This window comes from Acartia tonsa, chromosome 13, assembly GCF_053477335.1.
Source record: "Acartia tonsa isolate MP-2025a chromosome 13, ASM5347733v1, whole genome shotgun sequence".
Taxonomy (NCBI): Eukaryota; Metazoa; Arthropoda; class Copepoda; order Calanoida; family Acartiidae; genus Acartia; species Acartia tonsa.
Window position 1 is genome coordinate 43,233,326 of NC_137272.1, and position 59,348 is coordinate 43,292,673.

Sequence of the window (59,348 nt, forward strand, 5' to 3'; positions counted from 1 at the left end):
TTAATGTTCGTTTGTCCTACCATTTCAGAGCTTCGCTTTTATGAATGTTGTCATCCTTGTTTTCCAATGAAGATGCATGTTTAAAAATATACATACAGAGAAAATTAGTTTCAGTTATACTTTTCTGGATTCAGAAAATTTAATTTTTATTTCGACATATATTTTTGAAAGCGAAGCTTTTCTATAAATAGGGTTGGTCCGTCCGTCCGTACTTTTTTAACAACAAATTTTTATGTGATCTAATCATCCGATTGATCTGATTTTTGGTATATTGATTCCTGGGACAACAAAGTATAATGTTATAAGCGAAGCAACTCTATAATCCAGTCCTAAATATGTAAGTATGTCCATAAACATTATCCTGTATAAAGCAGTTTTTCAACAAATTTACTTACAGTTTTGCATCGACTCTTTTACATTTATATTCTGATTATTCAGTTCTGACACTATAAAAGTGTTCATGTCCATTTGTCCTACCGTTTAAGTGCTTCGCTTTTATGGATGTTGTGATCCTTGTTTACTAATGATCAATGGTAAAATGTATATTGACCTATTATTTTCATTTGTATTGTATGATGCCATTCTTATTAGAAACTATAAGCTGTTCCAACACTGCGTCATAACTAAATTCGTTAAAAAAGGTTCATACTGTTGTTATGTCAGGTGCGCGACATGAATTGTTAGAGTAGGGGGGGAATGCCTTGGCTAAAAAACAGGTGCATTCATTAACATGCACAGTTAAGACTTCTCAGACAAAGGTCGTGCATTCAAAGGGTTGGTTGTCTAATGGGCAATCATAAGACGCGGGTTATGTTTCAATGTTAGTGGAGAAGTCTAGAACCCGAAGCGACACCAAGTCTCCTTGAGTCATCAAGAGTACAATATTAACTAGTAAAAGAAAGGTTGCTATGCATTGCATATATGTACATTAGGGTGGGTCGATTTTAGACATTTTTATCTGAGTCCAAAGCGGGAACCTGCACTTTATTTTTATTATATTTAAAAGTAAACAAAAATTTATTGAATCAGAACTACAATGCGAACCCAAAAAAAAGGCAAATCTGAATTTTCAATATAGCAGCTTTATTATTCATTTAGGCTGATTTAACTGTAAATATGAAATGTATAATTCATCTTTTGGCTTCAACTGTTAATTTTATATCCAGCACCAATGAAGCACAAGATCTCAAAAACAGCATTTGGGGGAAATACTGGTGAACCAAAAAGATATGCAAATCCAAAGAAAATCAATTGGAAAGGTTTTTTTTTGCACTTTTTTCCTCATTATTTGTGGTTTATTGAGAATTGTACAATTTTTTTACTCCCATTCACAAATAGCTATACAATGGTTTTTAGACTTGAAATAAATTCTAAATCATCCAGAGGTGTATTATACTTATGTAAATAAAGCGCAGATTCCCGCTTTGGTCTCAGATAAAAATGTCCAAAATCGACCCACCTTAGTATACATTTATATTTTGCATCCTCTAAAGTAGTGCAATTTTAGATTAAATGGTTATATTGAGAATGCAAAATGAAGAACTTACTCCCCCCCCCCCCCCACCCCTCTAACCCTAAAAGATTTAAAGTTTGCATAAAAAAGTATAGTGTCATACTATCAAATCCGCTTTGTAAAGACTATGCAAAAAGTGTTTTTGTAAGTTATTGTTCATAACCACCCCCAGCCCCCCCTCCCCACCCCCCGACAACATACTGTGTACGTGCCTTTTACTATACATTATATATTTGCATTTTATGCAATAAGTTCATTTTATGTGTATTGCATATTTGCTACATTCTCTTACAATTTTAAAAGTGATGTGTTCCTGCAGTTAGGTTTGGTCCGTCTGTCTGTCCTTAATGGATAGCTATAATCATTCTATTAACTGCAAAATTGGCATAATGATTACGCCATGCACTATTGGAGCTTATGTTTCAATCATTGAGAGAAAAAGGAAAAATTGGAAGAAAAAGTCACGCAATCTTTCTTGAATTAAAATAAAAATATCATTATTTTTTCGATTCAAGTGTAGCATCTCTATAATTATCCTCTTTCCTTGCTGACTGTTAATTTACCTGTCATCTTATACTATCATTATCATATAATGTAAATTAATAAACTGATGGCTTAGAAGTACAAATAATGCACCTTTTTAGTGTAAATTCTTATAAATTTTACAATTATCTATAAAAAATTTGGCTTACTTGTATTTTCTATCTAAAAAGTTGTTAAATTGTTAGATAAAAAAAATCGTTCGAGTATACTCCCTTTCGTGACATCGCCTCTTAAGGGGCATTTCGCCGTATTTTCAAAGTAGTTTTTCTAATATTTCTAGCCCCTGCGGGGGGCGTTAACCCTACGGGACCAATTGCCTAAACCTGCGGGGCAATCACCTTACATAACCTAAATAATCAAAAGCTACGTCGAAACACACCCTACGAGGCGATGTCACGAAAGGGACTACACCCACAAAATCGTTCTAGTCAATTTGTACAACACAAAACATAATGAGTTATTAATTATTATTTTTCTTTATATAACTAGGTAATTAACTAGTAATTATAACCATTAATTAGTATAACAATTCTATATAAATGCATTCCTGTGCATCTCAAGGGATAAGACAATGGGCAATAAATTGATTAACATACCCAAGGGTGATAAACAAACTTACCCTTTATGTAGATAATATCATTGGTTTAAATATTTAAACACTGATAGTTTGGATTCAACCAATCAAAATAAAAGTTTTTGAGCCAATAAACTAGATTATGTGGTTTCTAGTATTCATTCGAATCCGGTGGATAGGAACCGGTTTTCATCCATACGAAAAAACTATGTCTAGCATCGTATTATATCCAGCTTTCTACGAATATAAAAATGTACAATCAAAAGATCAAAACCAGTTTTTTAACCGGTGCCTTCGGCACCTCGGGGCTAAAAAACTAGTTTTAATCTTATAATTGTACATTCTATGTCCGCGGAAAGCCGTTAATAATACGATGCGAGAAATAACTATTAAAAACTTTGAGTAACAGTTTAGTTTACAGTCCAATTCAACATTCCAGGAACAGGAAAAAAAATGGGTGAAATCCCCTGAATTTATAAAAATATACTTCATTTAATCCTTTTTAAAAGTCTTTCACCTACTGGGACATTTAAACTGATTCATACAATCTTCGCTTGACTTTTGAGAAGCTTCACTGTAAAAGAGAACCACATTGGTTTAGCAGTTAGCGAGAACTTTCATTGGACACAGACAGAAAGACTAAAACATAGTTCACAAAAGATAAAGGTCGACCTTTGGAAATTTTAGATCGACCTAAAGAAGCTTTAGGTTGACCGATTTTATGAAAGCATTTCATAGTTTTACTTGTTTAGGTTGACCTACAGAATAAATCGGTCGACCTCTAAAAGTTGTTTGTGAACTTGGCAAAACATTCTGTTACTTTTAAAAATTATTGATATATGGCCCTTTTTAGTAAATAGGTATATTAGCTATTGGATTGAATAAAACTCCTAAAGTATTTAATTGTAACATTATACCCAACTATAGTGTTATGATGATACAATAACAGCAATATCATATAACAGGGTATAGCCTTGAAACTTGCTTACATAAGGCTGGGATTACACACTATGCCCCTGGGCAAAGTAAGTTGAATCTTCTTATTTTTGTTGATTTAATGTTAAAGTGTACTTTTTCTGTACGTCCCTCTGATTTTTCGGCTGATACTTTGCTAAAATTGTTAGTTTTTTAAAGATACTTCTTTCCCAAGAGGATAAAATATACAACTTGCGAATTCCCCCTCCTTCCCCCCCCCCCAAAAAAAAATACTTTTTCCCTGGGGTAAAATTCACATCAGGGGGGTGGGGGTGGGGTGAGTGGTAAAACTGGTTATTTTACATTGAAATTTTGATTTTGAAAATTTAACATTAAACCATTAAAATTTCTGGTCTTATTTTGTGAAGAATCTAATATCAACTATAATTGTTCTGGAGCAAAGTGTGAGAGATGGCATTAATTTTGCACACTATACTATGTGTATATACTGCGCAAGAGAGGATATATCTATCTAAAATTAGCGATGCATATAAAACTACCCAAAGCATGTTAGAAACGTCTTATCAATCTTAAACGTTGTATATGGAATCATGTAGCAATGTGGTGTTATAGTTTTGAAAGCCTAACCAAAATTTATTATTTTGAACAGATTATGATTCTACAGTTACACCCAAAGTTCTATAGTACAGATCTTCTTTGTGACGCATCTACCATCAACTATAATGGTTCTAGAGCAAAGTGTGAGGGATTTCATTAATTTTGCACACTATGTGTTTTAAATCATCCCGCCCTGGAAAAATTATGCAAAATATTTTTCATGTAATGATTTATTATGCCTGATATTTGCCGGATAATTGCCGGATATCCGGGGGAAAAGTATCCTGTCCAACCCTACCATATATATGTAACATTGAAAGTTTTGACTTTGGAAGATTACTGTCCCCATTTTTTTTTAAATTCAGGTTTATATCGACATACTAAAATTGAAATTTTGTAAAAAAAACTTTAAAATTGAGATCACACAAATACTTTAAAAGCAGGACTTTTTGCAGATTTTAAAAACTTTGCAGTGCTTGTGTGGTCGGAATTTTTGCAGTACAGAAAAAATATTTTGCAAGGGTCATTTTTTTGGCATAAATCAACCATAACTTGACTGGGGGGCCAAAATTTTAATAAAATTTTTCCAGGGCGGGACGAATTAATGTGTATATACTGTGCAAGAGAGGATATATCTATCTAAAACAATATTTCCACATAAAACCACTAAAACTACAATATAGCATATTAGAATTGATCTAGAACATTCCTGTAACAATGTGGTGGTATAATTTTAGAAAATTCCTTGAACGAATTTTCAATTTTTCTAGAGAATAGATGCGCATACAAAACTGATAAAGACATTTGCATAAACCTTTATTGAAAAAAATATATTTTTTTGCAAAATTACTTTATTTTAAAGCAGGGCTATTCTATAAACAGCATCTTTAATTACATCCGTCTGTCAGATAGAGTTTCTTTTATACTTGTAAATAAATGAGATCCATAGAAAATGGACGTTAAATGCATGTACATACTCAATTATGATAAATATAATTACCTTTTTTTGCATATTAAAAATATTGGTTGAAAAATTAGGACACTACTAGTTTGGAATTAACCAATGAAAAATCACAAAAAGTACCCGAAATTTTGGAGCCATCGAATAAAATAAAAATTTTGGGTACTAGTGTAAATTACTTTCCAGTGCCCCTTACCTCTCAGTATTAGATTAGTATCTTATAAGTTACGAGCGGCTTCGCCCCTGACCTATAGGGGCTTTGCTCCAAGAGGTATAATTACATTTTCTATTACCTACTCAGCCGAAAAAAATGCGAATGGGTCGCAAATTTTCGCGAATAAATGGCGAATTTGCAAAATTCGTAAAAAAAATCTTTTAAAAAGAAATATAAAAATATTGGGAACGGATTTTTGTTTTTGGGGGGGTTGGGTGTGTCTCACCCCCCAAGAAAATAGCCTAAAACCACCAAATGACCAGTAGGTATATTCCCTGAAGAGTAGAATCCGATCGATTCAGGGTTTACCGAGATCTTAAGGGACAGACGGACGAACAGACATCATTGTACTTTGTATTATAGATTACTCTTTGTCCATTTAAACTATATGTATTTTAGTATTCAATTTTAGTTTCCCAATGCTGCGCTAATTTAAGTTTTTTACATTGACCTTGGCCTAAAATATGTTACATTGTAAAAATAGCCTAGAACCTACATTTGGTTGGGAGTTGTTGCTATGGCAAATTTATCCGGGAGAAAATTAAGTGTTGACACATTACACACAAAAACCAGTTTGAACTGATAGCAAATATTTATTTTTACGTATAGATCTCGCTAACCACTGACGAAGCCCAATCTGTCCTACTTTTGATTCAAAATTCAAAATCATTTGAAAGGTGAGAAGTAATCTTTATATCATATAGGCAAGGGCGTCCAAGCTTTTTAATTTGTAAGAGGAGGGGGTTAAAATTCAAACTTCAAAATTCTTTTGGGGGGATATTCAGCTCTTTATCCCCCCCCCCCCCCATTGGACGTCCTTCGCTCTCGGGATGGTTTTAGACTATTTTATTTTTAAATAAAATTCTTTGGATGGTTTTAAGCTACTTTATTATTCTTCTTCTATAACTAGACTTTTAATTTTATATCCTAATCCCCTGCCAAGGCATTCCCCAACTCTAACTTAAAATGTAAAGGGTCCAATTTTGCATCAGAAAATAACATTTTTAATAAGCCAATAATATAAGACAATCCAATAATTTTGTTATTTTATAAGATTCTCTTGAACGTATGAATGCTTTGCAAATAGTTCTCGGACAAGAGCTTACAATTCTTCTCTTCACTTCAGTAAAGACTTTCATCTTGTGCGAGCAACACACAGAGTTGTTCCAAAAGTCAGAAAGATATACTTTGATTGTTAATTTATGCATGATAAAATTACCCTATCAATTCAAAACCTTGCATGAGGATTCATATTACAATGAGGTATCATTTTAAACAAAAGTCGTCTTTAATATAATTGACATAAAATCTGTATGTGAATTTTAATTATGTAATTTATACCTAATTTAATGACTAATTTTAAAAACTTATAGTTGGTTAAGAAAGAGTTAGGAAAGTCTCAATTGATAATGTACTGTTTGTATAGGACCTCAAAGGGCTAGAGTGTCCCACAAGGGATAAGAAAACGTTTTTATAAGGTTTATCATATTGTAAGTGTTCTTAATGTGAAGCCAACTTTAGTAAACTATTGATCAATTTTCAATGATCATTGTTTTCTCGTATTCATTCGAAACCGATTATTATCCAGTGGATTAGAACCGAATTTCATCCATACAAAAAATCATGTCTGGCATCGTATTATATCCAGTTTTCTAAAATATATAAATATGTACAATAGGGTGGGTCGATTTTGGACATTTTTTTTCTGAGGCCAAAGCGGGGATCTGCACTCAATTTATATAGATATAATACACCTCTGGATGATTTAAAATTTATCCTAAGTCTTAATACTGCTGACGACCAGACATTCAATTGTATAGCTATTCGTAAATGGGAGTCAAAAATTTATTGAATCAGAACTATGGCTTCATGGTGCTCCCTGGAAATGCCTTGAGGAGCTGAGTCAGTAACTTTTGTCCGTTTCAAAAAATCTCGTTCCTAGCCTGAGAAAATCTAAAAAACCTCTACAAATTAGACAATTCTCAATAAACCTTAAAAAATTTTGTTTTTTTAGTGATTTCTAAGGCTAGGAACGAGATATTTTGAAACGGACAAAAGTTCCTAATTCAGCTCCTCAAGGCCTTTCCAGGGAGCACCATGAAGCCATAGTTCTGATTCAAAAAAAAATTTAAATGTCGTCTTCGCATACTAATAAGTAATGAATTATATTTTTAAGTGGTCGTGTTCTAAACCTTAATTTTTTAAAATTCTTTTTCGGTCAGAAATGTTTTTAAGGTTAATTTTATCTGTTGCATATCCCCGCTTTGTCTAATTCCGATATGAACCCACCCTAATGTACAATCCTAAGATTAAAACCAATTCTTTGGCACGTGCCTTCGGCATCTCGGGGCTAACAAACTGTCTTTAATCTTATAATTGTACATTTTATATCCGCGGAAAGCTGTTTATAAGACGAAATAGATATTATTTATTTTAAAGAAATTCTTCTACATTTGTTCACATGATTTAACAACAGTTTGATTTTGTCAAAGCCTTCGATGGATTCTAAAATGTAAATATTCTTTTTGAGACTTTCCCTCAAGATTCCCAGTCGAGCTCAAAAATATCCACATAGGGTTAGGAAACAGCTTAATACTTAAAACTTTATCATTTTAAGAGAATAATAATGTTCCAGGACAAACGCAGAAGTTCCAAACGTCGGAGTGGACAAACGGAGTAGGATTGAAATATTATTTTAATTAAGTATTTTTATACACTTTAGGTTAGGTTATGAATATAAAAGAAGCCTCCCGCAGGGGTTAGGCATTTAAAAACCTATAATATACTTTAACATGTTAGGTTAGGTTAATTTTCGACGTATTGGACTTTTGCGTTTGTCCTTGGACCAATGATAATACTTTCCACAAAATTAAAATCTGAATTTGAAATTAAACATAATGTTGGCATAGAACTTATTTGGCTTCCTAACAACATATTTTCTGTTAGATTTAAATATAATCTTCCAGCAGTAAAGCTTCTTTGTATCAAAGGAGTGTTCATCATTATATTTATGTATAGCGTGCCACTATATACCTAACTAGCGGCTTCGCCCCTAGAGGCCTCTAGGGACACATAAAATTTTCAATCGATTTTAAAATCAGCTATTTACCAAAAATGTTTTAGCTAATTGCAAAAATGTCCACAGGGCAGCGTTTATTTTATTTTTTCTCTCAATTTTTGTCGATTTCTCTGGGGAGGGTGGTAGTACCCTCCCCCAATAAACCTTCCAGGGACCTATGAGAAGCTACCCTGTTAACCAAAACCCAAAAAGGGGGGCAGGGAGGTGCTTTACTAGGCACTTTTAGGCAAAACAACCAAAAGTAACAGGGATTGGTCAGTTGAAGAAAACAATATATTTTAAATTCCTGTGTTTCTTATATCCAAGTATCTTTTTAGTTTGTTTTCAGATGACATAAAAGCACAGAATAAAAACAAAAATATTAAAAATGGCGACTGCTGTGGTAGATGGTAAAAAATCTGAATTTAGTAAGGTGAGATTACACGAATAAGGCTTCCCTGTAAAGACAAACATAAATTAATTTTTAGGTCTTATTTTGTTAAATATTTTGCTAATGAAGACGCGTCCAAATGTCTTAAACACTTGTAACCTTTGATTTTACAACCTTTGTCTGTAAAATAAAGGTACTAAGAAAGAGAGGTAATGTCTGATTGAGCCAATAGGAGAATCGCATCGGTACATACATTTAATCTTATTGGATGAAATTGTGTACACATTTTGTTACGAACGCATGTTTTTTTTTTCATTTCATACATAGATAAAAGTGAGCTGTAAACAGTATATTTTCTTAGTAGAAAGCTTTGCGGAATCAGAATTAATTGCCCAAAAATTTCGTCTTCAATTTGAAAGCTTCAAACGAGGTGGATTCTTTAAAAAAGTTAGGCTGGCTACTCGCTGGTGAGGCAAAATTATTTTTGTGAAAAATCCTCCAAAATCAAATAAAAAAAAATTACAAAAATTAAATAAAATCTTAAAAGGGTTATTAACATATGATTTGTTTAATTTTTGTAGATTTTTAATGTGCTTTTGAATGATTTTTCACAAAAATAACTTTGTCTCACTATCGAGTAGCGAGTCTATAATTTTTTAAGAATCCACATCAGCAAAAGTAAACAATACTTTTGTCTGCTAGAAATGTTCCTTCTTAGATTTGACGAAAAAAAGAGTTCAGAATATGCTTCTATTCTTATATTTCTTTTGTCTGTAAGTCCTAACTGAGCATTGTGATTGGTATCTTTACGGCCAAAGGCATTCCGCTCACTATCACTATTAGTTAGCTGGACCAAATGTCTCAAAAATCAGCCCTGTGACGTCATAAAAATGAGGGATCTCCCATCTCTTTTTTGGGGGGGTTTCTTTCCCACTTCTCCTCTCATCTCCCTCAATTTTATGACGTCACATGGCTAATTTTTGAGACACTTTATTCCAGCTACAGCAGAAGGTACAATTTTGAACGTCTCAAGTATGACGTGGTGTGACACTAGAGCTGGATCTTTAAATCATTTCAATGGTGCGCCAAATCGGGGTGCGCCGAATTTCAGCCAATCACAGCGCGGCATTTCGTAAAATGCTGTGCTCTCATTGGTGGAAAGTTGGTTCACCCCGATTTGGCGCACCATTGAAATGATTTAAAGATCCAGCTTAGGTTGCACGTTTCTGTTTATGGTCTAGTATTTCCTTGTTTTAGATCATTTTATGATCGATTATGATTGATACAGGTTTACCTACACTATTGTTTTCAAGTTTACAATTTCTTTTCCAGTATATTAATATCCGCTGAATAATCGGTTCTTGGCCACATAGGCGTCCAAGGGGGGGGGGGGTAATGGGGCGATTACCCCCCCCCCCCCCCAAATTTTTTTCATTTTACCCCCCCCCCCCCCCCCATTTAAAATTTACCCCTACCCTGTTAACCCGTGCCTTCGGCCATCAGGGTTTTAATCTTATAATTTTTCATTTTAACATCTGCGGAAAGCTGTCTGTAATACAATGCAATAAATAAATATTCTAACATTTTTTGTAAAATATAAGATATGTTACAATAACAAATTAATTTTTTTCACAAAATTTTTTAAGCTTTTCATAAAAGTTAGCATATGAATACGATTTTTACTGCAAACTTATATCAGAGATCTTAATGGATAAGACATTGGATGATAAATTAGTGTACAAATGATCAAAGTATTAAAAATAAAATTGCCCTTTCTGTAAATTGAAATTTTCAGTTAAAAAGTTTAAAGAGATTAAAAATGATGCTGTGAGTATTTGTGCAAAAAATATGACGTAACAAAAAAAATTAGCCAATGAGAGGCCACTATAAATTTTACCATTAGTCAATAACGGCCTCTCATTGGCTAATTTTTTTTGTTACGTTATGTTTTTTGCACCAATACTCACAGCGTCATTAAAAATATCAAATTCTTTTAAGCCAACCAAGGAAAGATTGTGTTTAAACTTTGGGTACCAGTGTGATGTATAGTCCCTTTCTTCCTGATTTAAGAGCAATGCATGTATTTTATAGTTTAGCTTTTAGTTCTTGTGTCAACCGTTTCGGAGCAAGACATTGCTCTGCAACACGACACGAACATAAAAGTGAACAGTTGTCTTAATATTAATATTATTATTGTATGTTAATCTTGTCTTGAATTAATACACTTTATAAGAATATTTAGCTGTTTGTTCTTGCTATTACTACACGTCATTTTGGCGCAGTAGTGTAGTACGAATCTATAGCTCAGATTTTCTTTTAATTGTATTATTTCTTTGCTTTTGGTTTTTGTTCAGGATATTTGTAGTGACCAGGATGGACATTTCTGAATGGAGGAAGATGTCTCAGGTGGAGAAGGATGAGTACATGATTACTTTTTGGGGTACGGTCAAGAATGAGATTCATGCTATTGGGACTAAAATTGATAATGTGGCGGCGGAGCTGGGTGGGCGTATAGCGCCACTGGAGACGAAAATTCAAGAGTTGACGGATAATGTTGATACTAATGTTACTGCGGTTACTGGACTGGCTACTCGGATGGACGATTTAGAAGATCGTCTTAATAAGGTGGTGGAGCCTAGTGTTGATAATGATATCAAGACTGAGAATGTGACCGTTGTGGATGAGTTTATGACTGGCCAGCAGCGAATTCTTGAAAAGATTGCCCAGCAGAATAGTTTGAATGACCAGCAGAATGGTTCGAATACCCAGCAGAATGGGTCGAATAACCAGCAGAATACCCAGCAGAATGGGTCGAATAACCAGCAGAATGGTTTAAATAACTCTATGCCGTGGCAGAGGACGGCTGGTGGATCTGGAGGATTTGGAGGATCAGAAGAGAAGCCTAAATTGTTTGCTGGTGGTTCTCGGCCTATTTTTGGTGGTATGCAGGGAAATGAAGATAAGATCATAAAACTTTGGGAATTGTCTAGAGTTGATGCTGTGGATAATATCTATAATGGAGTTCTCATGTGGTGGCCAGCCCTTTCTGAGGTTGATGCGGAGGATTTTAATGCGCTCAATTTTTTTGAAGCTGGACTGAGTGATTCGCAGGTTAGTTGGTGTAAATCTCTTGTTTATGTACCAGATAGATCTCTGTATGTTTCGCAGGGGGAGGAGAATGTGCATAGGTACAATGAAACGTGTGCTAAACTTGATGATCAGTTCAGAAAAAATGCGCCTGAATTTGCGGTTGACGATGATGTGATTTTCTTTGATGATTATTTGGAGAGATTTTGGATGACTACTAGACGTTATCATATGACTAATCATCAAGTGTGTAAGGAAATTTTGTTTGATAAATGTGTGGGTGTAAGAACCGCTTGTGGTTATACACTAAAACCTGCTGATATGGAGAATAGACAATTAACATTAAAGGGGTACTTGTGTAAGATGCGAGAGACATTTTTACCACCCGACATGAAAAATGTGTGTAAAGATGCGTATTTGAGTGTTAAGCAACATGAGAATGATAAGATTGATGCATTTTTTGATAAGATACTATCTTTCTGGAAACGTGCGTATCCGAAACCAACTGATGATATGTTCATGGATTTCTATTCTCAAGTGTGTAATGTGGTTTTATCTCCACTTTTGGCTAATCAGATGCGTCAATTTGCGTTGGATTTGGAGCGTGACGGACAAGTGCGAATGATAACGAAGTTTCGGACAGAGTTAATAGTTAAAGCACAATTGATTGTTAAAGGGCTACAATTTAATCAAATTTCAGGGTCAATGGCTAAAGGATGTACAACAAACCAGATGGCTTTGGCTAAGACGATGGTTGGTGGCGTTGGTTCCAAGTCAAATCCTGTAACTATTGATCAGGTTAGTGATGAAGATAATTTGTCATATGAAATAAATCAATGTGAAATTGATTTAGCTGATGAATTTGGTGGACCAGCTGAACTTATTCCTTTAATTGGCGCAATTCAAGGTGGTTTTATTTGTTATTATTGCAACAGAAAGGGTCACATGATGAGGGATTGTTTTGATATTAGAGATAAAAAGTTGCCTAATCCTAAAGGAAAATACTTTTTGCGGTGGGGAAACAAGCCTTTTGTTCCTTATAAGACGGGGCAAAAGAGTTTTAAAAAGAATGAAAATAGTATGGATAAAAAGAAATTGGTTGGTGAAATTGAAGGAGAGGTGAAAGAAGGGGAGGATACGAAGGAGGTGGCGCATGTCGATGGTTTAGGGGCAAGCGATTATGAAGACGATCTTGTAGCGGAAGTCGAGGCATGGAATAATGCTATTATAGATGACATTTTATGGTTTTAATGTTTTGAATGTATTATAATCATAAAACCTTATTCCATTTTCTACTTGTTACGCGGCATTGTTTTGATTTATGCGCATTGTAAATAAACAACAACAAAACAAAATTAATGATAAAGAGTGAACGAAGCAACTCTAATTTTGTGATAATTTATTTTGATGGTTTATTTTGAATTATGAAAAGATAACATATTGTTTATAAGCCTATATGAAATTATGAGATTATGTTATAATGGAAATCAAAATAATTAATTTAGTTTTTGATTATGTTTTGTTGAAATTAGGAAAATTCATTTTTGTTTCAGACTGTTGTGGAGTCTAACAGAGATAAGAATAATAAAAAAGTGAAAATGAAAAACGAATTAGGAATACAATTTTGTAAAATTGCTATTGAAAAATATTAAATTGAATTTTAAATTGAATTAAATTTGATAAAAATGTGAAATTAGATATTTGAAAAGTATTAAATTTTGATGAAATGTGGAAAATTGTTTTAAAAGATGAGTCAGTTATTGTGATTTAAAGTATTCGATTTTAAAACAATTATATTGCGATTTAGTAATGTTGATTCAGCAAAATTTTTAATGAAGTTTAGAATTTCATGAAGCAAAATTGTTATAATGCATTAGATATAATCGTGGAGAAGTCTCTTTCTATGAAGGAAGGGAGGGGCTGTCTCTCGGAGCTGGTATGCACAAATATGGTGGAGCTGTCTCTTTTGTTGGAGGAGAAAGGGGGAGTGAACATATTTGCAACGAAGATTGCACTACCTCTCAGAGTTGGTATGCGCAGATATGGGGGAGCTGTCTCTTTTGTTTGAGAAAAAGGGGGAGTGACCATATTTGCAAAGAAATTTGCACTATCTCTCAGAGCTGGTATGCGCAAAATGGGGTGGTGTATAGAGGTAGCTGCAATGATTATCGGGCGTGGAGCGCGCCATGCGCAGAAAATTGAGCTGCGCAGAGAAGCAAAGCTGCGCAAGAAGGTGCTCTCAGGTATTGAGATATATAGTTAGTTGAATTTCGACTTTTAAACCTTTTATACATCTCAGTTTTAATCTGACAATAATAGTTTTGTTAGGTAATATTTTATTGAATTTCAAAAGAATTGAACTTATGGTATTTGGAAAGATTAATTTGCTTGGTGATTGATAATATTTGATCATGTCATATTTCTTAATACAACTTCTTTTATTGTGTTACAAGTTTATTTGTTCAGTGAAAACATTTATTTATGGCATCTAAAATAATTGTATTTTATTTTAGATTGGCTGAGAAGAGTGTTTGTGGTGATTGGGAGATACTGTCATCATTATTTATTTGATGGTGAGTGGTTAAGATTTTGTTTCATGTTGTTAACATTTGATTACCATTATATATATATATATTGCTGTTCGAAAAATAGTCTTGTAAAATTTGTTATATATATATTAATATCGATATTAATTCTTATGTACAGTGATTTATCCATCAATTGGCATCTAAAAGTTTGTAATATTTTAGATTGGTCGGAGAGAAGTTTTACTGATTGTGGATTAACAAATAGTTTGGGGAGTTTCTGTTGGCCGGAGAGAAGTCTTGTTGATTGTGGATTAAGAGATATTTTGGACGTTTCTGTTGGTGGATGAAATATTGTCGGTGAGTGAATTGTTTTATTCAGTTATTTTGTTATTTGTTGTAGACAGATAGATAGTTATTTGATAGACAATTGGATAGTTACAACCTCATAACTGTTGGTGTTAGTTAGATAGCTGTTTTATAAGTTTCATGAAGATTCTGAGATGGCGGCTGGAGCGGCTGAAGTCTATGTTCCAACAAAGATTGGTGGCATGGAAATCCTGACTTTAATTGATAGCGGCAATGCAAGAGGCTGCCTGATATCTCAAGTGTTGGCTAGAAAGCTTGATTGTGTGATTGAAGAAACGGATTCGAAAGCAACAGGCGTGCAGGGTTCCAGCATCAAGATTGATGGTGTTGTTCGGAATGTTGAATTTCAGATTGGAGGTCACAGTTTTCAAGAAGATTGCTTTGTTATTTCCGGCATGACTGTACCTATGAACCTAGGCAGTTATTGGCTGAACAAAAATAACGTGAAGACGATATTTGCCAAAGACGGCAACAGGATTGAGATGCATGGAATCAGTGTGAATTTAGTAGCTAAACGGAAAATTGTAGTGAAGAATTTGGTTCATACAGTTTTGGAAAAAATGGAGAAAGCAAGAACTAAGAAACCTGAGATTAATGTAGCTGAGTTACAAGACCAAAAATGGATTTGCTCATTGAAAAATCGAACAGAAATTCCTGCATTGAGTACAGTGGTGGTAGAAGTTTCAACTAAGGGAAATATGCCTGAAGGACAGTTGTGTTATATAGCTCCTAGACAAGGTTACTGTAGCCGAAACAACTTGTTGATAAACGAAGGAATTACTGAGGTGGGAAAGAACGGTAAAATTATGACTAAAATCACGAATTTTGAAACTGTTAAGAAATCTGTTCCTGCTGGTACTTTGGTTGGAAATTTGTTTTTGGCAGAGAAGATAGCAATGCTGCAAGAGAACAGAGTTAAAGAAGATGTGTCAACAACATTAAAGAAGATTCGTTTTATTAAAGATAAATTGAAGTTGGATAAAGTTCCGTTTTTAAAAGATAATGTTTCTTTGAAAGGAAGAATAGTTGGTTTGTTTTTAAAGAATTTCAAGGCGTTATCGATTGATCCTACGGATATTGGATCTTGTACTTTGGAGGAGTATGATATTCAGTTGGTTCCTGGAGCTCAACCTTTCAAGAATAGGATGATTAGACTCAATCCTCATCATGCAGAGAAACTAAAAGAACAGATTGATTTATGGTTGGAAACAGATGTGATAGAAGAATGTAATTCACCGTTTAATTCTGGAATTTTTGCTGTTAAGAAGAAGGTTGGAAATACTAACGAGGTGAAAGTCCGTTTTGTCCTGGACTACCGCTCGTTAAATGAGATAACTGAGAAGATCTGTTACCCTTTGCCTAATATTGGTGAGCTATTTGACAAACTTGGAGGAAAGAAGATTTTTACGTCCATTGACCTAACTTCAGCGTATAATTCAATGCATTTGAAGGAATCTGTCAGGAAATATACAGCATTTTGTTCTAATGGACGGCAATATTGCTTCAAGAGGCTTCCGTTTGGATTGACCAATGCTCCAAGTGCATTTGTAAAGTTGATGGATAGAGTAATGGATTTGAGTCCTGAATTAAGGGCATTTTGCCTAGTTTATTTGGACGATGTTCTTGTATATAGTATGAATGTGGAGGAACATCTGGAGCATTTGAATACTCTACTACGAACATTCTGTGAAGCAGGCCTCAAGATTAATCTTGGAAAATGTACATTGTTTGCAGAGGAAGTGAAATTTCTGGGCCATATTATTAATGCAGAAGGCATATTTATGGACCAAGCATATATTGAAAAGATTAAGAATTGGCCAGTACCTGAAACAGGTAAAGATATTCAAAGATTTACTGGTTTCATAAATTATTATGGTTCATATTTCAAGAATTTTTCTGATATTACGGCACCATTGAACAAATTCAGAAACAGTAGTAAAATAGAATGGGATGAAAAAAGTATGGAAGCCTTTACAAAGACTAGAGAATTGTTCTGTGAAGAAATAAGTAAATCGTTCCCGGATTGGAGGATGGAGGCTGAACCATTTGTGTTGGATACAGATTGGTCATCTACAGCTATGTCTGCGGTGTTAAGTCAAAAACAAAATGGACAAGAGAAGATGATATCGTGTTGGTCACGTGTTTGTTCAACTCATGAAGCCAATTATGCAGCACATAAAGGAGAATTATGTGCATTAGTAAATGCTGTTGAAAGATTTGAATGTTATTTGAGACACAAGAAGTTTATCGTGAGAACTGATTCAGCTGCACTGAAACATCTATCTACTTGGAGGCAGAACGGATATTTTGTTGGTCTCACCATAAGGTGGATAAACTTTTTATCCACCTTCAGTTATGAGGTTGTACATAGGCAGGGCAAGATGCATACTAATGTTGATATATTGTCACGTACTGCATTAAAGGATAGTAAAGATAGGATATCTAAATTATCGACAGACGAACAAGGAGAGTTAATATTGGATACTGTATATCAATTGGAAGATCCTAAATTATGTCTAATTGCAGGAATTGGAGCAGAGACGGCCAGTCAGATATCATCCAGATTGAAGGCGAGAGAATTTAGTCGTAGCCTGGAGAAGGATCCTGTTTTAGTTGAGGTGAGGAAATTTATTGTAAATAATGTCAAACCTACGTCCAGAGAATTGTCTCAAATGCCTTATCGTGGTAAACAAATATTAAGATTTTTTGAACATTTGAGTTATAAAGATGGTTTAATTATCTTGACTTCACCTATGCGGCTCCAGAAAGAATTTCAATTTATTGAACGGGTAGTGGTACCTATTGGAATGTACAATAAAGTTTTCTTGTTAGCTCATGCAGATGTTACAGCGGGGCATAGAGGTTATTTGGAAACTTTGAGCAGGATTAATCGTCACTTCATTTTTCCCTATGTGTCTAAATATGTAGCGGCGGCAGTTGCAAATTGTGTCATTTGTTTGAATAGACGTAAAAAACCTAAACATAATCATAATATAGAATTTTCTCCTTTGGCTGGGGAAGCTATGGCAGAGTTGGCCATAGATGCTTTAGGTCCTTTGAATGAGTGTGAATATAATGGAGTCATTTGTAAGCACATTTTAATAGTAGTTGACAGTTGTACTAGATATGTGTGGTTGTTTGCTATTGAGGATGTTAAAGCTGAAACAATTATTGAATGTTTGAAGTTTAATTTATTTTCTGTTTGGGGACTATGCGAGAGAATCAGGACTGACAATGCACAAAGTTTCAAATCAAAAGTTTTTAGGGAAGTTTGTTTAAGGTTGGGAATTGAACAAATTTTTATCCCTCCAAGATCAGCAAATTCGAATTACAGTGAAAGATACAACCAATCGGTGTATTCGTTTCTTAAGACTGATTTACGTTTTCAAGATGGAGATTGGGCTTATAAACTTAAAGCTACACAATTTTGTATGAACACTTCTTTCAATCGGAGGTTAGGATGTTCCCCGTATTTTAAGATGTTTCTAAGAAACCCTAAGCTTCCACTTGACTCATTTGATCCGTTAACCCGCTCGAAAATTAAACATATGAATTTTTCAGAGTTATTGGAGTGCCTTGACAAAAATTGGAGAAGTGGACAAGAAAGAACTGAGAAGTATTTACAGGTAGAAAATACAGAAAGGATAGGTCGGCCGATAGCTATAAATTCCTATTGTTATATTTTTTATGACGTCACAACGATTGGTGTAGCTCGTAAACTCTGCTCGCTATGGGTGGGTCCGTGTCTAGTGACAAAAGTAATTTCTGATAGTTTATTCGAGGTTCAACCCCTAGAAAAGTGTAGATTGAAAGACAAAGGGGTAAGAATTGTACCAAGAGATAAAATATATGTTATTGAGAGTACTTTAGACTTGACTCCAGATGAAAAGATTGACTTAGTGATTACAGATGAGTTTTTTTCTGTGGATAATACCTTGAAAGTAAACTATGACTTTCCCAATACTTTAAGAAATTTAACTTGTTCAGGCGTTTCTGAAGAGGAGAATAGTTGTGGCGCTAGTCCAGAGGTGGTTGGAAGGCGGAAGGATGGACAGGTAACACCAGATTTTTTGGAGAAATCTTTTTTGGGTGTTGGGTTGTCACAGCAAAGGTCAAATGTATCTCAGGATAATGAAAATTTAGATGATTTAGTTGAGGATCTTAGTGATACTTTGGAAAGTACTCATATTTCTGATAGTGTAGATTCGAATGATATGACTGACAAAACTAAGTTAGACTCTACATATTCTACTATTAGTAAGGATAGTGTTTTTCATGGAGATTATGCCTCTGATAATAGTTTAGTAGACAACAGTTTGGGTGTAGAGGATGTTAACATGGAATCTGCTAGAGAGTTAGAGTCTCGGATGAGTATTTTAGAGGACACTTTTCCAAAACTGCAAAGTAAAATTGTAAACTTGGAACAATGAAGGGGGAGTGTTAAACGAGGTAGAGATGTTGAGGAGGATGAATTAGATAGATCGTTAGATAATGCAAAATTGCAAAAAATGTCTGAGACTATTCCTGTTAAAGGTCGTCCTAAAGGTTCTACAAATGAAGTACAATTACAAAAATTGGAAGAGGATAGACAAAACAGAGAAAAAGACAGATTAGAACGTTATTCAGTAGCAGATGTAGTAACTAGGAACCTCGCAAAATTGATTAAAAAATAATATTTGTAATAATTTGTATAATATTTGCAGGAGAAGAGATTACCACGAAAACCGTAGGGAGCGTGATGACAAGAGAGGAAGCGGCGGTGGTGATAGACATGACCGGAATAGACGAGATGGAGATCGTGGTATGCGCAAGAGGTCGCCTGACGCTTGTAGTTCAAAGAGTGGACGTGCTGGACCAGTACCTGTGAAGAAATCCAAGGATGATAGAGGAGTCAGGTACTTGGATATTTTGTTATTTGTTGTTGTGATGCAGGTTTATTGTTTGATTGTTGTTGGTGGTATGTATACGTCACAGGATCCACGGTTAGCAGCTTATGATTGTTCTCAAATAAGTAATGTTGAACTTAGATCAGCTGCCTGTTTGCATGATAGGATGGAACCGGTCAGATCTGTGGAATTATTGGGGTTAGCAGAAACCGATTTTATACTGTCAGAAGCCATTAGTTGTGAGGTTAGACTAAAATTGGAGCGCTGGTTTTGCGGTACCGCGAGTCATGTGCACGTACTAGACGTGCCACATGAAAAACAGGTAGAGTTGAGTATGGACGAATGTAGAAGGATTTTTCATTCTGGCAAGTATCAGCATGATGGTATTAGTTTTAAAGTAAACATAGACTTGCCAACTGTTCACAGTTTCACAGTTAATGGAACATTGTCACCTTTCTGGGATGTTGGTGGTGAAAATATTCAATGCAAGACACTGGGAATATACGCGCACAATATGTGGTTCAATTTAGGTTTTGCTGTTGGGACTTTGCATATTTTAGTAAAAAATACACCCGTTTTGATCAAGGGAAATGTTGTTATGGATTATGATAAAAAGACGATTGTGGCGAATTTTGAAGATAATCATTTGTGGGCAACATCAACTTCTCCATATTTTCCGTATGTAGTACGAAAACCGGCCAGTAATTTTAAGGTAGTTTTTCAAGATACATTCAATTTAACTACGTGGAATGAACAACTTTTTGTTTCTAACTTGGAAAGGAATATTTTAGTTAAAATTATGGGAACAGAGAAACTTACTTTGCAGCATCTGGATTTCAACATTTTTGTAACAGAATTGGAGGGTATCAAGTTTTTAGAGGAACCGAAGGCGGCTGTTAGAAGTTATTTTGGGGATTTGTTAAAACAGGAAGCTAGATTTGATTTGAATGCTATGTTTTTGGCTAGCAGAGAAAGGAATGAGAGGATGATGGAACTTTTTAGTATTTCTAGATGTGCTCAAACAGAAGTTAGATCAAATGTACAGATGCATCATGGGTTCAGAATTATATACCTGGGAGAAATTGCTAAGTATGAAAAGTGTACAGCGGTTGAAATTCCAGTAAAGTTAGGTGTGGATTATGGATGTGCAGTAGGACATTTGATGGTGGATTATAAAGGTGAGACAGTTGGAATACAAGAATATAGTAGAATGATTGTTGCAGTAGAGGATATAAAATTGTTAAATTGTTCGCAAAGTCCGGTATTTTTGAAGTTGACAGCTAATTTGTTCCTTGGGAATCAGGGGCAGGGACTCGAACTTCTGCACATTGCCAATGAAAAATCAGAACATGTGGGACAAAAGATTTTTCTGAACGATGAAAAGGTGTTTATTGCTGATTTTAATAAGACTATTAAATATCAGGGATTAGAGGATTTTGAGGATTTTAATGGACAAGCTTCTAAGTTGGATTTTGTTGATCATAAGTTGTCATTTTTCGAACAGGTTACAGGTCCTTGGTTTGGTTTAGAACATTTGTTCAAAGATATATTACCATTGTTTGCCAAGTTTGTTTTGATTGTGTTAATGTTGTTGTTAGGTATAATTCCTATGTTGGCATTGTTGTATTGTTGTTGTTCATGGTGTCATAAAAAAAGATTTACTGAGGAAGAATTTAATGCTAGGTCTTAAATTCTTATGCTGAAATTTAATTATATTGTATTTTTGCAGGTTGGTTACGGTGGCAACAATGAATCAAAAGATATTGAGCAATGAAGAAGATGGCCGCCACAAACAATCTGTCAATGAAGGAAATCAAGTCAAACCTGGTCTACCGGTATCTGCATTGGTTAGCAACTCTGCATCTCGGCTGGTGTTGGTAATGTCGCGCGTTGAGCTGCCCACGTTGAGTGTGGGCAGGGCGACGAGGAACATATTTTTGAGCAGTGAGGACATGCCACTGGCAGATTTAGCTCGTCTTATTGATAATGAACCAAGGTTTAAGTTGAATTTAGTAAACATGTTATCGGTGCAGTTAGAGATGGGGAGATGCATCAACTCCATAGACTGGCCTGTGGACAGGATCCCTATCTTTACCAGCCAGAATTCAAGACACCTCAACCTGATGGCGGCTGGTGAGCATTCTAAAGCTATAAACAGAAAGTTGTCATGGAACGAGACAACTAGTTTGAATAAGTTGAGTGCAACCATATTTCTCTCTAAGCTTGTTTGCGAAATTTTACCAAGTTTGGTGTTGCTTGCTAAGATTGAATACCTGGATGGAGATGAGAGAAAAAGCTGTCAAACGTTGGGCGAATTGTTACCCATAATCAAACATATGGGGGAACTTGAGGATTGGCATCAACTTTCAAAAATTGACGTCATACCTGCAGATGGTAAAATGAGCCTTCAGACGGTGTTGAGAACGGTGGGTAATAGCGTTGATCTGAGGTTGAAGACGCAGGTTGTGTCAGCTATCCGGCTCCTGGCACATTGGAAAGATGTCGTGAATAAAGTAAGCTTTATTCTGAAGCAAATGCCATCCACAACTTTGTTCGAGTTACAGAAAGATTGGCTTGATGGAAAGTCTGAACAGGATTTGAGTGCTAAAGTGTTTATTGACTCTATTCAGGTGAATGAATACATGAACTTATCAGTCTACATTCCACGCATTGTAAATGTGAATTCGGTGAGTTTAATCACCAGTGGAGAGATGCCAGCTGAGATACGTTATGTTAGATTGGATGGTCAAAGAGAAATAATTGATAACCTGGTGAGTGCCACATATGCAGGTAGTCTGTTGAATGATAAAGTAGACGCAAGAGTTTTGACCTGGGAAATGCAGATGCGCTGCAAGCGTCTCCGTCCGACTCTAGCCAAGCAGATATTGTTATGTGATCCAGATACCACTTTAGAGAATGTAGTAAAGGAAATTAGATTGGAGTTGGATGGAAAAGTTTATACAAGTTTGTTGACAACCAATATTGAGTGGAAGTTTAATCCTGAACACAAAGTAAATGAGTGGTTCGAAGGTGATTTCAAATTGGTTACTCGGTTTGGGGATCCTGTTTGTGTTCAGATGGATCAGCCCTTAAATCCGAACATTCCTGTTTGTCTGGACCTTGAATTGTCAAATCAGCAATGGCGTGTTGATGAACAAGTGAGGGAGGAAATGAGGATGGAACACACGCCTGGAATATTGATGATGCTTGATAAATTTGGAGAGGAGGTTAGTCGTAAGCATCAAAAGATTTTGGATAATCAGGAGGAGGTTGATAACGTTGCAACCTCGATTTCGGTTGCGGTTACTAGTGGATTTGAAAGATGTTTTCATATGCTTGGTGATACTGAGGCAAGGATGTCTCAAGACGGCTTGTGTGATGAGACCGCAAAACCTGGAGTGAATGATGATGAAGCTATCATGCCCATGGATATTGAAGAATCTGGCAAGAAGAGCAGAACATCTGGAAAAAGAAAGTAATAATTATAGTTATGTGTATTAATTCATATTTTATTTTATTTTATGTATTTAATATTTGTTGAGGCAGTAGTAGTCTCAAAAAGTTTAAAATTAATGTTTCATATTAATGCTCTATAATACCATGCTTAAATCTGATGGTTATATGTTAACCAATGTTATTTTTATATCATGTATTTATGATAACTATGTAATTAATGCATTAGGTGTTAATCAATGCATTTTTCAATGATTATATGTTAATCAATGTTTTTTTCTTAAAAAAATATTAAAAAGAAAAAAAAAAAACACAAAAAAGAGTTCTAAGGAACCAAAATAAATAAAAAAAAATGTATACGAAGTGTTTAAAGATCTGGAATAAAAATATATATAAAAAACAAAAAAAAAAATATGGCAGGTGTCATACCAGATCAACTATTATCTATTTAATAAGCGTTCAACGCTACTTATAATATATCTATGATAATTAACATGTAAAAACCTATTGTTATATTTAATCTGAAATATTACAGTTTGAAATCCAGGTTCATGTTAAAGCCAGGGAGAAATGTGATGTATAGTCCCTTTCTTCCTGATTTAAGAGCAATGCATGTATTTTATAGTTTAGCTTTTAGTTCTTGTGTCAACCGTTTCGGAGCAAGACATTGCTCTGCAACACGACACGAACATAAAAGTGAACAGTTGTCTTAATATTAATATTATTATTGTATGTTAATCTTGTCTTGAATTAATACACTTTATAAGAATATTTAGCTGTTTGTTCTTGCTATTACTACACGTCACCAGCATAATTTACAATCCTATGACCCCTCCCTTCTTCCATGAGAATTATAGTTTGCACATTATTTCTCCATCCCAGGATTATACCTTATGTGCAAATAGAGAAAATATATTGGCAAAAAAGGATAAGGGCGTGCAAACAATTTGAGATTAAGGGTTTGGGAGGGCATTCAAAATAGGTAAACTTTTCTTTAAAAAGAAAAAGGTTCTATACCGCAAGAAGCCTACCGAGCACCGACACACCTCCTCCCTGAATTTACAAAAATAAAGAGAAATGAGGGTTAGCTTTTTTCCTAATCTTACCCAATATAATTTAACCTAACCTGACCCGCAGTAATAAAAAATACGGAAAAAGACCAAATTAGGTCAAAAGTGATCCATGCAACGTCATAAAAATTAGGGATTATCTATCTCTTTTTTAGGGGTTTTCTTTCCCACTTCTCCTCTCAGCTCCCGCATACATACCGCCTCCCTCTTTATTTTCAATTTCAAAATTGAGAGGCGGGTTCAGTGCTCGACAGGGCACTTTGAGGGAAATTGTCAAAGAAAATGTTAAACCAAGAATGTGGTTTTGTTTGGATTAAGTCTGGACAAAAATAAGATTATCTCAGAATCACGCAAACTCACAGATTTAGGGGATATTCTATTATTTAAGGTAGTAAGCTATTTTTTTGTCTCTAAAGAAGGATTTCGCTAACCGCTGAACTGATAAGGTTCTCCTTTACAGTGAAGCTTCTGATAGGTCCTGAGATGGTTCTAGGCTATTTTATTCTGATAATTAAGTCTTGGTATGGTTTTAGGCTTTTTTTGGTCCTTCTACATTCCTTAAATCATAATAGCCCCAAGAAGCTAGGGGCGAATCTGCTAGTATTATATAAAGTAGTAAGGTTTTTTTGTTTGAAGCTTAAGATCATAGAAAATACTGGTCCCAATTGGTTGTATTTTTAAGGGAGGCTTTATAAATGTTTTGAATGGTATTATGCAATTTACACGTCCTACCCTAGATACTAGGGGTGCAACCGCTTGTATAGAAGAACATGAATATGTCTGCCTGTCTGTCAGGCCGTCCTAATGAATCTTAAAAACTCTTCCCCCCCCCCCCCCTCGGCAAAAATTGTTCTTTTTTAGGTTAACGATGTAGCGGAATTTATTTTTCCAACTAGCATAAACTTTAAGTGGTTATATGTCCCACCTATAGGGCGAAGCACAAGTAATTACATAAATTAACAAACATCATATTTTGCCCTCGATATTTACCAGCTACAAGAGGTAGAATTTAAGAATTAAGGGTAATTTAAATTTTTCTACCTTTGTCTCATCCCTGTATACCAGCGCAAATTCAATCTGAAGTAAGCTCTTTTTTGTAGTGTAGCTACTCTATAATTCAAAATATCCCTCCATCGGTCCGTATATCTGTAAGAAACGGTATTGGAGATTGGAGAAACATGATTTTCCAGAACATACTCTTAAAGTTAAAGACATAAAAATTCTATATTGAACTTTATTCGACTTGTATTAATGCTTAAATTATTAAATAAGAGCTAGGTGTATTTTTTTTTTGAATGTTATTAAAAATAGATTGCTGAATTTTATAATTGAATTATGAAATAATCAATTAGTATTAATTGTAACAACAGTAGAATCAAATTGTAAATGAATCAAGTCCAATATCTTTATATTTTTCTAAAATCAACACATTATAGTTTATTTATACATGTACTATAGATTCTAAAAGTTAAACCAAGATGAAAAAAATAGAGTGTAGGATATTTATAATTTACATCGACACAATATCCAGCGCTACCTCTAGAACATTCAGGGACTTTAAGGGATAAGACAATGGACGATAAATTGATATACGTCTCCAACGATGATTAAAAAAAGATTAATCCTTCTGTAGATTATATATAATTATTAAAAAATAAAATTCACTAAAAGTATCCAAAGTTTTGAGGCAACGAATAAGATATCGTGGATAAAAAACTTTGGGTACCAGAGTATTTTAGTGTCCAATGTCCCCTCCCTCCCCAGAATTATGTATGTCCTTATTTAATAATTACACTCTGTTTTGTTGATTAAAAAACAGAACAAAAGTTTTAAATTAGTTGGCTGGAAGAAAGAAGATAAAAGCTTTAATTCGCATAAAAAACTTGATCCAAAAATAATGTTGGACACAGCAAGCATTTATTTATTTAGGTGGTTTTCCTTAAAACGTCTTGTTAAGCTCAGAACCCCCACCTTTTGAAAAATTAATTAAATATTAAGGGCGGGGGATTGTATATTTTTGGGTTTGTTCATTACTTTAGGTGAGGTTAGGTTTGCTATAATTGGTACTAGTTAGCCGCTCTACTTAATGATTTATTAATGAAATATCTATGTAGGGGGGGGGGGGGTTTAGTTCTCGATAGTTACTTTGTGGGAAAGAACCCATGTATTTATTTATAATAAATGTTTGTTTGCATTATTTATTTATCATTCATGTTGTTTAATTTGCAAATTGTGTTCTAGAGAGCCTAATATATATTCCCTCATTTTGTATATGAATATTTTGTATAATTTTTTAGTTGTTCAAGCACTTTTCATGCTACTTTTCTATGTACTTTTCTATGTACACATTATTAATCTCTCTAAATAGCAAAGCTACTATATAATACCAAATGTTTTCATTCGTCTGAAACTATAGGCAGCATAGGGATTTTATCGTCTGTTATCTAAGATGATGTGGCTGATGTGAGTTCGAAATATTTCTCATGTCAATGGGATCTATTCTACAACTTTTTACAACTATCGGTAATGCAATTCTTAAAATAAAAATGTAGTTTAATCGCCTGCTCTTTTGTATTTTCTTTATTTCTGTAATTGAAAAATTTTTCTTATATTCATTTTGCTGTGTAATTTATTTACTATTTCATATTTTCAATATTATGGAAGTTCTTATACTTTTCTTTTTCTTTATCATTTATGTATTTTATCAAGCCTGGATACTAAATAAATTATGCTAGTTTTTTTTATTGTATCTAACAAGATTTTTTTCAGAAAAAAAAATCATCAAAATAGATTATTAATATCTAAGTATAGTTAAATTCAAAAATGTATCAATATAGCTAGATATGGTAGTCTAGGCCGAGTTAGTTAAGGTTTAGTTAGGTAAGCCTATGCTCTCCGCAGAGACTTCGGGCTTAGTTTTTTTGGGGGGGATTAGTTTTCAATTCATATTCTTATTTGTGGCCTGTGATTTTTATGTGTTTAATATTAGACCAAATTAGGGAATAAATAGTATACGTTTATATTACACATAAATCATTAATTATTTACTTTTGTATTATCTGTAACTAATTGCTTCCACCTTAGTCTCTAGGCGGTGGTGGGTTGCAGGTTCTTTTGTGGTGGATGTAGCACCCAATAGCCTAAAACCTCCGCTGGACAAATATAAAACTTCCCTTAGAAAGACTTTCTGTCACTGATTATTTATTGGAAACGATTGCTTTAATTTGTCAGAGAATAGTTATTTCTCGCATCGTATTATAAACGGCTTTCCGCGGATATAGAATGTACAATTATAAGATTAAAACTAGTTTTTTTAGCCCCGTGGTGCCGAAGGCACCGGCTAAAAAACTGGTTTTAATCTTATGATTGTACATTTCTATATTCGTAGAAAACTGTATATAATACGATGCTAGACATAGTTTTTTCGTTTGGATGAGAACCGGTTCCTATCCACCGGATTCAAATGAATACGAGAAAAAAAATTATATTGTTCAAAGTTAATAAGATCCAATTATTTCTTCCCCTACGTGTATTTTGCTGTAGAAGGTTTTGTTTAGTAAATATTTTTTGTAACTTTGACTTAACAAAAACAGTTGATATACATTTTTTTCTTAAAATCTTGTATAAATCGTGAATTAAAAGCAAAAATAAATCATTCGAGCCGTTTTGAAGGTATATAAGCTGAGATTGAAGTATAAAAATTATACATATATTGAGAAAATGGGTGAAATAGTTGTTTTATTTTTTATGATCCCATTGAACTACTTTTATTTGCATTTTTATAGCTTTTAATCTAGCTGAAAGAAAAAACAACAAAAAACAAGTAAGTCCATTGGTAGCGCAACAATTTTAAAGAGTAATGTTAATTGAGAATTGTGGTTATTTGTCACAGAGAGAGGGGACAATGGGCTGTTTATTACACTAGTCCCCAAAGTTTTAAAATGTGGTTTTCTTAACAACTTTGGGGATTTGAGTGAATTTTGATTAATTGGATCATTAAGTTAAGCGTTCAAACGTTTTAATCACTAATTTTATTCAGAAGGGATAATTTTGTGTAACATCATTGGGGATGTTGTACATCAATTTTTTGGCCATTGTCCTATCCCTTTAGATCTCTGGTTATTTGTGCCCAAAGTGGGTATCCAGTGGAGTAATACCCCTCTATGCCTAGATATATTGGCGGGGGGGAATCTTTCTCCTTTTTAGTAGCGAAGCTAATCTATAATTCACTTTGTCCGTCAGTCAGTCCGTAACGCAATGGGGGAAACGTGATTTTCTCGGCTCCTATTCAAGATAGACAGCTGAAATTTTTAGTGAAGATTCCTATGACATATGCCCATCTAATCTATAATTTTTTTGTCCATATGTCTGTTACTTGGGGTGCTAGATCGATTCCTAGATTTTTAAGTTTTGTGTTATTTTTTCAATTCCTATTCAAGATAGAAGGCTGAAACTTTCAGATATTGATTTATTTTAAATTCAAATTAAGATTTGTTTATTAATTACGGTGCTACATCGATTCCTAGATTTTTAAGTTTTCGTGATTCAAAGGTTGGAGTTGCTTTGCTAGTAATAATTTCTGTTATTATTTAGAAGCTAGAGGGAAAGAAGGAAGTAAAACCCGGGAAGACAGGACACAATGAATACTGCGGGGTCAAGTTTACTGAGCAACAACTTGAAGAGTACAAAGAGGCATTTTCAGGTAGGTTATGATCATTATTGGGACAAAATGTTTTGATTTTTTTCGGCAAGATAAAAGTATGCTTCAATTGCTGTCAAGAATATCTGATTAATACTTGGGGAATAGTTAATAACGTCTTTATCGGTAACTTTACAAAGTGTCTCAAAAATCTAACGTCATAAAAATGAGAATTATCCATCAGAAATGCAGTCAACCAACCCTTTGATTGTACTATCTTTAATTGGTAGTCCTAAATGTAAATGGTAATTAGTCGTGCCTGTTTTGAGCCAAGGCATCTTCCCTACTCTTACTATTAATGTCACTTAATCTGACTTAATAGCAGTAGATACAATTTTTAACGTCTTTAGTTATGCGGTTTTGTCATTTAATGTTTTCAAGAAAGATAACAAGTAAATTTTTCCAGAATATTAAATGGTACATAAAATAAAAAGAAACAATTATTTTTTTCTTTTTTCTTTAAGATGAAGTTCAGAACAGAGAGAAAAAAAGATTTTGACAAAATCAAATTTTCTTCAAAATATTTTAATTTCCTTTTCTTTTTAGCTTTAGAAGGAGCATTTATAAAATTTAGATCTAGAGTAAAAGAGATTTTATAGTAAATTAGTTCCCTTATACAGATGATTGGACCAAACGATACCCCCCCCCCCCCCCTCCTTTATTATTCCTTTTTTAACCTAAAGAAAGGTTGTTTTACCCTTTGCTGGAAGCTCTACTCGTGTGGGGCTCTCTTAACCCTTACTTAATTTATCCTATGAAAACAACTATTTGTCTCGCCCTTCAGTCTCTAAGGGGGCAAATTTTTCCCAAGACCAATACTAAACCTGTCTGAAAATCTGGTCTATCCGTTTAGGAGATCTTAGCGGACATGCACACATACAAAGACACACAACCTACTAATATTTGATTAAGCATAACATATTTTTTGTTCATTTTCAGTTGAGAGCAAATTTTCGTTTGTTCTCATATTTCCTTTGTTTGAAGGCTTAAAAGCTCAGGGTTGGAGGGAGATGACATTGAACTGAAAATTAACACTGTTACCCAAAGTTTTATAACCTTGTTTTCCTTTTGTATTGGCTTAAAACTTTATAGAATTTTAGATGGTTAATTTGTATCTAATAGTGTACAAACTTTTCAACCAATATATTTAATTCACAGAAAGTGTAATATGTAATATATCATTGGAGATGTAAATAAAATACTATAGGCAGAAACTTATATACAGCATTTATTGGGAAGATTAATTTTTGGGCGGTTTCTCTAAAAAAAAGCCTAATTTGTAATGAATAGAAAATAAGGGAAGAGGTTAGTTTTATGTTTGCTACTGTAGAATCAAGTTAGATTAGGACTCCCCAATAGGATTAGGCAATGGCATAGGGGAAAAAAACTACCCCCACCTTGTTTTTAATTCATTCAAGAAATAAAGCGGGGAGGGGGTGGGATTTCATTGCTTTTTTGCACTTTAAGGGGAAAGCACCGATTAATTTGTAGTTCACTGTTCTATCCATATATTCCTGAAGAAATATGAATCCGAATCTTTTATTCATCTCACATTCTTATGCGCTCGCCCTCATTTCAAAATTAAATTTAAAAAATGAAGAATATTATATAATCAAAGCCGGATTTGAGTGCTGATTCTTCCTGACAGACAATAAAACTTTTAGAGAAAGGTTTTATCTATAATACAAAGTAGAATGATGTCTGTCCGTCTGTCCGTCCGTCTGTCCGTCCGTCTGTCCGTCTGAAGCTTAAGATCTTGGTAACCACTGATTCGATCGTATTCTACTCTTCAGGGTATATACATATTGGTCCTGTGGTGGTTTTAAGCTATTTTCTTGGGGGGTGGGACACTCCCACCCCCCCAAAATAAAAAATCCCCCCTCTGATTTTTTTTCTTGCGGGGAAGTTAGATTTTTTTCTTATGGAGAAGTAAGATTTTTTTTCTTATTGAGAAATTAGTTCACATAAAACTACTGGCGGCAGCACCAGTAGTACTTAATTTTTTTTTAATTACCTCTTGGGGCAAAGCCCCTAGAGACTAGGGGCGAAGCCGCTAGTTTATAAATATAGCAATCTTTAGAAGAAAAAAAAATCCAGCGATCATGTCAAATAGAAGCTGTGTAAATCACACATGTATTCCAATTTAAATTTGATATCACCTAGAGCATTACATTCGTAATTACAAAGCTTTATAAAATGTCTTAAAGCATTAGCCGTGTGGTTTCCTTTCCCGCTTCTCTTCTCTTCCCTATTTTTTATGACGTCACCGGCTGAGACACTTTGTAAAGCTTACGTAATTACCGAAGGATTAAGTGAATCTTACGTACGGACTTTCAAATTATATTGTAGCTTCGCAATTTATAAAGCCTTTTACTAGGCACATGATAAACAAAAATTAATTTAAATTTTACATAAATTTTATATATTTTCGCCTTTTGACCTATATATTCTTATCAGATATTTTGCCCTGATATGAAAACAAAATGTCTGGTGGAAAGTTGGGGAACTTAATTCTTAGTAATAGATACCGAGGAGGATCCTTCGCTTTTTTTATGACAACGGTACATAGACATCCAAGGGGGGGGGGGTAAAGGGGTGATTACCCCCCCCCCCCAAATGAAGTTGGTGGCAACCCCAAAATTTTGGATTTTCAATTTTTACCCCCCCCCCCCCAAATAAAAAAAATGCCGCTATGAAGAAAAGAATACCCCCCCCCCACAATTTTTATTTTCAAAATTTTACCACCTCCCAAATAAAAAAGCTTGGACGCCCTTGCAACGTTATGTCCGTATGTCAATCCATCACTTTTTTTGTTAACAATTATAATCTTGATCCGCACAATTACACACAAAACTTGTACAGAGCTGGATCTTTAAATCATTTTAGTGGTGAGCCAGATCGGGGTGCGCCGAATTTCAGCTAATCACATGCGGCATTTCATAAAATGCTGTGCTCTCATTGCATTGCATTGGTGGAAAGTTGGCTCACCACTAAAATGATTTAAAGATCCAGTACAGACTAATAAACATACAAACAGCCTGTCATTATTGTATGTCCTTTAATTCCTTTAAGATCTCGAAGAACACTAAACTGATTGAGTTCTCCGTTTAACATACTATGTAGGGTTCAGGCCCTGCAACAATAGAGCACCTCCTAAAAGGCTGAAAATATGTGGGTTTTCCCCTTAACAATTGAAATCAATGGCAGGTTCGAGTTCAAGAAATAGGTTTGAGTGTGAGCCCCATTTTTATTTATTCTGCAGAAAACATTTCCCTCCTCCGTGGTAAAAGTCGATAATTCTTTCATTTTGAAAACTTTTAAAATGATTAAATAGTTTAAATTTATGTGATGTTTGTAATCTTTAAACTTTAAGGTACAAGGTTAGGTCTATTGAGTACAGGTTAGACCCGTTGGGTTAGGCCCCCCCCCCCCTCATCACTTTATTCTAAAACTAGAGTTTATGCCCCCTAGAGAACTCTTGTTGTTTTTGAGGAGGGGTGAGTTGAATTTAATAACCCAACTTTTTTTTAGATTTTTAAAGTAATTTTTTCATTTTAGTTTTTTTAAAAATAATTTTTGAGGGGGTTAATTTTTTTTTCTAGGGGCGATTTCTTTTGTAAGGGTGGTGGTACCTAACCCTAAAATGATTATAGATCTCCCCGGGACCTAAGAAAAGATATCCTGTAAAAGAGAACCATGTTGGTACAGTGGTTAGCGAGATCCTTTGGTACAGACAAAGAGACAGACAAACATCCTGTAACTTTATTATAAGGGTGTGTGCTCTATAGGCACTTTGAGGGAAAGTTCCATCTCTTTGAAAAAAGTATTTTTTTATGAAAAATGTATAAATTTAAAACAAGGATTACAAAATTCTGAGAATCAGAATATTACTTAACTAAAATATAAAACACTAGCAGCTGTGCTCCTAGCATATTGGGGGGCTCTTTATTAAAAGGGGTATACAATGTACATGGGGCAGCAAAATAGCCTAAAACCATCCGACGGGTTAAATCTAAAATTAAAATAGACTAAAACCTTCCCACGACCTATGAAAAAGCATATTGGTTCAGTGCAGTGGTTTGCGAGTTCCTACGCTACAGACAAAAAACATCTTACTACTTTATATATTAGGATATCTGTTCAATAACTCTTTCAAAATTTGTCAAACTTCTTTTGCTATTGAAATCTTGTAATATTTGTAGTTTGTTGTAAAAGTATTTACTCTTAATGCTGCGCTACTATTGGACATAAATGAACTTGTATTAAACGTTGGAAGAAAAGTGGCAAAAGGGTAGCTTAAAACCATCCAAAGATATAAATTCGAATATAAATAGCTTGGAAACAACCCGAAATATGAAGATTCTGCAAAAGAAAAACTCAATAGTTTCAGTGGGAAGCGAGATCTTAACAGACAAATTAAAAATTCTTACTACTTTATGTATATAATAACTAGCGGCTACGCCCCTAGAGGCCTCTAGTGGCACTTTAAATGTTTGTTTTTTTTATATTTAAAATATTTCTATTTTGCGTTTGACGTTTATGTTTTTGTTGAACTCTCTTTTTAAAATCGAGAATGTAAAATATAATTTAGATTTTTTTATGATTTCTCTTGGGAGGGTGGTGGTACCCTCCCCCAAGAAAATAGTTATAAACCTTCCCGGGATCTATAAGAAGCTACCCTGTTAAGGAGAACCCGATCAGTTGAGCAGTTAGCGAGATCCTTCGTTACAAACAGACAGACATCGTTCTACTTTGTATTATAGATAATAGTTACATTTTTATTTTTATAGTCTGCCTGAAATTGAAACATGTTGAAAACATTATAGTAGCTTCTCTTTATAACAAGTTTGTCTGTTTTAGAGTTTGATATTGACGGAGATGGTACGATAACAACTCAGGTAAAATTTTTAGTAGCACAGCTACTCCATGATTAGGGCACGTCTGTACGTCCCTCTATGGCTCTTTACATGAGGTAATTATACACTGCACTTGATAAACTCTATCACATAAAGTCAATCTATAATACAAAGTAGAACGATGTCTGTCTGTCTGTTTGTTTGTTTGTACCGAAGGATCTCGCTAACCGCTGAACCGATCGGGTTCTCCTTTACAGGGTAGTTTCTTACAGTCACCGAGAACTATTTTCAAAAAATGAAGACTAAAATTAAAATAGTGGGGTCGGCTAAAAAAAAATACCGCCTCCCACAAAAATAAATTTTTTTAAAATTTTTCTTTCTAAAATACTAAAAATTAGGTTGATCAAACCTCTTTGGGCGAAGCCACTAATGAATAATGAATAGCTCAGTTTATAGACAAAAACCTGCCTTTTCTGATAATTTAATGTTAAGCCATTCATGAGATCTTAGATGATAAATAGATAGACAGACAAACTGAAAGACACAGGGGAGTGAGGGAACATTGGGATGTTTATTGAATTTTGATTGGTTGGTTCATTAAATTAAGTGTGCAAAATTTTCAACCACTAATTTAAATCAACAGAAGGGAAAATGTTGTGTATCATCATTTGAGATGTTCATCAATTTATCGGCCATTATCTTATCCCTAAAATCCCTGAATAGAAGAAACGCTGCTACTTTTATTGACACGTTTTTAACAGCAGTTTGATTTTATCAAAGCATTTGATATATTCTTTATTGTCTGTAAATCCAGAAAATTAAATTTATCATAATTCAAAAATGGTGTGAAGAAACCAAAAGTTGAATTTATCCTAAAAGTTAAAATACATATATTTATCAATACAAATTCTTTTCAATTTCCTGTGTTAAAAGTATATAAAAAATATTTCAATTTTGACTCATTTTAATACAATTACGTCATACAATACAAATGACCAATGATAGATCAGTATACATTTTACCATTGGTCAATATAAATGTATATTTTCCTATCATTGTTCATTTGTATTGTATGACGTCATTTTTATTAGGCACTAAATATAATCTGCTTCCTCTTTAACCTTTAGTACGATTCTATTATATGCTATATGATAGGGAATAAAAGACTGGATCAATCTTTCCAAAATTTTATAGAAATCTTAATATTTTTCTATGGCAGGATTTAAGCTATTTTGTAAAGGAAGGGGTGGGTGGCTACATACCCCCCCCCCCCATCTCTCATACAGAGATAGAACCTAATGTAAAAAATAACCAACAAAATAAAATTGACGCGGGGGAATACTATCCCAGACGCTAGATACGAAGCCACTAAATTGTTAAAATTGACTTTATTGTATAAACATACATATATATCAATATCTATTTGATTTCTAATTTAAAATTTTAGGAGCAAAAATCGGAAATTTAGTGATAAAATATTTAGGTCAAGTGAAGTTCACGATAAAATGTTTCTGGTGGTAACGATTATCTTTAAAAAAGGCTTCTAACGGCCAAACGGTGGAATGTATAGATTATGCTTGCACAAATTTTAAACCGTCAAAAGAAGGCCTACAAATAATCTACATAGTCATTAATCAATAATGCACAGTTATCTCGCACTGCGTGCACATAAATGCGCAAAGACTTATTTTTTGCGTTTTTTTCTTCAGTGAAGCTGCCCCTGTGCATCAATGGATCTTATATTTTTGGAGATTATCGTTACCAGGGACATTTTACCGTGAACTGCATTAAATCCAAATATTAGAGAATAGTCCCTTTCGTTACAACGCCCCTTAATGGGCGATTCTTCGCATTTTATGGCTTTTCATAGGTTTTTCTAGGTTAGGTTAGGTTATATTGGGTTAGGTGATTGCCCAACAGGGTTCGGCAATTGGCCCCGCAAAGTTAGAGCCCCCCGCATGGGCTAGAAATATGACAAATTGTACTCTGAAAAATTCGAAGAATCGCCCCGTAAGGTGCGTTGCCACGAAAGTGACTTTACCCAAATATTATTTCTGATTTAGGAACTAGGCACAGTAATGAGGCGATTAGGAGAGCGACCTTCAGACAAAGACCTCATGGATATGATTGCTGAAGTTGATGAGGTAAAAATTGTTTGTGTGGCTGGTTCGAATACTCAAGATAATGAAACTAATTATGGGTGAAATTAACTAAAACAAAAGGATTTGTAAAGCTACTAGTAATGTAAAATGTAATTTTCAAAGATGCATGCTGCAAACAAAGATGGAAAGAATGTCTACGAACATACCCTTGTTATAGATAAGATGAGCTACCAAAAAGTTCTTTCTTTAGTTTAAATTGCTGATTAAAAGAGCAAAGAAAAAGAACTGAAAAGAAAAGAAATTTAAGCCTTTGGAAATTTCGTTAATTGGTAGTAAAAATTTAAGCCTCTTACAAAATGATTCTTTTTCCTTTTCCTTTATTCTTTATTCTTTTAGTTACAGCTACTCTGTATTTTACTCTTTACTTTATTTACTAAACCCAGAACCACTTCATTATGCAATCTACATTAACCTGGATATTTTGTCTACGGTAGTCCATAAGTGAACAGCTTTACAGTACATTGTTTCTATTTGTTAAAGCAACACATATGATAAAAGAAAAAGATTCTGTTTAAAGTAAAATGCTTATATTTCAATCGAAATCTATATTTTTGTATTTTTTACCGATCCACTTCATTATGCAAATCAAAAATAAATCAATGGGAAAACGTTTGTTTTGCCCTTTTCTCTACTTTTAAAAATTAATTCTGATAAAATAACAATTTTTTAAGGGATTTATGCATTAATTATAATGAAAAACAGTTTAAGGTAGATTTTAATGATTTTTCTAAATAAGAAATAATTGAAAAAAAGAAATTTTATCCCTATCACTTTAGAGGACAGCTGCCGACCCCCAGTCTTATGGATGAAGCTAAATACATGTTAAAAATAAAAATTAGCCTGAAAAGTATACAAAAATGTTTTTTGATGTGTTAGAAAAAACCCATTTTAAAATCTTGATTTTGAGGACGATGGCCTTTAAGATACTCTTACTAGTGGTGATGGTGAGCTAAATGTTATCAAAGTGCATGCCTATGATGAAAACTTATATATTGAACTATGGTCCAGTTTTTGTAGTCATAGCAGCCTCCAGCCAAGCAATATTAAAAAAGAAAAAAATTGCAATTTTAATTACTAATATTCATAAAGTAAATAATGTAGTTTTTAGATAATGGTTATATTTCATGTCGAGAGGCTCCACTGGAGGCTGCTATGACTACAAAAATAGGTACATAGGTTAATAGACAAGTTGTTGTAATGGTAATGTACTTAGATAACATTTAGCTCACCATCACCACCTGTAAGAGCATCTTAAAGGCCATCATCCTCAAAATCAAGATTTTAAAATGGATTTTTTTAACACATCAAAAAACATTTTTGTATACTTTTCAGGGTAATTTTTATCTTTAACATGTATTTAGCGTCATCCATAAGACTGGGGGTCGGCAGCTGTCCTCTAAAGTGATAGGGATAGAATTTCTTTTTTTCAATTATTTCTTATTTAGAAAAATCATTAAAATCTACCTTAAACTGTTTTTCATTATAATTAATGCATAAATCCCTTAAAAAATTGTTATTTTATCAGAATTAATTTTTAAAAGTAGAGAAAAGGGCAAAACAAACGTTTTCCCATTGATTTTCTTTTGATTTGCATAATGAAGTGGATCGGTAAAAAATACAAAAATATAGATTTTGATTGAAATATAAGCATTTTACTTTAAACAGAATCTTTTTCTTTTATCATACGTGTTGCTTTAACAAATAGAATCAATGTACTGTAAAGCTGTACACTTATGGACTACAGTAAACAAAATATCCAGGAAAATGTAGATTGCATAATGAAGTGGTTCAGGGTTTACATCTGTATATTTTATATTAAGTTTTTTGTATAGGGCTTGATCCTTTTACCACATGTTCTTAGGGTAACTAATAAAAAATTGTTGACTATATAATTTTAGCTTGCACTCTATGTTTGCGTTAGATCCTGCCTCTAGCAACATATTCTTGTGTTTATCATTTAGTATCAATGATTTAAATAAACTTATGCGGATCATGGAAAGAAAACAAAGTCATTCCTAAATTAGGACAGAAGTCACCTTCCTAGGAATGACATAAGTAGCCTTCCTTAAGTGAGAATTTGTTAGATGAAGGGCATAACATGCCTCCCTGAACAAAGATTTTGCAAGATTGAGGACATAAGTAGCCTCCCTTCACCTCACAAAACCTAGCTTTTTGATCCTTCACATAGCAAAATCTTGCATAAAATTGGTTTTTGGTCCATCACATAGCAAAATATTGGAAAACTTAGCTTTTCTGTTCTTCACATAGCTAATTCTTGCAAAACATAGCAAATTCTTGCAAAACATAGCAAATTCTTACAAAACATAGCAAATTCTTGCAAAACATAGCAAATTCTTACAAAACATAGCAAATTCTTGCAAAACATAGCAAATTCTTACAAAACATAGCAAATTCTTAGAAAACTTAGCTTTTCTGTCCTTCACATAGCAAATTCTTGCAAAACATAGCAAATTCTTGGAAAACTTAGCTTTTTTGTCCTTCACATAGCAAATTCTTGCAAAACATAGCAAATTCTTGGAAAACTTAGCTTTTTTGTCCTTCACATAGCAAATTCTTACAAAACATAGCAAATTCTTGCAAAAAATAGCAAATTCTTACAAAACATAGCAAATTCTTACAAAACATAGCAAATTCTTACAAAACATAGCAAATTCTTCCAAAACATAGCAAATTCTTACAAAACATAGCAAATTCTTGCAAAACATAGCAAATTCTTGGAAAACTTAGCTTTTCTGTCCTTCACATAGCTAATTCTTGCAAAACATAGCAAATTCTTACAAAACATAGATAATTCTTGCAAAAAATAGCAAATTCTTACAAAACATAGCAAATTCTTACAAAACATAGCAAATTCTTACAAAACATAGCAAATTCTTGCAAAACATAGCAAATTCTTGCAAAACATAGCAAATTCTTGCAAAACATAGCAAATTCTTACAAAACATAGCAAATTCTTGCAAAACATAGCAAATTCTTGGAAAACTTAGCTTTTCTGTCCTTCACATAGCTAATTCTTGCAAAACATAGCTAATTCTTGCAAAACATAGCAAATTCTTGCAAAATTTAGCAAATTCTTGCAAAACATAGCAAATTCTTACAAAACATAGCAAATTCTTGGAAAACTTAGCTTTTCTGTCCTTCACATAGCTAATTCTTGCAAAACATAGCAAATTCTTACAAAACATAGATAATTCTTGCAAAAAATAGCAAATTCTTACAAAACAGAGCAAATTCTTGCAAGACATAGCAAATTCTTACAAAACATAGCAAATTCTTGCAAAACATAGCAAATTCTTGCAAAACATGGCAAATTCTTAGAAAACTTAGCTTTTCTGTCCTTCACATAGCTAATTCTTGCAAAACATAGCAAATTCTTACAAAACATAGCAAATTCTTGCAAAACATTGCAAATTCTTACAAAACATAGCAAATTCTTACAAAACATAGCAAATTCTTGCAAAACATAGCAAATTCTTACAAAACATAGCAAATTCTTGCAAAACATAGCAAATTCTTGCAAAACATAGCAAATTCTTGGAAAACTTAGCTTTTTTGTCCTTCACATAGCAAATTCTTGCAAAACATAGCAAATTCTTGCAAAACATAGCAAATTCTTGGAAAACTTAGCTTTTCTGTCCTTCACATAGCTAATTCTTGCAAAACATAGCTAATTCTTGCAAAACATAGCAAATTCTTGCAAAACATAGCAAATTCTTGCAAAACATAGCAAATTCTTACAAAACATAGCAAATTCTTGGAAAACTTAGCTTTTCTGTCCTTCACATAGCTAATTCTTGCAAAACATAGCTAATTCTTGCAAAACATAGCAAATTCTTGCAAAACATAGCAAATTCTTGGAAAACTTAGCTTTTCTGTCCTTCACATAGCTAATTCTTGCAAAACATAGCAAATTCTTACAAAACATAGCAAATTCTTGCAAAACATTGCAAATTCTTGGAAAACTTAGCTTTTCTGTCCTTCACATAGCTAATTCTTGCAAAACATAGCTAATTCTTGCAAAACATAGCAAATTCTTGCAAAACATAGCAAATTCTTGGAAAACTTAGCTTTTCTGTCCTTCACATAGCTAATTCTTGCAAAACATAGCAAATCCTTACAAAACATAGCAAATTCTTGCAAAACATAGCAAATTCTTACAAAAAAAAGCAAATTCTTGCAAAACATAGCAAATTCTTACAAAACATAGCAAATTCTTGGAAAACTTAGCTTTTCTGTCCTTCTTATAGCTAATTCTTGCAAAACATAGCAAATTCTTGCAAAACATAGCAAATTCTTGCAAAACATAGCAAATTCTTGCAAAACATAGCAAATTCTTACAAAACATAGCAAATTCTTGCAAAACATTGCAAATTCTTACAAAACATAGCAAATTCTTGCAAAACATAGCAAATTCTTACAAAACATAGCAAATTCTTGGAAAACTTAGCTTTTCTGTCCTTCACAAAACATAGCAAATTCTTGCAAAACATAGCAAATTCTTACAAAACATAGCAAATTCTTGCAAAACATAGCAAATTCTTACAAAACATAGCAAATTCTTGCAAAACATAGCAAATTCTTGCAAAACATAGCAAATTCTTGCAAAACATAGCAAATTCTTGCAAAACATAGCAAATTCTTGCAAAACATAGCAAATTCTTGCAAAACATAGCAAATTCTTGCAAAACATAGCAAATTCTTGCAAAACATTGCAAATTCTTGGAAAACTTAGCTTTTCTGTCCTTCACATAGCTAATTCTTGCAAAACATAGCTAATTCTTGCAAAACATAGCAAATTCTTGCAAAACATAGCAAATTCTTGCAAAACATAGCAAATTCTTGCAAAACATAGCAAATTCTTGGAAAACTTAGCAAATTCTTGGAAAACTTAGCTTTTCTGTCCTTCACATAGCTAATTCTTGCAAAACATAGCAAATTCTTACAAAACATAGCAAATTCTTGCAAAACATAGCAAATTCTTACAAAACATAGCAAATTCTTGCAAAACATAGCAAATTCTTACAAAACATAGCAAATTCTTGCAAAACATAGCAAATTCTTGCAAAACATAGCAAATTCTTACAAAAAATAGCAAATTCTTGCAAAACATTGCAAATTCTTACAAAACATAGCAAATTCTTGCAATAAGGGTCCCAAACTCAAAAACGAATTTTCAGCGCGATCCGACCACCGGTTCTTGAGATACAGTGACCTGGTGTCCTTGGTACCGACTGTAAGATTTGGGAAATGGTTCGAATCCTTAGTAAATTTGGCTAAGTCCAAAAATATTTTTACACTTCGTCAAATTTTTGAAGAAAAAATGTGAAGGACAGAAAAGCTAAGTTTTCCAAGAATTTGCTAAGTTTTCCAAGAATTTGCTATGTTTTGCAAGAATTTGCTATGTTTTGCAAGAATTTGCTATGTTTTGCAAGAATTTGCTATGTTTTGCAAGAATTAGCTATGTTTTGCAAGAATTAGCTATGTGAAGGACAGAAAAGCTAAGTTTTCCAAGAATTTGCAATGTTTTGCAAGAATTTGCTATGTTTTGTAAGAATTTGCTATGTTTTGCAAGAATTAGCTATGTGAAGGACAGAAAAGCTAAGTTTTCCAAGAATTTGCTATGTTTTGCAAGAATTTGCTATGTTTTGCAAGAATTTGCTATGTTTTGCAAGAATTTGCTATGTTTTAAGAATTTGCTATGTTTTGCAAGAATTAGCTATGTTTTGCAAGAATTAGCTATGTGAAGGACAGAAAAGCTAAGTTTTCCAAGAATTTGCTATGTTTTGCAAGAATTTGCTATGTTTTGCAAGAATTTGCTATGTTTTGTAAGAATTTGCTATGTTTTGCAAGAATTTGCTATGTTTTGTAAGAATTTGCTATGTTTTGCAAGAATTTGCTATGTTTTGTAAGAATTTGCAATGTTTTGCAAGAATTTGCTATGTTTTGTAAGAATTTGCTATGTTTTGCAAGAATTAGCTATGTGAAGGACAGAAAAGCTAAGTTTTCTAAGAATTTGCCATGTTTTGCAAGAATTTGCTATGTTTTGCAAGAATTTGATATGTTTTGTAAGAATTTGCTATGTTTTGCAAGAATTTGCTATGTTTTGTAAGAATTTGCTATGTTTTGCAAGAATTAGCTATGTGAAGGACAGAAAAGCTAAGTTTTCCAAGAATTTGCTATGTTTTGCAAGAATTTGCTATGTTTTGCAAGATGAAGGACATAAGCAGCCTTCCAAATGTAAGAATTTGTCAGACAAAGGACATAAGTCACCTCCCTTAAGTTAGATTTTGTTAGATGAAGGACATAAGTAGCCTTCCTTAGATCAATTTCCAGTGACTTCTGTCCTAATTAGGAATGACTTTGTTTTCTTTCCATGATCCACTTATGCTATATGTAAATATTCATTATATCTCATTATCACTGTATTTTAATAAACTAGCGGTTTCGCCCCTAGCCTCTAGGGGTTTCGCCCTATGAGGTAAGGGGAAGTCAACCCCCCTATATAGAATTTGTTTTTAAAAAATAGGCTCTGCTACAGGCTGACGCTTTAATGCCTAGAAAGAAAAGGGGGGTTGAAGGATTTTTAGTTTTTTGGGTGTTGGGGTGTCTCACCCCCCAAGAAAAAAGCTTAAACAACCACAGGACCATGAGGTGTATACCCTGGAGAGTATAATCCGATTGGTTCAGTGGTTACCGAGATCTTAAGCTTCAGACGGACGTGCGGATGGACGGACAGACGGACAGACATCAAGCTACTTTGTATTATAGATTGACTGCAATAAATATTTGATGTTGATGTTGATGTTAAACTATGGTCTGTCTTTATGTCCCTACTAAATGCAAAATTTTCAATAAATAATTTTACTCTTCAAAAAAGGGCAATTTTGTTTCTTATGACAGATGAATCTTAATGGATATTATTACAATTGACGATAAATCAAAGTACATTCCCTTTCAAAATAAAAACAAGAATGACAACATCAATAAGTAGCGAAGCTCAAAAAATTTACTATAGAGCAATAAAATGAACATTAACTTGATAAAATAGGGAAATCTCAAAACCTTTAAAATCACGAAAACTTAAAAATCTAGAAATCGATCTAGGACCGCAATTAATAGACAAATCTTAATGAAACTGGATAGAAAAATATAGATGAATAGAAGCATATTCAATTTATGATTATATCAGCCGTCAATTTTGAATAGGAATCGATAAAATCATGAAAACCTAAAAATCTAGGAATCGATCTAGCATTCCAATTAATAGAAAAATCTTAATAAAACTTAGTGAAATATGTAGAATGTAAAATTAATTAATCTCTGAAAATTTTAGCACTCTATCTTGAAAAGGAGTTGAGAAAATCAGGAATCGATGTAGCACCCCAAATAAATGACAGATGGACATATAGATTAGATGGGCATATGTCATAGGAATCTTCACTAAAATTTTTAACTGTCTACCTTGTATAGGAGTCGAGAAAATCACGTTTCCTCCATAGCGTTACGGACGGACGGACTGACGGACAATGTAAAAATCATAAAGTAGCTTCGCTACTAAAAATGCATATCATATAGATTTTTTAAAGTTATTTTAACAAAAGTTGGACTTTGCTTGTTTGAGACAACAAATTAAGATTTAATAAAAGTACCCAAAGTTTTTAACAAATTTTACAACAAGTTTACAAAACATTGGTACCAATATTTAAAGTCTTATTCCCCCCACTCTGGGTGGACAACAAATTATCTTCCATTGCCTATCCATCAAAATATTTTTTGTAAACTATTGTAGGTATTATCTATTTATTACTAATGTGACAAAGCCCAAATTGTTTCAAAATTGTGTCAAAAATCATCCATTTGATGTCATAATAATGAGGGATTCTCCATATCTTTTTTAGGGGTTTCCTTTCCCACTTCTCCTCTCATCTCCCTCATTTTTATGACATCACATGGATCATTTTTGACACAATTTTGATGCAATTCGCGCTTTGTCACTAGTGTTACTAATTTTTTTATCTAAACTGTAGTCTGTAATATTGCAATTATTATTATCTTTAAAATCTCAAAATTATTGATGTGCGATTTTAGTACATATGAACATGATTGTTCTAGTTTTTAAAGAATCTAACAAAATAATTCTCTCATGTTAACAATTCAATTTGCTTTGAAATTTAAATTGAATTAGATTGTGCAATGAATTGTTAAATTAAATGCACCTTGATATTAACAAAATGTTTAATATTAAAATAACATTATTATTATAAGAGCACTAAAGGGAAAAGACAATGGCCGATAAATTGATGTACATCCCCAATGATGTTTCACAAAATTACTCCTTCTGTAGATTTCAAATAATACTTGAAACGTTTGGACACTTAACTCAATGAACCAACAAATCAAAATTCATTGAAAGTCTACAAAGTTGATAGGCTAACCAATAAGAAAACATTATAATAGAACTTTGGGGACTAGTGTAATAAATAGCCGAATGTCCTTTCTCTCCCTGATTTTAAGGAAAGATAGGATTTGGATTTTTGAGTTACAGAATTCTGCCTTCGGAAATTTAAAAAAAAAGCATATTGATAATAGATTTTTTTGAGCCAAAAGATTTTTTTCTAGCTTTTCCTCAGGTCACGTTATTTCTGAATGATAATTAACATGAAAAAAATGATTTTCAGGTTTCTCTAAATTTTTCTATGAAGCTTAAGATATTAAGATTATGCTTTTCAAAGAGAAATTTTGTTATTCAAGTTACTCTGTTAATGCACCGCTCTTTATAGGCATTATCTGAAATATAAGACATTAGGTTTTGGGATGGTTAATAGGTTTGTTTTTGCCCCCCCCCCCCCCCTTGGAAAATAAGGCTCTAAATGCTAATGCGTATTCTCTAGTATAAATATACAGACAAAAATTGTAGAACAAATGTAATAGTAAAGAAAATTGTCAACCAACAAGAAATTATTGAATCTAAGTCTAAATATTTGTCTATTTTGTTTTGTATTAAATTCAAAATAAGAAGAAAGTCAAATAGAAATATAAACTAAGCTTTTTAGTACTGTTTTTTTTTCATTTTCATGATAATGTATAATATCAGTCAGGTGTATTATACACACTTTGTCATTATGATGAAAAAAACATTAACGACAACATACATAAAAGCGTAACACTTATGTCAAATGGTAGGACAAACCAACATTAACACTTGTAGAGTGTCAGAACTTATTAGGCAGAAAAATGAATTTCAAGATTGCTTAAATAAAGTATACTGTTTAAAGACATATTTACATTTATACTAATTGATTGTAGCATTGTGTCTTGTTTTCCAAGGAATCATTATTCCACAAATTTTAAAATTAAAGTTAGAAATCAATCGGATAAATTAACAAGTCTAAATTATCGATGAGAAGTTTCTGCTTCTAACTTATGGATGAAGGGACCCTAATTATAGAAAAACTTTGCTTTAATAACTGTTTATTTAGGATGCGAGTGGAGCAATTGATTTGGAGGAATTCTATCACATGATGGCAATCAGAATTTCAGGAAAATTATTCTAACATTGTTCAATAATAAATCAATGATGACAACATCCCACGGTTCCCCTTAAGTGTTTGTTGTGCATTGAAACCCCCCCCCCTTCCCCCCAGGAAGTCCAAGTTTTTTATTTGATTCATTTTTTAGGGGGGGGGGGGGTGGTAATCTTTATATCATAGAGGCAAGGACGTCCAAGCTTTTCTTTATTTGGGGGATGGGCAAAAATTATAAATTTGGGGGTGCCGTTTGCATTTGGGGGGGGGGGGTTAATCACCCCTTAAAATGGATAAGACAATGGCCAATAATTTTATGTAGATTCTCAATGACGATACTCAAAATTAGTAGTTGAAACGTTTAAACACTCAACTTATGAATCAACCAATCAAAATTCTATAACGTCCTCCAAGTTGTTAAGCTAATGAATGAGACAACATTATTATAAAACTTTGGGGACTAGTGTAATAAACAGCTCATTGTCCCCTTTTTCTGAGAAAAACAACATACTCCATCCCTTATTTTCTATTTTCAAAGAATAAGAAGAGGTTAGGGGGTTTAGTGCTCAATGTTTACTTAAGGGAAAGTACCTAACTCCTTCACCTAATGCTACCTTATACAAGTGTAATTTTTTTAATTAAAAAGTCTCTGTTTGTTTTTTACTTCCGGTCTAAGATAAATTGCCAAAAGTTTACTTATAAAACTAGAATTTGATTTGCAATTTATTTTACTTGATAGAACAAATCAACAAAAAGAAGAGAAAAAGAGATTCATGAAATAAAATAAGCAATCCAATATCCGATTTTTAGTTGGTAACAAAATAGCATATTGCTCCTCAAATTAGAATTTTATTACTAAATATTAAACTTTTAATTGTTGTTTGTGTGTGTGCGTGATGAGTTATGAAATGATATAAAATACACACACAAAACTTTAGGGTGTTAAAACCCTCGATTTGCAAAATTAACAATTAACGAAACATTTAAAATACTTGTTAGGCAGCTTTGCTGCAAAAAAGGCAAAATGTATAAAACTTTATATGTGTGAATATCTTAGATTCGCGTATGTAAGAGTGGTGGGCATTCACTTACGGATATGTATCATATTATAATATCTAATAGCGACTTCGCCCCCAGCCTCTAGGGGCTTTTTCCCCAAGAAGTATTTTTTTTAAAATGGAGATGCAACCACTAAATTGTTTTTTTTTAATCAAGGGGGATTTTTTTTTGTTTTCTGGGGGTAGGAAATTAGCCAAAAACCACCACAGGAACAGTAGATATATTCCCTGAAGAGTAGAATCCCATTGGTTCAGTGGTTACCGAGAAATTAAGGGACAGGCAGACGGACGGACGGAGAGACATCAAGCTACTTTGTATTATAGATAGAATTACTATAATAATAGCACCAATGGCTATTTTCTCTTTGCTTCAAACTCTTCAAACTATATCTTCCGTATTACCAAACTAGAAGCCTCTAGGAGCACTTAGAAGGAGATGAATGTCAGTCCAGGAGGGGGGATTATTTTTCTCTATGGAGGATTTCTATTAAAAGCGTGGAGGTACTATTACCAAAAAAAGGTATAAACCTTCCCCGAACCTTATTAAAGCCTGTAAAAGAGAGCCATATCAGTACAGCGATTGACGAGTGCCTTAAAAAGACAGATAGACATCCTGTTACTTTTAAATATGCAAATATGCGGAAGGAATTGCACACTCTGTAAGAATTACTATGCACGCATTCAAATGCTGCAACCATTACTAAACTAAATAAAGGGCGGTGAAAAAAAATAGTTTTTATTTTAGTGAGGGAGGGACATTAGGGTGGGTCGATTTTAGACTTTTTTTATCTGAGACCAAGGCGGGAATCTGCAAATGACTTTATAAGTATAATACACCTTTGGATGATTTAGCTTTAGAATTGTATGTCTTAAATTATCCAGAGGTGTATCCCTTTTGAGTTTCATTACCAGTTTATTTGTAGTAATGACGCTTGCAGTTGCTCATTTGTAGTAGATTAACTATATTATACTAGCAGACAGACAACAAGCTACTTTGTATTATAGATTGATAATTATTGGACATATTTGTATTGTGTAGCATCTTTGCGTGTTATGACCGTTTTGGTCTTATTCAAATTTATTTTGATACATAAAAAGTGTGAATATTCTAGATGTGTTAAAGAATTACCAAAATATTGCTACTAGTGGCAGAATAGATACAGGGAGTTCAAAAGTAATATTTGAATAAAATACTAGTTGCTTCGCCCCTAGCCTCTAAGGGCAAGTGGGAAAGGTCTTGAAAATAGCCTAAAACTACCTCAAGACATTTTTTTATGTTGCCTGAAAAGTAAAACCTATTATGAACAATATAAATAAGCATAATAATTTAAGTTTAGATTTATTATGAAGATGGGTCTGTAAACCCCAGAAAATTTTCCCGCTCTATTTTTTTCTATTTAAAATTTTTTTAGAGGATTTTTCTCTTTTTTTTTGTTGAATAACCTTGAGTCTATATAAAAACAAAGCCATATATATATATATAGGAACTTTGAATTACAGAAAGTTTGAATGATTGTTAAACTTTGTAACACCCTGTACCCGAAGTGAAGATAAAATGTTAGAATTTGTATATTTGCAGAGGCTGATAAAATACAAAGAGTTTTCAAATACTTTGATAAAAATAATGATGGGTAAGCTTTTCTCCTATTCATTCGAAACCGATTAATATCCGGTGGATAAGAACCGGTTCTCATCAGCACGAAAAAAAAATATGGCTAGCATCGTATTATATTCAGTTTTCTACAAATATAAAAATGTACAATCATAAGATTAGAACGATTTTTTTAGCCCGTGCCTTCAGCATCTCGGAGCTAAAAAACTGGCTTTAATCTTAAAATTGTACATTTTATATCCGCGGAAAGCTGTTTATAATACGAAAAGAGAAATAACTATTCTTCATTCACCGCAGATACTCAGCAAGTCTTTTTTTTAGTTAGATGAATAGTCAACACTGCAACAAATATACATAAATTCATGTAATAAAACTAGATAGAATTAGCTCAAGCGACGGGTAAGCTGAGCTTAGAGCTGTGTTTAAAAAATACAAAAAAAATTCCAGGTTATAAACTTCTCGCTAGTACGGGGAATGCCTTCGCCACAAACGGTACACCGTCAAACGTCCTAATGCAACAAACCTCCTAATGCGACAAACCTCCTAAAGGACAAACGTTCTAAAAAAATTATAATTTTTAAATCTTCCAAAATTAAAAAAATCTTCCAAAAATTATATACTAACAGTGAAACATTGCAAAAATCCAATCCAATATGGCGATAAAACACACAGTTTTCCCAAAGTCTGTGTTGGCTACCCAACGGCATGGTTTCGAACTCGATACAACCTTGCATAAAAAATCGACCCTTACCTCACACTTTTTAGGAATTTTAAGGATGTTTTACTTAAGAGATGTTGTATTAAGAGGTTTAGGACGTTCGTCGCATTAGAACGTTTGTCGCTTTAGGAGTTTTGTCTGTGTACCCCAAACCAGTTTCAAGTTAATAACATTTAAATCCGGACAAAGATCTTGAAACCCTAAAGTATGTTCTGGTGGATGTTGCTTTGATTATTACCAAAGACACATTTAAGATTATTGTTAGTGCTCTAAAAAGTTTATCTATAATACAAAGTAGAATGATGTCTGTCCGTCCGTCCTTTAAGATCTCGGTAACTACTGAACCGATCGGATTCTACTCTTCAGGGTATATACCTATTGGTCCTGTGGTGGTTTTAAGCTATTTTCTGTGGGGGTGGGCCACCCCCCCCCCCCTAAAAAAAATATCAATTTCCTCCCCCCCTTAAAAAAATTGTTCTGAGGCAGTTACATCAAAATAAAGGGCAGCACCAGAAATACTTAATTTTTTTTAAATTACCTCTTTGGGCAAAGCCGCTATAGTTCTGTAATAAAGTAGTGTTACATAAAATATATTTTTTCTTTCATTTGTCTTTTTTTTCCATTTGTACCAGCAGATGTACTTTGTAATAAATAATTTTTTAGATGCATAGCAAATCTGACAATTTTTTTACTAAATATCCATACATTTATTTTTAAATCACATTTTCACTCAAGATATTTTTGTCTGTGTAAGGGCATATTATTATAGACAGCTTTCCGCAGATATTAAAAAAATATAAAGTTATGTTTTTTTTTTATTATAATATTAGTGAAAATTGTCTGTAATAAGATGCTAGACATGATTTTTCAGTATTGCTGAGAATCGGTTTTAATCTAGCGTATATTTATTAGTTAAAGGGACTGTGAACGAGAAAATTTCTTATCAGAATATCAAACCTTAACATCATCTCATTCATATAATCTCAAATATAGGGCAAAACTGTCTCTCGTTTCCTTAAAAAATGGCGTTTTCGCCGATTTTTACTATGTCTAAGATTAGGGGAAAAATTTCCGGACTATATAATTGTGCAGTGTAGTGAAATGTGCTTAGAAAATGTTAAGATTTGATAATTAGATGAGAAATTTTTACGTTCACACTCCCTTTAAGAAGCCATACTGGAAAAATCTTTCTGTGAATTCAGTCAATTTTAATTATTTCTATGGATATTGTATAAATTATTAGGATATATTTTTTCTATCATTCTCTATATCATTATAAGTAGAAAATACCTCTTTTTGCATATTTAATATACATATATCTATCTATCAGCCTAGGGATTCTATTTGTCTATATAATATAATATATATCAATCTATTTATATTTCAAAACTTTAAGTTTCTATGAATAATCTTCAACTAAAGTTTGTTTGAATTGGTTTGAATAATAGAAATGTTACTCTATAGATTATTAAGGATTGCTCCTTAGGGTTTGTGTTTATATTATCCTTATACTAAAGTAACAGGATGTCTATGTGTTTGTGTGTTTGTACCGAAGGATCTCGCTAACCGCTGAACCGATCGGGTTCTCCTTAACAGGGTAGCTTCTCATAGGTCCCGGGAAGGTTTAAACCTATTTTGGGGGAGGGTACCACCACCCTCCCAAGAGAAATCGCCCCTACAAAAAAATTACCCCTCCCGAAAAAGAGACTTGAACGAAACATAAACCAATTATTTCTCTTATTAGATATTATACATAAAAAAAACATTCAAAGTGCCACTAGAGGCCTCTAGAAAAATAATGCAAATAAGGCTTGTTTGTCTGTCCATTATCATACTTAAAGGGAATGGACATAAATTTTTATCTGTGCATTACCTTGTGTTTGAATTTATCGTCTATCTATAATTAGATGCAATTAATAACTAATATTTAACATTAGATCTTTTTATTAGATGGAAATGGGAACAAGCTTTAGTCATTATCAAATTCCAATTGTTTGATTAAAGGGAATGGGCACAATGTAATTATATATTGATAATCTTAATTTTATAGAAAAATCAATAAAATTCCAAGCCAAAGTTTATCCTATTGGCTGACAGCTTATTTAAGAACAGTGGGGTGTAGATAGATGTCAAAATTGAAATTGGAAAGGATTGCCTTTTTCAGGGGCGTCCAAGCTTTTTATTTTGGGGGGGGTAATTCGGTTTTGGGGGGGGTAAAATGGCGCGCAAAGCGCGTCGCAAATTTTTTTTACCCCCCCCAAAATTTTTACCCCGGGGGTAAAATTTGCTTGGGGGGGGTAATTACCCCCCCTGAAATCTGTTGGCAGGGGTAAAATTTGTTTACCCCCCCCCCAAAATTTACCCCCGGGGTAAAATTTTTGGGGGGGGTAATTTAAATTTTATCAAAAATTTAGTATTAAAAATGCGCGCGAAGCGCCCAAAAAATTTTTTTTGTTAGAGATTTTCTATTTTGGGGGGGTATTTACCCCCCCAAAATTGTTTGGGGGGGTTAATACCCCCTCCTAAATGGTTGGAGGTGCCTACGGCACCCCCAGGGTAGGGGTAAATTTTAAATGGGGGGGGTAATCGCCCCATTACCCCCCCCCCCTTGGACGCCTATGGCCTTTTTCTTTTTCACCACTTAATGGCTTCACAACCCCATAGTGAATAATTGTGCATGCTACTCTTCAAGAAACTTGGCTTTAAATTTACATAAACAAAACATTTTCTAAACTAAAAACAAGCTTTATTAGGTATACTGTTTTACATTCACAGGCCTCTATCCTTGTAATATCTATTGGTTGAATAAAGTTGAATTCTCAGAGTCCAGGGGTGTTGTAATATGTAAATTATTATATAAAAGTAATAGAATCTGTGTCTGTATGTCTGTCTTTATCTACCGAAGGATACTGCTTTCCACTGAATTGATATTGTTCTCCTTAACAGTGAAGTTTCCATTAGGTCCTGGGAAGGTTGAAAATGGGTGGGTCGACTTCTCCACCTCTCCTCCCACCCCCTACCCTAAAGTGCTCCTAAAGGCCTATATTGCGTAGTCACTGATGAGAGAAAAGATGATATACTAATCACCCCCCCCCCCCATCTTACCTCTCCTACAATGTATTAATAATATTTGGAGGAAGATTAAGGTATTGGATTATTTATTTTACCTATCATTTTATCCCTGCTTATATAGAAGCACACAAACTTAAACCAGCAAAGCTCTATTTTCAGTTTATATTCTATTTTTCTGTATTTAAGACTGCTGAAATTCATTCTCTTTTTGGAAAAAGTAAAATATATTTATAAAGCTACTTCAAAGTTAGTCATTGTTACAGGTAAAAATGCCATCAATAAAGATCAAGGACTAAGGAAGGGAGGGGATATTTAAATTATACTGCAGCCAAAAGTTTGTTAACACAATCATTGTCCAGGTAATTCATGATTAGCCTTTACAAATAAGCAGTGTCCAAACATTTTATATTTGGTATTTGATTATGGTTAAAAAATAAAGAAATAACTGTTAAAAGTTTTTGTGGTTTACTGTAATAGAAAAAATGAAAATAATGTTAATTTGTTTTAAGGAATATTCAAAATTCTGAAAACATAGGCGGTATTTTATATGGATTGGAGGGGTGGGGACAGGTAGAAAAGTTAAGTCATTTTCTAATTTAGTAACAATCCTCTGCAAGCCTAATGTATGTTATTTAGTAAACTCATACTTGATTAATGATATTGTTGTACTGTATGATCTAAATTGATTAGTGCTGCACTGCTTATGGCTTTGTTGTACTTGTTTTGGCTGTAACCTAATTTAGCCTTTTTATCTTATTTCATCATGTGAAAAATTTTAGCATGTTATTCTGCCTCTTATGCTATTTTCTCATTTGTGATATTTAAGTAGACAATTCAGCCTCTCATCCTATTTTCTCATGGGTAATATTTTAGTAGACAAATCTGCCTCATATCCTATTTTTTCATTTGTTATATTTTAGCAGACAATTTAGCCTCTTATGCTATTTTCTCATTTGTGATATTTAAGTAGACAATTCAGCCTCTTATCCTATTTTCTCATGGGTAATATTTTAGTAGACAAATCTGCCTCTTATGCTATTTTCTCATGGGTAATATTTTAGCAGACAATTCAGCCTCTTATGCTACTTTTTCATTTTGTAATATTTTAGCAGACAATTCAGCCTCTTATGCTATTTTTTCATTTGTAATATTTTAGCAGACAATTCAGCCTCTTATGCTATTTTATCATTTGTAATATTTTAGTAGACAATTCAGCATCTTATCCTATTTTCTCCTTTGTAATATTTTAGTAGACAATTCAACCTCTTATCCTATTTTCTCATGTGTAATATTTAGTAGACAAATAAGCCTTTTATCCTATTTTCTCATTTATATTATTTTAGCAGACAATTTAGCCTCTTATGTTATTTTATCATGTGTAATATTTTTCTACACAATTCAGCCTCTTACACTATTTTCTGATGTGAAATATTTAAGCAGGAATATTTTTATATAATTTTCCACAACAAGGAGTTTACAATATTGAAAAATCTTTTTCCATTTTTGTGGCAAATATAACGAGTTATACTAGAATTTTAAAAAAACATTCAATTCCTGATTTAGAGAGATGATTTGGCTTTAGGTTGACCATCTTACAGTTGTCTTTCTGTTATCTGTCTGTTTAACTATGTATTTGTTTTGTCAGTGTGGAAGTTGTGTATAACAACATTGGCGTGCATTGAGATTCATCATTGGCTTTTAGAGCCTTGAGGGAGGGAAGGCAGTTGTACTCTAAATATTGTTTTAGGCGTGTGTTGACAAGTTCACTTCTGCTCTACACTGTAACAATATTGTATTTTTCTCCTATTCTGTCTTTTTTCTTTTTATCTATTAATCTCTATTTTCTGTATTTTTGAATTACTTTTTGTTTGTCCAATTATCTGTCTACCATATATCCCCAAATCTGTCTATTTCCTGTCTTTTTATGTGTCTGTTTCATGTTAAATTAACCCCAAGAATAGGGTCAACTCACTGAACAAGTAAATGAGAAGTCTATAACTGTTTCCTCTTTAGTGTGGTGGGTTATATTCTAAAGTGTAAAAGACAGAGAAAAATTTCTTAACTTTAAAACATTATTTAGAGATTGGAAGGGAAATTTTCAAAATAATTTTCTGCTTGATTAGAAAAGATTTATATGAAAAAAAGGAATCTTTGAAAATAAGTACACCAGAGTTACAATCTTAGATTTTTTAAACATATTTTCAGAATTTTATACTTTTTAGGGAAGATTTTATTTGTCTACTTTAAAGACTTCTAGCCTCTGGGGCCTCGCCCTAACAGGTAATGCAAAGTTCTATATGATTAGAATAGGTCTTAAAGTGTTCACGAAGCTGGGAAAAAGTTGATATATGTCACTAATTAATGTTTTTTAAGAGTACTATTTTGAGAATTAAGTCTTAAATACTTCCCATTTAAAAATAAATCAAACTTTAAAAAAACGAATTTTTTCCCTTGAAAACAATGATGTATTTTGAGTTTTATAATACATATCTTAAAACCTATCAAAATCGACAAATAACAATCTTTTTGTTGAAGTTTACTTGCAAATTTAGAGTAGAATAAATTCTTTTGTTACATACATATTAAACTAACCAAAAAAGTTTGTAATATCTTTTTATGGGGAGATTAAACGATTTCTACCGATAATCGAAACGATATTACCAAATATGGGTATAAGGTCAGCTGATTTATAGTTGTCGATCTTGTGAACATAGCACCCTCATCCTATCTCAATATTTACTACTTGCTAAAAAAGCTTCATCATACTGCAGAGCTAAAAATACGATTAGGCCCCCACATAATTTTAAAGTTTTTACTATAGATAAAATCTATAAAAAATATTTAAAAGAAATTTAAAACATGAATTAATTAAAGGTATAAGCGTTTTCTGAGTAGAGCCAGGTTGTATAAAATACACACACACACACACACACACAAACATACATAGGACTCCACAGAACTTGATTGTTTAATACTTCAAAACATGGAATAAGATAAAGAGCAAACAAATTATATTCTTTTAATATTAATCTGTTATTTATGGATGTACATTAATTAAAGCAAGGTTTTAATCTTAATCCTAAACACAATGTAAAGATGGTTCCTGAGGTAATAAATCAGTCAGCAATAAACCTATACAAAAAAAATGAAATAAAATAACATGTTTTTTCAGTTATGGGAATAAAATTATTTACTTTTTATAGCTATTGAAATTTTCCCGTACTGGTCCAAACTTACAACTTAAAATACACTGAAGGGACTGCGACTTTTACAATATTCAGTAATGTTTGGTTTCTATACTTCAACTTAACAAAATTCGTTGGTACCAAACGAAAGATAAGGAGGGGGGACGGAGAATGGAAGGGGAAAACACGAGAATGGAAATGTAAGTGAGTGAGTGTGTTTGTGTGTGTGTGTGTGTGAGTTAGGCAGGTATTTAGACAGGTATTTAATTAAATTCGACACATTACGAGGAATATTTTACATGATAAAATGCTTATTTTTATGTAAATACTATAGAAACGCGCTATATTTTATGCTATATTTTATGCAATTATTATTTGTTTATTCTATTTAAACATTTCAATTCTTAAATATCATTCTTTCTACAGATTTATACAATTTTTCTTTTGTCCCTATACCTGCATAAACAAAGCGGTATTTGGTTAATGATTTTATAAAATAAACTAAACTTTTTCATTACATTTTAGAGAAAGATAAATATTAATAGAGATATATTACAAAAATATTTTCTAAGTATCAATTTTTTTGTTTTTATCTGCAAGCGAAGAAATAGCTTATTTTCTCTTAGTTTAATTCTTGCTCAGATTTTAACATTATTTTCATGTGAAAATACTCTCAGCATTTTAAACTGATTTTTTTCTAACTTAATTGAACTTTTAAGGCATAATTCTTTGAAAATTACTTAAAATATAAAAAAAGGTAAACGAAAATGCATTTTGAAAAATTAAATTTGTGATCACTTTAAATATATAGGTATATTTTTAAAAAATTCTTTGTAAAATTACTCTTTGGCAAACTTAAACCCAGGTTTATCACAGGACACATAATTGTTTTAAATTCGTAATTCCGTAGAAATTGGGGAAGGGGGGAATTTTTTCTTTTTTGAGGGGTTTGGGGTGTCTTCCCAACCCCCCCCCTCCAAGAAATTTTGCTTAAAACCACCGCAGAACCATCAGGTATATTCCCTGAAGAGTAAAGCCTAAACGTTTCAGTGGTTACCAAGATTTTAAGCTTCTGACAGACAGACGGACAGACATAATGTGTTATAAATGAGATCATTTGTATAATAAATGTATTGCAGTTCCTGCTTTTCAACTTTTGTTGTAGTATTTCCTATTGTTCCTGGTGCAACTTGTGTGTATGTCTATTTATTCTTTTGTAAAGTAAAGATGAAAAGGAATGTTTACAATTTGTAGATGAAGTTTGGCTTCAACATTCAAGAGAAGGAATTTTCAGGGTTAGGCAAGAGTGTGGCAACCACCTGTAAGCCTTGAATTTGATTTTCCATTTTGAATTTTAGTTTTAAAAAAAAAGATAAAATGCATTTTTTAAGGGGTGAGTTTTTTTGTGGTGATATTTCTGTGGAGGTACCCTGGCCTAAAATTATTTTTTAAATAAACTTTCCTGGACCTATTCGAAGCAACACTGTACAGGAGAACCATATCGATTATGCAGTTAACAAGATCTTTCAGTACACACAGACAGACTTTCTTTTACTTTCACATGAGAATTCTATATTGTTGGTGAAAACTTTAAAATTGTTTTTAAAATTAAGAAAAGTTTGGTTAATCTTTCAAAATTCCATCCAATTGTGCTTTAAGAAAAGAATTTGAAAATTTATTTAGGATAGCAACATTCAAAACTAGTGAAGCACTAAACACAGAACAATATAGAGAATAATATAAAGGGATCTTAAGAGATTATACAATTGATAAAAAGATTCATGCACATTCCAAACTATGAAAAATAAAATAAACCCTTCTGTAGATTAAAATTATTGATGGAAGAAGATTTTGAAACTTTGGGTACTAACCCTTGTAATTTATAGTCATTTTATATATTTATTATTAAGGTTCATATCAGCTACAGAGTTGGCAACCATATCTTTATTATCAAGGTTCATATCAGCTACAGAGTTGGCAACCATACCTTTATTATTTAGGTTCATATCAGCTACAAAGTTGGCAACCATATCTTTATTATTTAGGTTCATATCAGCTACAGAGTTGGAAACCATATATTTATTATTTAGGTTCATATCAGCTATAGAGTTGACAACCTTATCTTTATTATTAAGGTTTATATCAGCTATAGAGTTGGCAACCATATCTTTATTATTTGGGTTCATATCAGCTATAAAGTTAGCAACCATATCTTTATTATTTAGGTTCATATCAGCTACAGAGTTGGCAACCATATTCCTATTATTTAGGTTTATATCAGCTACAGAGTTATCAATCATTTCTTTATTATTTAGGTTCATATCAGCTACAGAGTTGGCAACTGTTATGTCAGAATTAGGAGAACACCTAACACAAGATGAGGTAAATTTCTTGTTTTTTCTATGGGTAAAATTATAGAAAATAAAAAGTTAATAGATTTACTTTCGCTTAATAAACTAAATGTAAAATAATTTCTCTCATATATTTGAACCAACCAATCAAAAATTAATAAAAGTACCCAAAGTTGACAAACTAATATAGGAGTGCAGCAATATTATTTATTTCCAATGTCACCTCCCTCCCTAGTTGAAACCCCAAATTGAATTTGACAAGTAAGATGTAAATGTAATTATTAATTCCTTTCGGTAATATCCTTCAAACCTATGGTGAACCACAAAGGCCCTCTTCACTTTATGTTATACTAGCGGATTCGACTCAAGCATCTAGGGGCTTTTCCCCAAGAGGTAAAATTATATCATTTATTAACTACCTAGCCGAAAAAAATGCGAAAGGGTCGCAAATTTTTGCGAATTAATGGAGAATTTGCAAAATTTTTAAAATTTTAAACACAGGACCGGTAGGTATATTCCCTGAAGAGTAGAATCCAATCAGTTCAGTGGTTACCGAGATCATAAGGGACGGACTGACAGACGGACAAACATCAAGCTACTTTGTAATATAGATTATCAAAAGAGTGTTTACAACCCCTGCAGGGGGCTCTAGCAATACAATGCCATATTCCTTTTTTACTTCTAATATAACCTAAAAGAAAAAAATTATGATACAAATGTAGTCCTTTTCCAATTTGAGGGAAACTGATATTAATTTAATTTTAGATTGATGAAATGATGAGATGGGCTGATAAGGTAAGATATAATACTTATAACAAGGATGACAATTAACATAAAGCAAAGCTCTTTATCTGAAGCCTAAGATTTCAATAACTACTGAAATGAATAAGTTCTCCCTCTTAAGAAAGTTGTAATAGGTCTCCGGATTTTATTCTTTAATGTATTGGGCTATTTTTCTGAACCCTTTTTTTCACTATGTATACTAAGCCCCTAAATAATAAGGGGCGCAGCCGCTAGTCAAATTTAATGTAACACAAATTCAGTGTCGGATGATCGTAACTAGGGTTAGGCCAAATACCGGATATTGAAACTATCCAGATACCGGATATCCGGCTGTTTTTAATGCCGGTTATCCGGTTATTCGGCAATTTGTTTACCAGATATACGGCCGATACCGGATATCCAGCATTAGAAATCAGCCGGATATCCGGTATCCGGCCCAACTCTAAATTTGTAACATTCTGTCGTCCTAGGATTCCCCATTTTAAACATCTATTTATTTCAGGATGGGGACGGAGTTGTGGGTATAGAAGAATTTTCCGCCCTCATGTCGGCAAAATCTAGAGAAATTAGAAAGAACGAATAAAATTGTACAAAAAAACATGTTGTTTCCCAGGCAAGGAGAGGACAATGGGGGTTAAATTGATTTTCCTCACTCCACCCCCCCCCCCCCCCTATATATATCGGCTATTAAAAGCAGAACTTCTAGTAAATGAGACAGCGTAAAGTGGCACCTAAAAAATGACGTCATACGGTAAAATAACCAATGAGAGGCCAGAATAAATTTTACCATTGGTTAATTACAGTGTATACTGGTCTCTCATTGGTCAACTTTGTTGTATGACGTCTCCTATTAAATGAATAAGGAGAATATTGATTTATCAGCCATTGTCCTATTCCTACATATACCTGGTTGTGGTCAACTGAATTTGAGTTGCCGATTGTGTACATAGTTTTCACGGTGTTTCCTCATCATATCTCAATATTTACTACTAGCTAAAAAAGCTTTGAATTTCAAAAAAAATCTAAATTTTAAAGTTTGAAGCTTTTTTAGCTAGTAGTAAATATTGAGATATGATGAGAAAACACCGATTTAACTGTGGACACAATCGGCAACTCAAATTCAGCTGATC

The 59,348-nt window shown here is 33.2% G+C and overlaps 1 protein-coding gene across 1 annotated transcript; it reads left to right on the forward strand.

The window, feature by feature from the left end:
• The first annotated feature begins 8,732 nt into the window (after positions 1-8,732).
• Positions 8,733-58,803, forward strand: LOC145304086 (neo-calmodulin-like). The gene is made up of 9 exons (XM_080145844.1): positions 8,733-8,829; positions 28,771-28,879; positions 33,737-33,774; positions 35,796-35,876; positions 45,395-45,452; positions 48,074-48,128; positions 57,400-57,466; positions 58,201-58,230; positions 58,721-58,803. Exons 1-9 carry the CDS (start codon positions 8,785-8,787, stop codon positions 58,799-58,801), a joined length of 564 nt encoding a protein of 187 aa, XP_080001970.1. The 5' UTR covers positions 8,733-8,784; the 3' UTR covers positions 58,802-58,803.
• Positions 58,804-59,348: the final 545 nt, after the last annotated feature.

Bases quoted from the DNA above. Each gene is read 5' to 3' on its own strand.
- LOC145304086 (XM_080145844.1), top strand. From the start codon at position 8,785: ATGGCGACTGCTGTGGTAGATGGTAAAAAATCTGAATTTAGTAAG. The intron at 45,453-48,073 runs CAGGAAAATTAT...TTTGTATATTTG, and splicing joins CATGATGGCAATCAGAATTT to CAGAGGCTGATAAAATACAA. The intron at 48,129-57,399 runs GTAAGCTTTTCT...TTTATTATTTAG, and splicing joins TTTGATAAAAATAATGATGG to GTTCATATCAGCTACAGAGT.